This window comes from Oncorhynchus nerka, linkage group LG10 (assembly GCF_034236695.1).
Source record: "Oncorhynchus nerka isolate Pitt River linkage group LG10, Oner_Uvic_2.0, whole genome shotgun sequence".
Classification (NCBI taxonomy): Eukaryota; Metazoa; Chordata; class Actinopteri; order Salmoniformes; family Salmonidae; genus Oncorhynchus; species Oncorhynchus nerka.
This window is the reverse complement of record NC_088405.1, coordinates 43,215,656-43,287,589: the sequence shown is the minus strand read 5'-3', so window position 1 is coordinate 43,287,589 and position 71,934 is coordinate 43,215,656. Positions and strand designations below refer to the sequence as shown.

The following is a 71,934-nucleotide window of genomic DNA, read 5'->3' as shown; positions in this document are numbered from 1 at the left end:
TAAAAAAATAAATAAAAAATTGTTTTTCTTTATTTGTACTATTTTCTACATTGTAGAATAATAGTGAAGACATTACAACTATGAAATAACACATATGGAATCATGTAGTCACCCCCCCAAAAATGTTAACCAAATCAAAATATATTTTATATTTGAGATTCTTCAAAGTAGCCACCCTTTGCCTTGATGACGGCGTAGCACACTTAACCTACCTGGAGCTGGCAAACAGATTCAATAAATAGCCTATAACTTTTGTGTATTGTTGTTGTAGCCTTGTGTTATATTATGCAACTATTAATGGCCATGTTCAGTTAATTAAATTGGAAGTTATCAAAGCTCTATCGCAATTTGTTGTTAGAACGCATTAGATTGAAGGTCAGTCAGATTAGGCTACATGTCAAACATATATATAACTAACACTGGCTATTGGGAAACACAAGCACTTCTTACCTCTAAATCGCCAAGCTATTCATGTTGAATAAATGTGTGTTATTTTGAACTACGCAAGCAGCTAAATCGTTCAGTTCACAGCTTGCCTACGTTTTTGCCTAGGCTACTGTAGACTATCCAAAATAAGATGTAGGCCTATCAGGGGCTAAAGGCTACCTGCATATATCTAAGCAAACTATGGCAAAGTTGAATTACAATAATAAACCTAGATTTTAGTCTGTAGACTATGCCTATTTGAAATGGGCCATTTATAAATGTTTTGCAGTCTTAACATCTGGCACATAATAATGGCAGAATTGCCAGAAAATAGCCTACCATTGGTTAAAAAAAAGTTAATCCAAGTGTTTCTTGCTCAGAGATTTGGAGATCCTCTGTCCAATTTTCATCACTCAAACTCCTGTCGGATGTATCTATAGTGCGCAAAGGAGATGCATTTACAAAACCGGGGTCGAGCCCTGAATGCTGCTTGGCTAAAAGCTGTGGTATATCAGACCGTATACCATGGGTGTAACAAAACAAAAGTTACTGTTCTAATTACATTGGTAACCAGTTTAAGCAATAAGGCACCATTACACCGGGGCTAACGGCTGTAGAGTCACCCTGCATTGCGTCCCGCTTAACAGCCCTTATGGATGTCGATTTAACTCGTTTGACTGCAATGATTAAGCAATAAGGCACAAGGGGTAAGGCATATGGCCAACGAGTTAAATCGACATGCATTGACGGAAAGTGATCGGGCGAGTTTAACAATGGCAAATTATCCTCTTGCGACATATTCAAATGTCTTTATTACGACATTGTCAAAGTTCACAATAATTCATATTTTGATGAAAACATCATTTTGCTTCTAACGTCCTTACAAGTTACGTCGAGATTCCTTCTTAATTGTCTCGATAACGTTATGGAAAAGGGTTTATTGTATACATGTGTCCGTTTTCAGACCTTTTGCGCGGGTTTGTGTGGTCATTGTTTTAGAACTTGTTGCTGTACCTGGCAACGTTCACAGACCTTCACTGAACCAGCAAGTTCCATGTTCGCTCTTACGAGCGTAGCTAGCGGATTTATTTACCCAGTTCGTCTCCGTGGCCCATCTTGGCCAGGGCATACAGCAGCTCTGGCGACAGAATGGACGGTATTCCTTTTAGAATAACCATAGTAGCAGGTTCGATAACACAGGCACTTCACAGAAGGAAAAAGACGACCAGGAAGTAAGTCATGAGATCAGAGTGCGTGTAGGCTATTTGATTAGTCTAACACAGGTTGCCGAACTACAGTCAGTGAGGGCACACCCCTCTTCAGGGGCGGACTGGGGCAGATATTCAGCCCTGGCATTTCAGGCACAACAACCCACATAACCAGCGAGCACCCCCTACTACTTACACATACAGGCAGTAATGCTACTGAAACATAACCTAGGCAACTATAGGACAGCGTGTCTATGTCCAAATATCAGAGACTTATCATGGTTATTCCACAGAAATCAGTCTGAAAGAAGTCGCTGTAAAAAATATGCAATTGTCTCTACAGGTCAGAATGTTGAATACAATGATATTTACCGGTTGTCTGTGCTGTTGGTCCTTTTGGCTGTAGGAAGTTTGCCAGCTGATTGCATGGGACAACTTTGGTCTGTTCTTCGGTTAAACTCGGTCATTGTTGACATACTATATTGTGCAAGTCCTGTGCGAATTGCATCAGCATTGAAAACACAAACTGACATACAGACCAGCATATTGAAAATCAGGTTAATAAACACTACTCTGTGGCTATTTTGTCACAGATTACCTCCTGCATAAGGAAAAAAATCTGTAGACAAAGTAAAGTACTTTCGAATTAAGTTTATTCAACAGTCTGACTTGTGATGGGACTGTTCACAAAGATGTTAGAGACGAGAGAGGAGTCTTCCACTCTCAGATTCGTAGAAGCTAAGCGTTTCTCAACTTTTACTGTACCAGTGACCGGTGAAACATAGCCCTCCTTTTTTACCAGCTCATGTTTAAGACAAATGCAACATGTAAAAAGCACCACTGAAGATACAACTGTCTGTCTGTCCATCTGTCTGTCACTCTGTCTGTCTGTGATTCTCCTTGTTCTCGCCTGCCTGCCTGCCTGCCTGCCTGCCTGTCCTGTCTGTCTGTCTGTCTGTCTGTCTGTCTGTCTGTCTGTCTGTCTGTCTGTCTGTCTGTTTCCTTGTTCTCCTCTGTTGTCACTCTGTCTGTCTGTGATTCTCCTTGTTCTCCTCTGTTGTCACTCTGTCTGTCGGTCTGTCTGTCTGTCACACCTAAGTGTTAATAGTTCAAATTACACATAGACCCTACATATTAAGGAAATGGCAGTACATCTTTGTCTCTCTGTTTTCTTACTAACCACTGCACTCACCTCTGAGCTGTCTATGCTAAGCCTAGCATCTTTTCCCACAGCACTGGTACCAGAAGACCAGGGGACCATACTGCCTGTGCTGGGCCCAGCAACATCCTAGTTGTGAATGAATAAACACATTTATTAGATAAAGAAGAAAGATTACTGAATAAATGCCTAATAGATGACCATTGGCTCATAATACCTTATGAAAGCCTAATTACTTACAGTATGTCATACATGTGTCCCCATCCTAAGTGTTACAGTTTTTCTCAGTCGCTTTGGTGCATTTCTTAGATCAAAAGTGCAATTCTTGAAACTACTTGTACAAATTCCAAATCATCTAGTCACTTGTGCACATCATTAAAGCAATTTCTTATTCCTTTAGAGCAAATTGCAATTGATAATGTACAAGTGTCAGCTTTTTTCCACATTATCAATTGCTCATGTCATGTTGATCAAAATGTAGTAGATTGTTCTCTGTTGAATAGTCTTACCCCTCAAAACATCTAGGCATTAGTTCCTTGCATAAGCCATTACATGCAAAATTGTTGAACTATTTGTCATAAACTGTCAAGCATAGTTTTACACATTTATATTAGACCTTTTGTACAAAAACATGAATTGATGAATCGTGCAGGTGAAATTGACCCTCACTCATGAAGGAATGTAAAGTGTTAGTTCAACCAACAATCAACCAGTTGTCTAAATTTCTCAAAGGTGCATCTCATGAAGAATCAATTGGCAAGCATATATAGACAGACCAAAAACACAGAGTTGCAATTTTCCAATAATGGATGGACCAGGAAATGAACAGGGTCAACAGCCAAGAGGAGGAGGAAGAAGAGGAGCAAGGATGCATGGTGGAAGGCAAAACAGAGGAAGAGGCAGAAGAGGACATAGGCTCCACCTGGCACAGCCAGAAGAGGACTGGCCACCCCACATAGCCTGGTTCCTCTCTAGGTTTATAATCTCCACCCGGCACAGCCAGAAGAGGACTGGCCACCCCTCATAGCCTGGTTCCTCTCTAGGTTTATAATCTCCACCCGGCACAGCCAGAAGAGGACTGGCCACCCCTCATAGCCTGGTGGAAGGTGGAAGGAACATGCAATATATGTACATGTTATGTCACTCTTCCTTACCAAAACAAATTCAACTGTGTGTTCTGGGATATAGCGTATAATGGAGTTGGAATCAAGTTAACCCTCCCACATGCAGAAGACGGGGTCGGAATATCATCGGTCACAGCAAATATCACCATGTGTGCTGCTATTTCGGAGCATGGTGTCCTAACCCATATCCCCAATATAGGGCCATACAACACCCAGCATCTACTCAACTTTTTAGAGACTCTACAGGGCTCTCATCCCTGATGATGAGAGGGGTCTGTTTAGAGAGGATTTGCCAAAGTATGTGGTCATTTGTGATAATGTGAGTTTCCATCGATCAAACATAAGGCAATGGTTTGTGACCCACCCGAGGATGCTCATTCCTCCCACCTTTATTCACCATTCCTTAAGCAAATTGATGAGTTATTTTCAGCATGGAGGTGGAAGGTGTACGATCGTTAGCCACACACACAGATGACCCTGCTGGCTGCAATGGATGCAGCATGTGAGGACATCACAGTAGACGCCTGCAGAGGATGGATAAGGCATTCCAAAAGATTCTTTCCACGTTGCATTGGAAGGGAAAATATCCGGTGTGATGTGGATGAGAATATGTGGGCCGACAGACAGGAACGTCTGTATGTGTAGAGACAGCACAACAGTGCTGCGGGCAAAGTTGTGCCTTAGGGGTGGTTTCCGGTGTTTCTTTCTAATTTAGTTTTTTTTCCTTTGTGCCTCTTGGGTTGTCCAGTCTCTTTCAATCAATAACCCACATACAGTAATAAGTAAATAGCACTGTTAAAATTGATATATGCCATAGAAGTGCAGCCTTGTGCATTTTCAATACAGTAGCTGTCATCCAAACTGTAGCCTAAGTTTACATCAGGTAATACTGTCAAAGTACACAGTTACATTGACAACATGCCTAAACATTTTGACGACCTTGTTCGTGAACAATGACTCAATGACTTATCATTCTGATGACACTGACATGATCATTGGCATGAATATTTACTTTTGAGAGATGTACTAAGGATTTTTAGTGACTGACTAGCTTTAGAAACATATCTATTGTATATTGCAATTTGTACAAATTGTTCTGAGAAATGCACTTATTATTTTGCACATGTTAGGGATGATGTGAAAAATGCACCAAAGCGACTGAGAAAAACTGTAATTATATAATATATCTCCAAAATATCAATAAACTGGCAGAACATGTGTCAGTGTTTGTCCCTCTCAGTTTTCTCCCTACGTCCACTACACTTGACCTGCTGCAGCATCAGCTGAGATATATGTGCCGCGAAGCCTAGCATCACTGGAACCAGGGGGCTACACTGCCTGTGCTGGGCCCAGCAACAGCCTAGGGTATCACTTTATTTTAAGGTCCCATATTAAACCATTATTAAGGCATTTACAAACTGTTTGCTCAACATGTATTAATCATTACTCCCACATTTGTAAATGTTAGTAAGCTAGTTATTCACACGTGTGAATACAGTACCAGTCAAAAGTTTTGACATACCTACTCATTCCAGGGTTTTTATTTTTATGATTTTCTACATTGTTGAATAATAGTGAAGACATCAAGCTATGAAATAACACATATGGAATCATGTAGTAACCAAAAAAGTGTTAAAAAAAATCAAAATATATTTTATATTTGAGATTCTTCAAAGTAGCCATCCTTTGCCTTGATGACAGCTTTGCACAATCTTGGCCTTCTCTCAACCAGCTTCATGTGGTAATCACCTCGAATGTATTTAAATTAACATGTGTGCATTAAAGGTTGAATTTCTTAATGTGTTTGAGCAAATCAGTTGTGTTGTGACAAGGTAGGGTTGGTATACAGAAGATAGCCCAATTTGGTAAAAGACCATTTCCATATTATGGCAAGGACAGCTCAAATAAGCAAAAAGACAGCCCATCATTACTTTAAGACATGAAGGTCAGTCAATGCGGAACATTTCAAGAACTTTGAAAGTTTCTTCAAGTGCAGTCGCAAAAACCATCAAGTGCTATGATGAAACTGGCACATGAGGACCGCCAGAGGAAAGGAAGACACAGAGTTACCTGCTGCACAAAATCTAATTGTAAGGAAGTTTCAAGGTTTTGCCTGAGGTAGAGTATCTCATGATAAGCTCTAGACCACACTATATACCAAGAGAGTTTTCATCTATATTCTTCATAGCTGTCTATTTACCACCACAAACCGATGCTGGCACTAAGACCGCACTCAATGAGCTGTATACGGACATAAGTAAACAGGAAAATGCTCATCCAGAGGCGGCGCTTCTAGTGGCCAGGGACTTTAATGTAGGGAAACTTAAATCTGTTTTACCTAATTTCTACCAGCATGTTAAATGTTAAATGTGCAACCAGAGGTAAAAAAAAACTCGAGACCACATTAACTCCACACACAGAGAGCTCATCACTAAGCTAAGGACCCTGGGACTAAACACCTTCCTCTGCAACTTGATCCTGGACTTCCTTACGAGCTGCCCCCAGGTGGTAAGGGTAGGTAACAACACACTGATCCTCAACACAGGGGCCCCTCAGTGGTGCGTGCTCAGTCCCCTCCTGTACTACTCCCTGTTCACTCATGACTACATGGCCAGGCACGATTTCAACACCATCATTAAGTTTGCCAATAACTCAACAGTGATAGGCCTGATCACCGACATTGATGAGAGCCTACACGTGTGGTGCCAGGATAACAACCGCTCCCTCAACGTGATCAAGACAAAGGAGATGATTGTGGACTACAGGAAAAGGAGGACCGAGCACACCCCCACGCTGTAGTGGAGCAGGTTAAGAGCTTCAAGTTCCTTGGTGTCCACATCACCAACAAACTATCATGGTCCAAACACACCAAGACCCGGGGAGCACGACGAAACCTATTCTCCCTCAGGAGACTGAAAAGATTTGGCATGGGTCATCAGATCCTCAAAAATCTCTACAGCTGCACCATCGAGAGCATCCTGACTGGTTGCATCACTACTTGGTATGGAAACTGCTTGGCCTCCGACCGCAAGGCACTACAGAGGGTAGTGCGTACGGTCCAGTACATCACTGGGGCCATGTTTCTGCCATCCAGGACCTCTACACCAGGCGGTGTCAGAGGAACGCCCTAAAAGTTGTCAAAGACTCCAGCCACCCTAGCTAGTCATAGACTGTTCTCTCTGCTACCACACAGCAAGCAGTAACGGAGCGCCAAGTCTAGGTCCAAAAGGCTTCTTAACAGCTTCTACCCCCAAGCCATAAGACTCCTGATCAGCTAATCAAATGGCTACCCAGACTATTTGCATTGTCGCCCCCTTCTTTTATGCTGCTGCTACTCTGTTTATTATCAATGCATAGTCACTTTAATAACTCTACCTAAATGTACATATTACCTCTGTTACCTTGACTAACCGGTGCCCCCGCACATTGACCCTGTGCTGGTACCCCCTGTATATAGCCTTGCCACTTATTTTACTGCTGCTCTTTAATCATTTGTTATTCTATTTTATATTTATCTATTTTTTACTTAACACTTATTTTTCTTAACTGCATTGTTGATTAAGGGCTTGAAAGTAAGCATTTCACAGAAAGGTCTACACCTGTTGTATTCAGTGCATGTGACAAATCAAATTTGATTTAATTTGCAGAGGATGAATTCATAAGAGTTATCAGCCTCAGAAATTGCAGCCCAAATAAATGCTTCACAGAGTTCAAGTAACAGACACATCTCAACATCAACTGTTCAGAGGAGACGTGAATCAGGCCATCATTTTATATTTATTTTTTTATTTAACCTTTATTTAACTAGGCAGTCAGTTAAGAACAAATTCTTATTTACATTGACGGCCTACCAAAATGCAAAAGGCCTCCTGCGGGGACGGGAGCCTGGGATAAAATAAATAAATAAAATACAATATAAATATAGGATAAAGCACACATCACAACAAGAGAGACACAACACAACATAAAGAGAGACCTAAGACAATAACATAACAGCAAAACATGACAACACAGCATGGTAGCAACACAACATCACAACAACATGGCAGCAACACAACATGGTTGCAGCACAAAAACATGGTACAAACATTAATGGGCAAAGTCAACAGCACAAAGGTCAAGAAGGTAGAGACAACAATACATCATACAAAGCAGCCACAACTGTCAGTAAGAATGTCCATGATTGAGTCTTTGAATGAAGAGATTGAGATAAAACTGTCCAGTTTGAGTGTTTGTTGCAGCTCGTTCCAGTTGCTAGCTGCAGTCAACCGAAAAGAGGAGCGACCCAGGGATGTGTGTGCTTTGGGGACCTTTAACAGAAGATGACTGGCAGAACGGGTGTTGTATGTGGAGAATACGGGCTGCAGTAGATATCTCAGATATTGGGGAGTGAGGCCTAAGTGGGTTTATTAAATAAGCATCAACCAGTGGGTCTTGCGACAGGTATACAGAGATGACCAGTTTACAGATGAGTATAGAGTGCAGTGATGTGTCCTATAAGGAACATTGGTGGCAAATCTGATGGCTCGAGAGCACCCTTACCTGCCGATCTATAAATTACGTCTCCGTAATCTAGCATGGGTAGGATGGTCATCTGAATCAGGGTTAGTTTGGCAGCTGGGGTGAAACAGGAGTGATTACGATAGAGGAAACCAAGTCTAGATTTAACTTTAGCCTGCAGCTTTTCTTTGTGCTGAGAGAAGGACAGTGCACCGTCTAGCCATATTCCCAAGTACTTGTATGAGGTGACTACCTCAAGCTCTAAACCCTAAGAGTAATAACACCTGTGGGAAGAGGTGCATTCTTCTTACCAAACCACATGACCTTGGTTTTGGAGGTGTTTAAAACAAGGTTAAGGGTAGAGAAAGCTTGTTGGACACTAAGATAGCTTTGTTGTAGAGCATTTAACATGACATCCGGGGAGGGGCCAGCTGAGTATAAGACTATCTTCTGCATATAAATGGATCAGAGAGCTTCCTACTGCCTGAGCTATGTTGTTGATGTAAATTGAGAAGAGCGTGTGGCCTAGGATTGAGCCTTGGGTTATTCCCTAGGTGACAGGCAGTGTGTGAGACAGCTGACTGGCTTTCTTGATGTGTATAGTTCTCTCTCTGGTATGCAATCTGGTTTCCGCTCAGGTTATGGATGTGTCACTGCAACCTTAAAAGGTCCTCAATGATGTCACCATTGCCCTTGATTTGAAGCAATATTGTGCTGCTACAGTGCCTTGCGAAAGTATTCGGCCCCCTTGAACTTTGCGACCTTTTGCCACATTTCAGGCTTCAAACATAAAGATATAAAACTGTATTTTTTGTGAAGAATCAACAACAAGTGGGACACAATCATGAAGTGGAACGACATTTATTGGATATTTCAAACTTTTTTAAGAAATCAAAAACTGAAAAATTTGGCGTGCAAAATTATTCAGCCCCCTTAAGTTAATACTTTGTAGCGCCACCTTTTGCTGCGATTACAGCTGTAAGTCGCTTGGGGTATGCCTCTATCAGTTTTGCACATCGAGAGACTGACATTTTTTCCCATTCCTCCTTGCAAAACAGCTCGAGCTCAGTGAGGTTGGATGGAGAGCATTTGTGAACAACAGTTTTCAGTTCTTTCCACAGATTCTCGATTGGATTCAGGTCTGGACTTTGACTTGGCCATTCTAACACCTGGATATGTTTATTTTTGAACCATTCCAATGTAGATTTTGCTTTATGTTTTGGATCATTGTCTTGTTGGAAGACAAATCTCCGTCCCAGTCTCAGGTCTTTTGCAGACTCCATCAGGCTTCCAGAATGGTCCTGTATTTGGCTCCATCCATCTTCCCATCAATGTTAACCATCTTCCCTGTCCCTGCTGAAGAAAAGCAGGCCCAAAACATGATGCTGCCACCACCATGTTTGACAGTGGGGATGGTGTGTTCAGGGTGATGAGCTGTGTTGCTTTTATGCCAAACATAACGTTTTGCATTGTTGCCAAAAAGTTCAATTTTGGTTTCATCTGACCAGAGCACCTTCTTCCACATGTTTGGTGTGTCTCCCAGGTGGTTTGTGGCAAACTTTAAACAACACTTTTTATGGATATCTTTAAGAAATGGCTTTCTTCTTGCCACTCTTCCATAAAGGCCAGATTTGTGCAATATACGACTGATTGTTGTCCTATGGACAGAGTCTCCCACCTCAGCTGTAGATCTCTGCAGTTCATCCAGAGTGATCATGGGCCTCTTGGCTGCATCTCTGATCAGTCTTCTCCTTGTATGAGCTGAAGGTTTAGAGGGATGGCCAGGTCTTGGTAGATTTGCAGTGGTCTGATACTCCTTCCATTTCAATATTATCGCTTGCACAGTGCTCCTTGGGATGTTTAAAGCTTGGGAAATCTTTTTGTATCCAAATCCGGCTTTAAACTTCTTCACAACAGTATCTCGGACCTGCCTGGTGTGTTCCTTGTTCTTCATTGATGCTCTCTGCGCTTTTAACGGACCTCTGAGACTATCACAGTGCAGGTGCATTTATACGGAGACTTGATTACACACAGGTGGATTGTATTTATCATCATTAGTCATTTAGGTCAACATTGGATCATTCAGAGATCCTCACTGAACTTCTGGAGAGAGTTTGCTGCACTGAAAGAAAAGGGGCTGAATAATTTTGCACGCCCAATTTTTCAGTTTTTGATTTGTTAAAAAAGTTTGAAATATCCAATAAATGTTGTTCCACTTCATGATTGTGTCCCACTTGTTGTTGATTCTTCACAAAAATACAGTTTTATATCTTTATGTTTGAAGCCTGAAATGTGGCAAAAGGTCGCAAAGTTCAAGGGGGCCGAATACTTTCGCAAGGCACTGTATTTTTATTGACTTGGCCAAAGCTTTTGATACGATAGACCATTCTACCATTCTACGATAGACCATTAGGATTAGCTTGATCTTAGCCTTTAAATAAAGGACAAACTGTGTCTGCCTTCCAAGCAATGGGAACCTCCCCAGAAAGGAGAAAAAGGTTAAAAGGGTTGGAGATAGGCTTGGCGATGATAGGGGCAGCAACCATAAAGAAGAAAGGGTCTAAACCATCTGATCCAGATGTTTTTTTAGGGTCAAGTTTAAGGAGCTCCTTTAGCACCTCGGACTCAGTGACTGCCTGCAGGGAGAAACTTTGTAGCGGGACAGGGGAAAAAGAGGGAGAAGCATGGGGGATAGTCGCATTAGAAGGGGTGGGAGATGAGGAAATGTTGGACGGGCAAGGAGGCATGGCTGAGTCAAATAGGAATCCTGACTTAATGAAGTGGTGATTAAAGACTCTTGTCTCTGACTTCTTGTCAGTAACAACCACATCATCAACATTAAGGGATATGGGCAGCTGTGAGGAGGAGGGTTTATTGTCCAGGTCTTTAACAGTTTTCCAGAACGTCTTGGGATTAGACCTACAGAGAGAGAACTGCTCCTTAAAGTAACTAACTTTGGCCTTCCGGATAGCCTGAGTGCACTTATTTCTCATTTGCCTGAACAATAGCCAGTCAGTCTGAGTATGCATGTGCCAAGCCTTTCGCCAAATGCAATTCTTGAGGTGGAGTAACTCTGCAAGATCATGGCCGAACCAGGGGCTGAACCTGTTTTTAATTCTCATTTTCTTTATGGGTGCGTTTGTTAACAATACCACTGAAAATATCAAAAAGGAAGGTCCAAGAGTCTTCAACAGAGGGGGATCAAGCTGATTCTAAACCAATTTACAGAGGCCAGTTCATGAAGGAAGGCTTGCTCATTAAAGTTTTTTAGCAAGCGTCTATGACAAATCAGGACAGGTCGTTTCACTGAGCAGCCATTACGAACACAGGCTGTAAAACAGTGGTCACTAAGGTCATTACAGAAAACACCAGACTGATACCTGTCAGGATTATTTGTGAGGATAACATCAAGGAGATTAGCCTTTTCTGGGTGTTTGGAGTCATATCATGTGGGATTGGTGATAAACTGAGAAAGATTTAGGAATCCCGTTTTTTAGGACTTGGTCAGGTAGATTTAAGCATGTACCAGTTTAGGTCACCTAGTAGGACCAATTCAGAGCTAGTGTAAGGGGCCAGGAGAGAGCTTAGGGCAGGTAGGGTACAGGCCGGTGCTGATGGAGGACGATAGCACCCAGAAACAGTCAACAAAGAGCTATTTGAAAGTTTAATGCTTAAAACTAGCAAATCAAATTGTTTGGGGACAGACTTGGTAAAGACAATTGAACACTGAAGGTGATCCTTGGAAAAGATTGCCACTCCCCCACCTTTGGAAAATCTGTCTTGCCGAAAAAGGTTATAACCGGGAATGTTAACATTATTATTCAAAACACTCTTCCTTAACCACATCTCAGTAATGACCAACACATCTGGATTGGAGCTGTGAACCCACACTTTCAATTGATCCATTTTAGGTAATAAGCTTCTAGTGTTAACATGCAGAAAACCCAGGCTTTTACGAGAGCAGAAATCAGTGAAGCAGAAATCAGAGCACAAGTCAGAATTGGGGCTAGCAACAGTAGATGGGCCAGGGTGTACATGCACATTTCCAGATATCATCAACAGTAATACCATCAAGGCACAGCATAGGACAGGGAGAGCCCTGCAGTGCTGATTTATGACATCTGAATGTGCATCGATGGCAACAAGATCATATTGTACAGCAATTTCATCAGGTAACACGAATACAAAGCCGGCGAGAGGTGGTTAGAATAGGATGGGAGGCCAAAAGTCTGTGTAACCAATAGAGAGTCAGAGTTCCGAGTGTGGGAACAAACATAGTCCGTCCCACAGTTGGGTAAAGAAAGTTTGTAGTCAACAAAGTATGCAGGAGTCATGAGGCAAATAGCAAAATGCACAAGAAAAATTATATATATAATGACTTGGGGCTAGCCATTGTAAGTTCAGAGTCACTCGCCCCAGCAGTGTGTGTGTGCTCGAGGCGAGCGACAGCTCGGGAGTGAGGGGTGAGTGTGGTGGAGGTACCTGATCCATGATGGAATTGCTGCAAAGAAACCACTACTAAAGGACACCGATAAGAAGAGACTTGCATGGGCCAAGAAACATGAGCAATGGACATTAGGCCGGTGGAAATCTGTCCTTTGGTCTGATGAGTACAAATTGGAGATTTTTGGTTCCAACCGCCGTCCGTGTCTTTGTGAATTGTTTATGTTGTCCACATTAAGGTCTAGCCTACTGTTTTGCAATGTATTGCATTCATCAATGTACATGTTATTTTCAGCTAATGCCAACTTCCTTGGCCCATGGATGACACTGGTTATGTCCCAAAGTGTGCACTTGGTTCACTTCCCTTCACTATTTTGAAAGGATATTGCTGATAAAACAAATGTGGTGGAAACCCATGTATCCAGCAGTCCAATGTGTTTAGATTTGTGGGAGATGGTGTACGAGTGCACATTTCAGGTCACAGGAGATTTTCACATCTCTAAATGTGAAAATGTATTTGGTAAAAAAGCTCATGTATGTTCATACCTTAATATCAATAATATAATATGCTACACCTTCTCTAAGCTGCAGGAGGGTCTACTACAATTTTTATGCCAATTTTCTTCATTTTAGGCTCAAAAGAAGCCCGTCGTCCTCTTACATTTTGTCAACTTTATAGTCTGCTGTGTTTTGTATTTTATACCCATAATGCTCATTGACTTGACATTCCAAATTACCATTACATAAAGCCCTGAGTGATTATTTCTAACATGGTTCACACTATTGTGTCATGTCAATGCCATTATGATGTAATTTTGCTGCCAAGGCAAAGCCTATAAAAGCATGGGTCCCAGATGCTGAGTGGGTATAACTATAATCATGCCCAGACACAGAATATCCACTTCTCGCCGTCCGCAGGAGGCTAAGAGCTACTCGGACCGTGAGACGCAGGAAGAGAGTTGGCAGGAGGAGACATTAGGTCCCTTACTAGCCATTGGTAAATGCCACAGGCATTTATATTCCGCTGTGTTTTGCATTTCTTTTTTTTCCTGGTTTTTGTGTTTTGGAATGGCACGGTTACTACAGAAGATTCACCTGTCATAATGCAAATTATGTAAGTGTTTGTAGGCCAATTTTTTTAGATCTGTGAAATGACTACATTACCCATAATGCTATTCGACTGGACATTCCAAATTTCCATGGCAATTATGGATCACAATAGTAATATTAATTTATGCAACACTGCAAGGTATCTTATACCCGATTTATTTTTATTTTTTATTTCACCTTTATTTAACCAGGTAGGCTAGTTGAGAACAAGTTCTCATTTGCAACTGTGACCTGGCCAAGATAAAGCATAGCATTGTGAACAGACAACACAGAGTTACACATGGAGTATATCCTTCCTGTTTGGCCCTGACCGGGGGTGTCCTCGGATGGGGCCACAGTGTCTCCTGACCCCTCCTGTCTCAGCCTCCAGTATTTATGCTGCAGTAGTTTATGTGTCGGGGGGCTGGGGTCATTTTGTTATATCTGGAGTACTTCTCCTGTCCTATTCGGTGTCCTGTGTGAATCTAAGTGTGCGTTCTCTAATTCTCTCCTTCTCTCTCTCGGAGGACCTGAGCCCTAGGACCATGCCCCAGGACTACCTGACATGATGACTCCTTGCTGTCCCCAGTCCACCTGGCCATGCTGCTGTTCCAGTTTCAACTGACCTGAGCCCTAGGACCATGCCCCAGGACTACCTGACATGATGACTCCTTGCTGTCCCCAGTCCACCTGGCCATGCTGCTGCTCCAGTTTCAACTTCCACCTGACTGTGCTGCTGCTCCAGTTTCAACTGTTCTGCCTTATTATTATTCGACCATGCTGGTCATTTATGAACATTTGAACATCTTGGCCATGTTCTGTTATAATCTCCACCCGGCACAGCCAGAAGAGGACTGGCCACCCCACATAGCCTGGTTCCTCTCTAGGTTTCTTCCTAGGTTTTGGCCTTTTCTAGGGAGTTTTTCCTAGCCATCGTGCTTCTACACCTGCATTGCTTGCTGTTTGGGGTTTTCTGTACAGCACTTTGAGATATCAGCTGATGTACGAAGGGCTATATAAATACATTTGAAAAAAAAGGGGAGTCTATATACATTGTGTGCAAAAGGCATGAGGAGGTAGGCGAATAATTACAATTTTGCAGATTAACACTGGAGTGATAAATGATCAGATGGACATGTACAGGTAGAGATATTGGTGTGCAAAAGAGCAGAAAAGTAAATAAATAAAAACAGTATGGGGATGAGGTAGGTGAAAATGGGTGGGATATTTACCAATAGACTATGTACAGCTGCAGCGATCGGTTAGCTGCTCAGATAGCAGATGTTTGAAGTTGGTGAGGGAGATAAGTCTCCAACTTCAGCGATTTTTACAATTCGTTCCAGTCACAGGCAGCAGAGTACTGGAACGAAAGGCTGCCAAATGAGGTGTTGGCTTTAGGGATGATCAGTAAGATACACCTGCTGGAGCGCGTGCTACGGATGGGTGTTGCCATCGTGACCAGTGAACTGAGATAAGGCGGAGCTTTACCTAGCATGGACTTGTAGATGACCTGGAGCCAGTGGGTCTGGCGACGAATATGTAACATCGCCAAAGTCGAGGATCGGTAGGATAGTCAGTTTTACTAGGGTAAGTTTGGCGGCGTGAGTGAAGGAGGCTTTGTTGCGGAATAGAAAGCCGACTCTTGATTTGATTTTCGATTGGAGATGTTTGATATGAGTCTGGAAGGAGAGTTTACAGTCTAGCCAGACACCTAGCTACTTATAGATGTCCACATATTCAAGGTCGGAACCATCCAGGGTGGTGATGCTGGTCAGGCGTGCGGGTGCAGGCAGCGAACGGTTGAAAAGCATGCATTTGGTTTTACTAGCGTTTAAGAGCAGTTGGAGGCCACGGAAGGAGTGTTGTATGGCGTTGAAGCTCGTTTGGAGGTTAGATAGCACAGTGTCCAAGGACGGGCCGGAAGTATATAGAATGGTGTCGTCTGCGTAGAGGTGGATCAGGGAATCGCCCGCAGCAAGAGCAACATCATTGATATATACAGAGAAAAGAGTCGGCCCGAGAATTGAACCCTGTGGCACCCCCATAGAGACTGCCAGAGGACCGGACAGCATGCCCTCCGATTTGACACACTGAACTCTGTCTGCAAAGTAATTGGTGAACCAGGCAAGGCAGTCATCCGAAAAACCGAGGCTACTGAGTCTGCCGATAAGAATATGGTGATTGACAGAGTCGAAAGCCTTGGCAAGGTCGATGAAGACGGCTGCACAGTACTGTCTTTTATCGATGGCGGTTATGATATCGTTTAGTACCTTGAGCGTGGCTGAGGTACACCCGTGACCGGCTCGGAAACCAGATTGCACAGCGGAGAAGGTACGGTGGGATTCGAGATGGTCAGTGACCTGTTTGTTGACTTGGCTTTCAAGACCTTAGATAGGCAGGGCAGGATGGATATAGGTCTGTAACAGTTTGGGTCCAGGGTGTCTCCCCTTTGACGAGGGGGATGACTGCGGCAGCTTTCAATCCTTGGGGATCTCAGACGATATGAAAGAGAGGTTGAACAGGCTGGTAATAGGGGTTGCGACAATGGCGGCGGATAGTTTCAGAAATAGAGGGTCCAGATTGTCAAGCCCAGCTGATTTGTACGGGTCCAGGTTTTGCAGCTCTTTCAGAACATCTGCTATCTGGATTTGGGTAAAGGAGAACCTGGAGAGGCTTGGGCGAGTAGCTGCGGGGGGGGCGGAGCTGTTGGCCGAGGTTGGAGTAGCCAGGCGGAAGGCATGGCCAGCCGTTGAGAAATGCTTGTTGAAGTTTTCGATAATCATGGATTTATCGGTGGTGACCGTGTTACCTAGCCTCAGTGCAGCTGGGAGGAGGTGCTCTTGTTCTCCATGGACTTCACAGTGTCCCAGAACTTTTTGGAGTTGGAGCTACAGGATGCAAACTTCTGCCTGAAGAAGCTGGCCTTAGCTTTCCTGACTGACTGCGTGTATTGGTTCCTGACTTCCTTGAACAGTTGCATATCGCGGGGACTATTCGATGCTATTGCAGTCCGCCACAGGATGTTTTTGTGCTGGTCGAGGGCAGTCAGGTCTGGAGTGAACCAAGGGCTGTATCTGTTCTTAGTTCTGCATTTTGTGAACGGAGCATGCTTATCTAAAATGGTGAGGAAGTTACTTTTAAAGAATTACCAGGCATCCTCAACTGACAGGATGAGGTCAATGTCCTTCCAGGATACCCGGGCCAGGTCGATTAGAAAGGCCTGCTCACAGAAGTGTTTTAGGGAGCGTTTGACAGTGATGAGGGGTGGTCGTTTGACTGCGGCTCCGTAGCGGATGCAGGCAATGAGGCAGTGATCGCTGAGATCCTGGTTGAAGACAGCGGAGGTGTATTTGGAGGGCCAGTTGGTCAGGATGACGTCTATGAGGGTGCCCTTGTTTACAGAGTTAGGGTTGTACCTGGTGGGTTCCTTGATGATTTGTGTGAGATTGAGGGTATCTAGCTTAGATTGTAGGACTGCCGGGGTGTTAAGCATATCCCAGTTTAGGTCACCTAACAGAACAAACTCTGAAGCTAGATGGGGGGCGATCAATTCACAAATGGTGTCCAGGGCACAGCTGGGAGCTGAGGGGGGTCGGTAGCAGGCGGCAACAGTGAGAGACTTATTTCTGGAGAGAGTAATTTTAAAAATTAGTAGTTCGAACTGTTTGGCTATGGACCTGGAAAGTATGACATTACTTTGCAGGCCCTGCGTAAAATCTTCAACTGCATATCTCATGAGTGATGCCTGATGCCCTGTTTTCCCCAACTCTTAAAATAACCATACATCCTTTCAAATAATGCGGTCAAACAAGGCCAGGTACATAATGAGTCAAATAAGCACTAGGTTTAAAACATATGCTTCCCTATTGCCTTTCACGTTGACCAATCAACTTAATGCGATGGGATCAGAATACATGGTAGAATTCGTAGGTCCATCAAATCCTTTGTTTAAGACACAATGGTGTCGTGTCCTTGGCTAGACAATGTTCTCTTAAAATGTCTGAGGGAGGGACACGCTACGGGGCCTACAAGCTATGCCAGTTCCACCTCAGACTTAACTGTAGCTGTTTAAATTAGATGAGAACATGGGATATTACCCCCCTTGTATTGCAATCAACAGGAGCCAACATAAAACAATATGTGAAGCATCAATACTGCCCAGATGAATAGTGTAATAACACCATCTAGTGTTGAATTATTGTGTAAGAATCAATAGTACATGTTAATGATTTTATATGATGGGCATAGGCTGTGCTGCCTCAGGTTACTGCACGAGAAAGAAACAGCTCAACGAAACGAAAAAACAGATCATATCATCGCGTCCATCTATTAACTTTAGTGGTCATTTCCCAATAGACATTTCATCAAACTAAACAGCTGTCTATCACCAAACACAGATTAAGGTATTGTTACATTAAACCTGATCATTGTGAGCTGGTTTCCTGGACCTAGATTAAACCTACCGCTGGACTAAAAAGCATGCTAAATGGATCTCCACTGAAAATGCATCTTACACAGGAATCTTTCACTTTATTTTTCTTTAATGCCTACAATGTGACCGATTAAATAACTCAAATAGACAGATACATACCTTGCTGTGGCTTTATTTGCACAATGTACACAGAACAAATTAATTTTCTAGAAAATGTGAGATTCTGTTGGACAGTGAAAAGGCTGTGTTAAGTGTGTGTTAGCGGTTGTGACTGATATCGCTTGGCCTCTGCCATTTACACCCAACAAGATATTTGTTTTTCCATGATGGACGATGACCTAAAACATCTTTCATACAAACACACTATACTGTACTGCACACATACAGCATACAACACAGTTTGCATACAGGGTATAAAACCGTGATAAGGCAAGTAAACCGCTCTGGATAAGAGCATCTGTTAAATTGTCTGTCTGGGTGTCATTCAGGGCTAATTCCTAATTTAAGGTCTACATGTAAAAGTCTGATTTTCACAATAATCTCCAGTTTAGATTACTTAAATCTCATCTAAGCCAACATCAGAGTCAAGATATCAAGTCAGGACACCGCCTTCAGGAACCCTTGGATCGGAGATTCACATCCTGGTCTGTTGGGTTTTGTGTTTGCTCCTCTTACTGGTCCTTGAAATTGGCCTTTCTCTTTTCCACAAATGCGGTCATGCCCTCCTTACGATCCTCCTGTTGTAGGAAACACAATGTCAGTGAGTACACACAGAACACACCTGAGAAATCGTGGCATGTATGCCAAAAGGAGCTTCCTAAGAAAACAGTTGATCTGAATAAGAGAACATCAGTAGACTGACTGACCGTGGCAAAGGTAGAGTGAAATAATCTCTTTTCCAGACGATTCCCTTCAGCCAGCGTCAGCTCGTAGGCTACACACCAACACACATGTTAGATCTTGCATTAATCAATACAACTGAAGCAATAAAAGACTAGGGAAGGAGATACATTTTTTTTTTTTAAAGAACAAACATGTAAATGTATGAATTAAATCAAGTTCACAAAACATGAAATATCTAAACATCTCACATCATTGTAGGGTCAGAGAAGGGTTTATTAAATATGTAAAAATCAGATCAGCTCTCTAACCTGCGTTGACGGCCTCTTTAGCCATGGCAGACACGATCTTGGAGTTGGCAGCGATCTTCTCCCCACATTTAATAGCTTCTGACACCAATTGGTCTACTGGACAGATCTTACTCACCAGACCTAAGAGAGCATGGTAATTGTGTGTATAATGTGAGGTTTGTGTGTGTTATCTGACTGTTTAGCCTCCTGTGTGTGTGTGTCTGCGAGTTACCTGACTGTTTACCTTCCTTTGCATGTATAATGTGAGGTTTGTGTGTGTGATACCTGACTGCTTAGCCTCCTGTGCTGTGATCCTGTCTCCAGTCAGTACCATCTCCATGGCGAGAGATTTCCCCACTGCCCTTGTCAGTCTCTGAGTACCACCAGCACCTACGCACAGAGTACAGTTAGTCTACAGACCAACAGAGAGACTGAACTATTTTCAATCCACATAGATCAGGGATTAGTGGTACCTGGGATTGTTCCCAAAAGGATCTCAGGCTGTCCAAACTGAGCCTTCTCTCCAGCAAAGATGATGTCACACATCATAGCAAGCTCACAGCCTCCCCCCAACTAGAGAAAAATACATAGAGCGAGAGAGAGGCACACACAGAAATAATGTTAACCCACACACCGTTAACACACACGCACGCACACACACAAAACCAAACTTTTCCTTGTGGTCTCGCTATACAGACTACCTCCACAATGTGCCAATGTTTCAGCATACATGTCTGCCTGTATAAAGTAAGTTTGGCAAAGAGGAAAGGGCGGAGTTGGGACGTGCGCCGAAAACCCATCCAGAGCTCTGTCCAATGAAGTCCTGCTGTAAATATTTCCGGTAGTTACTATAGCTAGATGGAGCTCGCAGGGGATATTTTCAATTAGTGTATTTTGCAAAGTAAGTAGTTTGTTTGCACCATTGACGTTTGCGTTTCAAGCTTACGCTTGTGTCTACCTCCGTCATATTTCCGAGGGGATTATTTTTAACCCCCTCCTACTCAAAATTGTGATTGTTTCGGAGTTCTCTGTCTGAAGAGCAACCACCCCCCCCCATAAAATATCCCCATTAGAAGTGGCCAAGAAATTCCGACAGTGGTGTTGCCCTAGGTCTGAGATTTCTGAGACTATTGTGGTACTGACAGTAAAAGCAAGGACAGGGTAGCTGAAGGCTGGTACTAAAAACAAAAAAAAGATAAATGTAAAATATACTGTCCGTGAAATGTATGTAGTATGTGAAACCTGGAAATGGAAGTATTGTTTGTTGTCCATTAGTTTACTCCAATTAGGGGAGGGGTGGTAGGGTTAGGGGAAAATTATAAAGAAGTTAAATATGTTATATAATGTCATTGTATGTCGTAGTGTTAAGATTTCCCTTCGCTGGATCTAAGGGGCCTAGCTTGACCTATGAAAAACAGCCCCAGACCATTATTCCTCCTCCACCAAACTTGACAGCTGGCACTATGCATTGGGACAGGGAGCATTCTCCCAGCATCCGCCAAACCCAGCTTCGCCCGTCGGACTGCCAGTTGGTGAAACGTGATTCATCACTCCAGAGAACGTGTTTCCACAGCTCCAGTCCAATGGCGGCGAGCTTAACACCACTCCAGCCGATGCTTGGCATTGCGCTGGAATTTTTATTTATTTAACAATGAATCCACCAATAAGAACATTGCTGAAAGACGTCCAATGGCTCTATCAAACAAGGAGAACCATATCTACATGCACAAAAACATATAGTGTGATCAGTATAACATGAAGCCTTCGGGAAATGCCACAAAGCAGGACTAAATGCATATTTAGATCTCACCCCATCAATACACTGGAAGCAGTCATAGGGTGTATCATTCAGCGCATGAAGCCCAGACCTGCCTTCCTCCTGGGCAATTATGTGCGCAACATCTTACAGTCTTAGAAATGCCTTGGACATGACGAAAACAAGCCCAGATTCCCCCAGGGTGAAATTCCCCTTTAAGTTCCAACTGTAATGTGTTTGCCACAATATAATAAATGGGCATTCAATATTTTCCTTAAACAATGGCTTTACTTACTTTTGATATTAGAAGAATATGCTTCGTCACATACATCGAATAGGTGCAGAGAAATGTCTAGTTTTACAGGGTCAGCCATAGCAGTAAGAGCACAGACAGATTTTTCACCTTGTCGACTCCGGCATTCGAATTAGTGACCATTCGGTTACTAGCCCAATGATCTAACCGCTAGGTTAGTTTAGAAACTTTTATGAAGGTTTGGTGTGGTGTGGAGAAGGGAGTCCGTCTCCCTCGGACCCCTGACAGTTGAACTTGAGGTGAGGAAGAATGTTTTAGGCCTACCAGTACTTCTATAATCTAACAACATGTTTGTTTATCTTTCTAAAGAAATTTTCTGATCGAAAATGTACGAATTAGCCTCCTGTAAGCCTACAGTATATCTAAACAGCAGTAGTAGCCTATCTGGCAAGGATAAAGAAATGCATGACAGTATTGGGGAACATGCCGCCGGAATCCCTCTTTCGCTTCTCTTCCTTTATATTCATTTTTTTAAATGTTTAAATAGGCCAATTAATATCATACAGTGGACGCATGCAATGCCCTGATTCATTCTGCTCTCAAATCTCTGACAGCTGAACCTGGAAGTGGACAATCACTGTTTAGGAATGTAAAAACCAATAAAACAATAGGCTATAATGTTTTGAATATGCAACACATCAAATGTTTTTTATAGGCTGTTTTTAAGGACACGTAGGCCTTACGTGGCTAATTTGGTCAATATCGCTCGTTTATCGATGGTGCCAGGTCAGCGGTTTCTTTCTCACTTTCATCTCTCGGATCTGAACTTGTCTCTTGGATCCGAACGGCCACAGGCCTGTTTGGGTCCGTTTTTCCACTGGACTTTTTGAAATGGGTATGAATGCCCTCTAGTGATGACTTCGTCAACCATTTTGAAAAGAAGGTCGACGACATCCAATCCTCGTTTGCTAAGTCAAACGACACCGCTGGTTCTGCTCACACTGCCCTACCCTGTGCTCTGACCTCTTTCTCCCCTCTCTCTCCAGATGAAATCTTGCGTCTTGTGACGGCCGGCCGCCCAACAACCTGCCCGCTTGACCCTATTCCCTCCTCTCTTCTCCAGACCATTTCCGGAGAGCTTCTCCCTTACCTCACCTCGCTCATCAACTCATCCCTGACCGCTGGCTACGTCCCTTCTGTCTTCAAGAGAGCGAGAGTTGCACCCCTTCTGAAAAAACCTACACTCGATCCCTCCGATGTCAACAACTACAGACCAGTATCCCTTTTTTCTTTTCTCTCCAAAACTCTTGAACGTGCCGTCCTTGGCCAGCTCTCCCGCTATCTCTCTCAGAATGACCTTCTTGATCCAAATCAGTCAGGTTTCAAGACTAGTCATTCAACTGAGACTGCTCTTCTCTGTATCACGGAGGCCCTCCGCACTGCTAAAGCTAACTCTCTCTCCTCTGCTCTCATCCTTCTAGACCTATCGGCTGCCTTCGATACTGTGAACCATCAGATCCTCCTCTCCACCCTCTCCGAGTTGGGCATCTCCGGCGCGGCCCACGCTTGGATTGCGTCCTACCTGACAGGTCGCTCCTACCAGGTGGCGTGGCGAGAATCTGTCTCCTCACCACGCGCTCTCACCACTGGCGTCCCCAGGGCTCTGTTCTAGGCCCTCTCCTATTCTCGCTATACACCAAGTCACTTGGCTCTGTCATAACCTCACATGGTCTCTCCTATCATTGCTATGCAGACGACACACAATTAATCTTCCTTTCCCCCTTCTGATGACCAGGTGGCGAATCGCATCTCTGCATGTCTGGCAGACATATCAGTGTGGATGACGGATCACCACCTCAAGCTGAACCTCGGCAAGACGGAGCTGCTCTTCCTCCCGGGGAAGGACTGCCCGCTCCATGATCTCGCCATCACGGTTGACAACTCCATTGTGTCCTCCTCCCAGAGCGCTAAGAACCTTGGCGTGATCCTGGACAACACCCTGTCGTTCTCAACTAACATCAAGGCGGTGGCCCGTTCTTGTAGGTTCATGCTCTACAACATCCGCAGAGTACGACCCTGCCTCACACAGGAAGCAGCGCAGGTCCTAATCCAGGCACTTGTCATCTCCCGTCTGGATTACTGCAACTCGCTGTTGGCTGGGCTCCCTGCCTGTGCCATTAAACCCCTACAACTCATCCAGAACGCCGCAGCCCGTCTGGTGTTCAACCTTCCCAAGTTCTCTCACGTCACCCCGCTCCTCCGCTCTCTCCACTGGCTTCCAGTTGAAGCTCGCATCCGCTACAAGACCATGGTGCTTGCCTACGGAGCTGTGAGGGGAACGGCACCTCAGTACCTCCAGGCTCTGATCAGGCCCTACACCCAAACAAGGGCACTGCGTTCATCCACCTCTGGCCTGCTCGCCTCCCTACCACTGAGGAAGTACAGTTCCCGCGCAGCCCAGTCAAAACTGTTCGCTGCTCTGGCCCCCCAATGGTGGAACAAACTCCCTCACGACGCCAGGACAGCGGAGTCAATCACCACCTTCCGGAGACACCTGAAACCCCACCTCTTTCAGGAATACCTAGGATAGGATAAAGTAATCCTTCTCACCCCCCTTAAAAGATTTAGATGCACTATTGTAAAGTGGCTGTTCCACTGGATGTCTTAAGGTGAACGCACCAATTTGTAAGTCGCTCTGGATAAGAGCGTCTGCTAAATGACTTAAATGTAATGTAAATGTAGTCCATTCTGAACGGGACTCCACTTCAAATTAATGTATTTATGCATATCGGGTCCGGGTGGCAAAGCCACCGGTCCATTCCAAATGTCTGGACCCGTGAAGACCTCTAGTGTATACTGTTATAACAGACTACCTGTTGACTGAGGTGTGTGTACTCACAGCGAACCCGTTGACAGCAGCGATGACTGGTTTCCTAGTGGTAGAGACTCTGTTCCAGTGAGCTAGGAAGTTCCCGGCATAACACTCCTGGAAGGTACGATTCTGCATCTCCTTAATGTCAGCCCCAGCTGAGACACACACAGTTTTCAGGTGTAAGACACAAGATGCGTGTGCACACACTTATCGCTCTCTCTCTCGTTCACACACACACATCCCTCACCTGCGAAGGCCCTGTCGCTGCCAGTAAGGACGATGGCGCCCACTGTTCCATCAGCCTCGAATGCATCCAGCGCTTTTCCCAACTCCAGCATTAGCCCGTCACACAGAGCGTTCAGAGCCTTGGGGCGGTTCAACTGGATGTAGCCCACATCCTGATTCTCTCCACGCTTCTCCACCAGGATGTACTCATACTGACCACCTAAACACACACAGACACACACAATAAAATAAGAGGATTATTCATTCAACGTGACCAAGGTGGTGTTCCAGGCTGACTACATTGCAGCCTTGCTGTGTGCAGCAACGAGCAATTGTTGCATGGCATGTCATTGATGGTGCAGTTGGGCACCAGGTTGAATAGGTTATGATTCCTGTCATATGATGTGATAAGCTGATATGTTAAACAACTATGCAGCCATTGGCAGAACCGGCAGGCTACTGCAATGTAGTCGGCCTGTAATGCAGCATAGGTTTTCGCTCCAACTAATGCAGGTGGGATGGCTCAGCAAGCCAGGTTAGAACAAACCTAATAACAAGGATGTGGACTGATATTCTTGAGAGTGCGTGGACTGACCAACACAGGTTGCTATTAATAGACATTTTGATAAATAGCCCAAATCAATAACCAATATGTAGAAACTATTGAAAATATATTGAAAACCTAAACTTGACATTTACCATATACATGTGCAACAGTAGTAATCATATTACTTGTATTTTCTACAAAGAAAGGAGCAGGACCATGGCCAGCTCCAGAGGGCTAGAGGCTCCAAGGTGAGTCAGCACCATGGATAACTCTACAGGCACCAACTGGGGCTGGTGATCCAACACTAATATTACCCAGTCCATGCAATGATGACGCAAAAAAGGACTAGGTATCCCCCCCTTACCCCTGTCACTGTCAATTTCTTGTTTTTAAAGGATGAGAGAAGTCCTACACCTGGTGGAGAGATATTGTAAGACAGAAATAGTTGCTTTATGCGTGCTGTACGTTACGACATGACACGTCCCGATGTAACGGAGTGTCTGTTTTTTCAACTTTTCTCCAATACTATAGAGCCATTACCATGTCGATCAACGCTTGAATAGAAACCTAGTTCACACCCCCGATTTTGAAGTCAATACAGTCCCATTAGTTTTCTTTGTAGCCTCGTTTGAATGTCGCGGTTATGCACATTTGTACGGAATGGGGTGAGTTTACGTTATATCCCAGGACAAATTAGCTAGCAACAGCAAGCTAGCTAAATAGGACAAATTAGCTAGCAAGTGCAAGCTAGCTAGCTAAATTGCCATAAATGTTTAATGCTTTTCGACTTGTCCCCAAATGAATGTAATTGGTTCAGAGTTTGTTTTGATAGTGTAACGACCCTGGGTTTATAAGCGCGGAAATCGACTCTGCTTTTGTGGCACAGTCGATAGCGCGCCAAGACCTCGGGCTTGAAGGTCAAGGGTTCGAGACCTGCTCCCTGCTGTTTCATTACAATATTTTAACCTGCGTGTCGTGATCGCGTTTGGTGTGGGGGGGACAAAGTGATCTGGCACAGAAGGGGTGTCGCACTACAAGATTATTCACTTGGTCATGAGGATTCTCGATACAATCATGCTGTCCTGCGAAAACAATGATGTGTTTAGGGTAATGTGGCTAGAATGAGCTGTGGCTCAAAGGAGCCTCAAAAGGTTTTCAGTCAGACATTCACGCTCGCCATACAGAGTTGAAATATCTAGCCAACATTTTGAATTGAATAACATTGTTTGTGAACTTCAGAGCTGTAACGATGACAATTTGGCTTTGGTTCAAAGGCAAGTACAAACGCGTACTACTAGTAGTCATCACTCCTGCTCGAGAGTATAGATTCTGTGTGACGCGAAACAACCTCATCTCACTGGCTTCTTTTCTGGCGAGCTGTCATTGTCTATTGAATATCACTGTTTTCAAAACTTGCTGTTGCCCATCTCATACTACAAGAGTATTGCAGATTTTGTGCCGATAAAATCAAGTATGTCTGAAATTATCAGGACATCTGGGACCGGATGGGTAGCCCTCAGATTGAGTCTCTAAACGGCTCACATTAGTGACGGCTGGGGCGCTGTCACTAATTTTGTCTCTGATCTCAAAAAACTTGTCTGGGACAGCTAAATCAATGCCAAAATTGTGTAGTGTACATCAGGCTTAAGTCGCTAACCCTTGTTTGTAATTAACTAGCTATGTGTATTGAATAATGCTAGCTAGTTAGCTTGTAGTACAGATGAGTGACCTGTATACCTCCAAACAGCAGCTATAATATTCTATTGCATTTGGATACTTATGTAAACCTGGAGATTCCACCAAGCAGGTGCATATATTGCCATAGGCAACTTTGGGCCATTTGGTAGGGTAGTCTCCCCAGCTGGCATCTGGCAAATTGAAAGGACAAATAGGCAAGCTAACAAGAATCAACTTTTCTAAATACCTAGACAGTTCAAGGGCAGGCAAAGACCGGAAGTAGTTACGACATATCCATAACCAAGACTACCGAATAGATCGAGATGAACTAAAACTGGGGGTAAACAAACAGTGACGGAAATATAATGCGGCAGCTTTACAGACAGTGTTAGCTGGTCGTGTAACAAATTAGTGGCAGAATAAGTATCATGCAAATAATTTGTTGTTGTGACAGCGAAGTATGCTTATAGCGACACGTGAGGCTGCCGAAAACGTTTAATGAAACGACAAAATGTATCAGTAGTTTGTTTAGGACGACGCCACAATTAGGCTAATTACATGGGAATAACTGGAGTACCCTACTTGGGGGTGTGGTTACATTAAGCCACTCCTCGCCGTGTGCATCTATCGGCAAGACTGTCAGTCAGATTTGGTAGGCAGTCAGATCTGAGACAGGAAAGCCAAGTGCATCCACTTATATCAGTACATTACGAAACTTCTATTCGATCAGATGAACATCACCTAATTCGACACTCTCTCGTAGACACCTATATATAAAAGAGGATTTATCTCACGCTGACAGATTTTAGGGCGCCTCTTCCTCTGCCAATATGCAAAGGGATGTCCCTACCCTAAACCGTAAACTCAAAAAGGTATACATCGGGATTTTGGCAAGGATTCCCTTTATCTACTTCCCCGAAAGCAGAAGAACCCGTGGATGCCATTTGTATGTCTCTGTGTGCAGTATGAAGTTAGAGGTCGTTTTGCAAGACAATGCTAACTACCATTTGCGTAGTCATTGGGCTAACGCTATTTAGCAATAGTGCTTGCACTAAATAGCAACATCCTTCAAATTGCACGCAGAGGCATAAACCACGTATCCACGAGTTCATATGACTCGGGGAAGTATATCGTGAAATATCCCTTTAACCTCAACCAGGGACGTCTCTAGGATCCATCCGCAAAACATCAAGCGTCGCACATGTAATGACGTACCATTAACTAGCTCCATGACATTGTCCATGACATCCATGACAAAAAAAGCTTTTCTAAAAATGAAATTAACAGTAACGTCTTACCTGCACTGTACTGACGAGCGATAGAGAGAGTGGAGGAGAGAGCTCCTGGCTTCAATAGCAGTGCTGCGGTTCTGCAGAACAGGGCCATTTCAAACACGAAGTTGCTGGCGCTGAAAGTCACAACACGAGCGAGCACTCACTGCAATCAACCTCACTCGTGACCCGGAAACGGATAAGTGGCCGAGGATTGTCAACACAGATTACCCATTAATAACGGCTCTAAAAATGAGAATAAATGTCTTAACAAATGGCAGGCAACATCAGACGGGACCATTCTAGCCAATGCGGGCAGATACGTGGGTAAACAGGAACAACAGTTTTCACTAGTTACCGCAGCCACAAATTCTAAATTGCCTATAAAAATGCATGAAAATTCAAATGAGCTTTTTGGACTCAATTTAAGGTTAGGGGTAGGCATAAAGTTAGCAGTGTGGTTAAGGTTAGATTTAAAATAACATATTAAGAAAATAAATTGTAGAAATGAGCAGCCACTTTGTGGCTGTGGTAACTATAGACGACCAGGCACAATTCCGCTATAGTGTTTTTAATAAAGGTTGCCGGCATGTCACGTGTCCTACTAATATCAGAACACATGTAACAGCCTAATCATTACGAAACGTATATTCGATCAAATAAGCTACACGTAGCAAATAAGCCATTATATTTGTTGTTAACCAAATTCGACACTCCCATTGACCTCCATACAAAAACTTTTCGCTTGGTGAGCAGAAAAAATGGCACCTGCTGGAGAATGTATTTTTTTCCCCCCAGATTTATTTAACAAGGTAGGCCAGTTGAGAACAAGTTCTCATTTACAACTGCGACCTGGTCAAGATAAAGCAAAGTAGTGTGACAAAAACAACACAGAGTTACACATAAACAAACTTAGTCAATAACACAATAGAATCATCTATGTACAGTGTGTGCAAATGTAGAAGAGTAGGGAGGTAAGGCAATAAATAGGCCATAGAGGCGAAATAATTCCAATTTAACATTAACACAGGAGTGATAGATGTGCAGATGATGATGTGCAAGTAGAGACACCAGGGTGCAAAAGAGCCAGAGGATACATAACAATATGGGTATGAGGTAGTAGGGTGTGCCATTTACAGATTGGCTGTGTACAGGTACAGTGATCAGTAAGCTGCTCTGACAGCTGATGCTTAAAGTTAGAGAGGTAGATATAAGACTTCAGCTTCTGTGATTTTTGCAATTCGTTCCAGTCATTGGCAGCAGAGAACTGTAAGGAAAGATGGCCAAATGAAGTGTTGGCTTTGGGGATGACCAGTAAAATATACCTGCTGGAGCGTGTGCTACGGGTGGGTGCTGCTATGGTGACCAGTGAGCTGAGATAAGATGGGGCTTTACCTAGCAAAGACTTATAGATGACCTGGAGCCAGTGGGTTTGGCAACGAATATGTAGTGAGTGCCAGCCAATGAGAGCATACAGGTCGCAGTGGTGGGTAGTATATGGGGCTTTGGTGACGAAACAGATGGCACTGTGATAGACTACATCCAGTTTTCTGAGTAGAGTGTTGGAGGCTATTTTGTAAATGACATCGCCGAAGTCAAGGATCGGTAGGATAGTCAGTTTTACGAGGGTAAGTTTGGCAGCATAAGTGAAGGATGCTTTGTTGCAAAATAGGAAGCCAATTCTAGATTTCATTTTGGATTGGAGATGCTTAATGTGAGTCTGGAAGGAGAGTTTACAGTCTAACCAGACACCTAGGTATTTGTAATTGTCCACATATTCTAAGTCATAACCGTCCAGAATAGTGATGCTAGTTGGGTGGGCGGGTGCGGGCAGCAATTGGTTGAAGAGCATGCATTTAGTTTTTACTAGCATTTAAAAGCAGTTGTAGGCCACGGAAGGAGTGTTGTATGGCATTGAAGCTTGTTTGGAGGTTTTAACACAGTGTCCAAGAAGGGCCAGATGCATACAGAATGGTGTCGTCTGCGTAGAGGTGGATCAGAGAATCACCAGCAGCAAGAGCGACATCATTGATATATACAGAGAAAAGAGTTGGCCCGAAAATTAAACCCTGTGGCACCCCCATAGAGACTGCCAGAGGTCCGGAAAACAGGCCCTCCGATTTGACACACTGAACTCTATCTGAGAAGTAGTTGGCTTCTCAAATGTCTGCCTCGCCTGGTTCATCAAGGCCATTGAGTCTGCCGATAAAAATGCGGTGATTGACAGAGTCGAAAGCCTTGGCCAGGTCGATGAAGACGGCTGCGCAGTACTGTCTTTTATCGATGGTGGTTATGATATCATTTAGGACCTTGAGCATGGCTGAGGTGCACCCATGACCAGCTCAGAAACCAGATTGCATAGTGGAGAAGGTACGGTGGGATTCAAAATGGTCGGTGATCTGTTTGTTAACTTGGCTTTCGAAGATTTTAGAAAGGCAGGGCAGGATGGATATAGGTCAATAACAGTTTGGGTCTAGAGTGTCTCCCCCTTTGAAGATGGGGATGACTGCGGGAGATTTCCAATCTTTGGGGATCTCAGCTGATACGAAAGAGAGGTTGAACAGGCTAGTAGTAGGGGTTGCAACAATTTCAGCAAATCATTTTAGAAAGAGAGGGTCCAGCTTGTCTAGCCCAGCTGATTTGTAGGGATCCAGATTTTGCAGCTCTTTCAGAACATCAGCTGTCTGGATTTGGGTGAAGGAGAAGCGGGTGGGGGGTTTGGGCAAGTTGCTGCAGGGGGTGCTGAGCTGTTGGCCGGGGTAGGGGTAGCCAGGTGGAAAGCATGGCCAGCCGTAGAAAAATGCTTATTGAAATAATCAATTATAGTAGATTTATCGGTGGTGACATTGTTACCTAGCCTCAGTGCAGTGGGCAGCTGGGACGAGGTGCTCTTATTCTCCATGGACTTTACAGTGTCCCAAAACTTTTCGGAATCTGTTTGAAAAAGAAAGTCTTAGCTTTCCTAACTGACTGAGTATATTGGTTCCTGACTTCCCTGAAAAGTTGCATATCTCAGAGGCTATTCGATGCTAATGCTGAACGCCACTGGATGTTTTTATGCTGGTTAAGGGCAGACCAAGGACTATATCTGTTCTTAGTTCTAAATTTTTTGAATGGGGCATGCTTATTTACGATGGTGAGGAAGGCACTTTTAAAGAGCAACCAGGTATCCTCCACTGACGGGATGAGGTCAATATCCTTTCAGGATACCCGGGCCAGGTCGATTTGAAAGGCCTGCTCGGCTGAAGTGTTTTAGGGAGCGTTTAACAGTGATGAGGAGTGGTCGTTTGATCATGGACCCATTATGCACACAGGCAATGAAGCAGTGATCGCTGAGATCCTGGTTGAAGACAGAAGAGGTGTATTTAGAGGGCAAGTTGATCAGGATGAAATCTATGAGGGTACCCATGGTTATGGATTTTGGGTTGTACCTGGTAGGTTCCTTGATAATTTGTGTGAGATTGAGGGCATCTAGCTTAGATTGTAGGACGTCAGGGGTGTTAAGCATGTCCCAGGTTAGGTCACCTAACAGTACGAACTCTGAAGATAGATGGGGACAATCAATTCACATATGGTGTCCAGGGCACAGCTGGGGGCTGAAGGGTCTATAACAAGCGGCAACGGTGAGAGACTTGTTCCTGGAAAGGTGGATTTTGGGCCCAGTTATGCATATATGGAGGTTCAGGACAACCGTGTGCTTTGAAGTGGTCCATGGGTGGTAGTCAAGGCTGACTAGAGGAAGAGAAGATAGAAAAGTCGAATGATCTCCATAGGGTCACAATAGTGTCTCATGCAATAACTCAAATACTCTGAGGACGCATATGGACACACATACAAATCAAATTTAATTGTATTTGTCACAGGCAGTGACGACCCTTCATTCATTTTTTGAGACCCACCTGTTTAGCTAAAAAAAATAATACAAACCAAATGATATAATAATAATAATAAAAATTGGCCTGTTTTGCATGTTATTTTGGCATTATTTCGTGTTACATATCAGTTTGAAAACAATATAAAAAATATAAAAAATAATCCTTGAGTTAATAAAGCCGCATACAAACATGGTTTCTTTCTTGAGTAAGCCAGCTCCAAAATGCAGGTGTTTTAGCCTAGCTCAGTGCTTTCTGTGGTGGAGGGGCAGCCAGCGAAAGCACGGAGTGTAGGCATTGGTAATCTTCTCTAGTTGCGCCGTGATTGGCTAAGTGTTCTGTCACTCATGAGGTCATGACGTCACCACAGAATCTACAGGGAGAGCTATGCAGTTAAAGCCCCCTTGGGCTTTAATATTAGAAGTGCCCATCCAAGTAGGCTCAAGGTCAGTGGCCACAGTTAAAGTTACGTCAAATCACATTATATCTACCGTAGCATTGATTGGACATACTTTCTAAATCTTAGCAAGCAAGCTAGCTAGCTAGACAAGCAGTCATATCATCATGAATCATGTCGACAATCAACTGGAAAATCTTTTTCAATTCTTGTCATATGAAGAGAAATGATAGATAAAACGTATTGGAATGTAATACTAAGTGTATGTTGTGTAGTAATCTGTTAGTAGCCCATGTGTCTCACCCTAAGAATTTGGACCCTCTCCCCCTCAGAACTTAGCCTACTGTTCTGACTTGGTGGTGCACATGTAGCCTATAGCCTGTTTTTGAGAAATGTCATCATTGAATATTGTAAGAGCTTTCGTTGTCTGCTTATATGCCCCCATTATTTATCATATGGTTGACTTGGTATACAGGGAGAACACTGTAAGAATGGCCATGTTGTGAATTCTGTCGCTGGCCATTTAAAAAGTCCTGAACAAATAGGCATATTGACTACGTCTGTTTTAGCTCTCTAATTAACATCTTAATCGAAATTATGTCTTTCCTCTTATCGTTCCCTTATGCCGTAGTGTGTAGAGCTCAAATGTACATAGTGTGTACAGCTCATAGTGTGTACAGCTACTATTGAAGGAGAATGCAGTTCTTATCGAGTTCTTATCAGTAGAAACCATCATTATTTAAACAAGTCAGCCGTACCAGCTATGGGTTTTTTAAAAGGCTGAATGTTTTTTAATGAGGCTGAATGAACTGTTTCACTGCCAGATGAGGCTCTGTTGATAGCCAGGTGTAGCGGTGGTAAGGATTCACTACATGGCGCTGAAAGGAAAGCTCCGATGTCTGGACAGCTTTACAGTATGTAGGCCCTAACAGTTCAGCTCCGCTGTCAAGACAGCTTTATGTAGGCCCTAACACCTAACATGTATGGTTTAGTGTTTTGTTGTGGCTTTTCTGCCATGCATCTAAAAAAAATGGTTGAGTTTGCCCCCCACCAAGATTTACATGCTAAAATCGCCACTGATCACAGCCATACAACATGTTTAGACGTTACAGTGAAATGCTTACTTTACAAGCCCTTTGCCATGTTCTCAGAACATATTAATGTTCTAGACACGTTGTACGGGAACGTTGCAGGAACATATCTGTGTATCAGTTGTCAGGACGTCTCCTGAAAAGTTCTCCATAAAAAAATCATTACACATCATGCCTTCTAACCAAGACAAAGGAACAAAAATTCTAGATCACCTGTACTCCACACACAGAGATGCGTAATACGCTCTCCCTCCATTTGGTAAATCTGACCACAACTCTATCCTCCTGATTCCTGCTTACAAGCAAAAATGAAAGCAGGAAGTACTAGTGACTCGGTCTACAAAAAAGGGGTCAGATGAAGCAGATGCTAAACTCCAGGACTGTTTTACTATCAGACTGGAACATGTTCCGGGATTCTTCCGATGACATTTAGTACACCACATCAGTCACTGGAGTTATCAATAAGTGCATAGAGGACGTCGTCCCCACAGTGACTGTACGTACATACCCCAACCAGAAGCCATGGATTACAGGCAACATTCGCACTGAGCTGAAGGGTAGAGCTGCTGCTTTCAAGGTGCGGGACTCTAACCCGAAAGCTTACAAGAAATCCTGCTATGCCCTGCGACGAACCATCAAACAGGCAAAGCGTCAATACGGGGCTAAGATTTAATCATACGACACCGGCTCCGATGCTCGTCTTATGTGGCAAGGCTTGCAAACTATTACAGACTACAAAGGGAAGCACAGCCGCGAGCTGCCCAGTGATACGAGCCTACCAGACGAGCTAAATCACTTCTATGCTCGCTTCGAGGCAAGCAACACTGAGGCATGCATGAGACCATCAGCTGTTCTGGACGACTGTGTGATCACGCTCTGCGTTTGACCTCTGTCATTGCCAACAACGGGTATATAACAAAGTATTGAGGTAAACTTTTGTTATTGACCAAATACTTATTTTCCACCATAATTTGCAAATAAATTAATTAAAAATCGTACAATGTGATTTTCTGGATTTTTTTCTTCTCATTTTGTCTATCATAGTTGAAGTGTGCCTATGATGAAAATTACAGGCCTCTCTCATCTTTTTAAGTGGGAGAACTTGCACAATTGGTGGCTGACTAAATACTTTTTTGCCCCACTGTATTTGATCACCTACCAACCAGTAAGAATTCCGGCTCTCACAGACCTGTTAGTTTTTCTTTAAATTAAGAAGCCCTCCTGTTCTCCACTCATTACCTTCATTAACTGCACCTGTTTGAACTTGTTACCTGTATAAAAGACACCTGTCCACACACTCAATCAAACAGACTCCAACCTCTCCACAATGGCCAAGACCAGAGAGCTGTGTAAGGACATCAGGGATAAATTGTAGACTTGCACAAGGCTGGGATGGGCTAAAGGACAATAGGCAAGCAGCTTGGTGAGAAGGCAACAACTGTTGGCGCAAATATTAGAAAATGGAAGAAGTTCAAGATGACCCTCGATCTGGGGATCACCCTTGATCTGGGGCTCCATGCAAGATCTCACCTCGTGGGGCATCAATGATCATGAGGAAGGTGAGGGACCAGCCCAGAACTACACGGCAGGACCTGGTCAATGAACTGAAGAGAGCTGGGACCACAGTCTCAAAGAAAACCTTTAGTAACACACTACACCGTCATGGATTAAAATCCTGCAGCGCACGCAAGGTCCCCCTGCTCAAGCCAGCGCATGTCCAGGCCCGTCTGAAGTTTGCCAATGACCATCTGGATGATCCAGAGGAGGAATGGGAGGAGGTCATGTGGTCTGATGAGACAAAAATAGAGCTTTTTGGTCTAAACTCCACTCGCCGTGTTTGGAGTACAACCCCAAGAACACCATCCCAACCGTGAAGCATGGAGGTGGAAACATAATTCTTTGGGGATGCTTTTCTGCAAAGGGGACAGGACGACTGCACCGTATTGAGGGGAAAATGGATGGGGGAATGTATAGCGAGATCTTGGCCAACAACCTCCTTCCCTCAGTAAGAGCATTGAAGATGGTTCGTGGCTGAGTCATCCAGCATGACAACGACCCGAAACACACAGCCAGGGCAACTAAGGAGTGGCTCTGTAAGAAGCATCTCAAGGTCCTGGAGTGGCCTAGCCAGTCTCCAGACCTGAACCCAATAGAACATCTTGAGGGAGCTGAAAGTCCGTATTGCCCGGCGACAGCCCCGAAACCTGAAGGATCTGGAGAAGGTCTGTATGGAGGAGTGGGCCAAAATCCCTGCTGCAGTGTGTGCAAACCTTGTCAAGAACTACAGGAAATGTATGATCTCTGTAATTGCAAACAAAGGTTTCTGTACCAAATATTAAGTTCTGCTTTTCTGATGTATCAAATACTTATGCCATGAAATAAAATGCAAATTAATTACTTAAAAATCATACAATGTGATTTTCTGGATTTTTGTTTTAGATTCCATCTCTCACAGTTGAAGTGTACATATTATAAAAATTACAGACCTCTACATGCTTTGTAAGTAGGAAAACCTGCAAAATCGGCAGTGAATCAAATACTTGTTCTCCCCACTGTATGTGAGAATGCTAATCATTGACTACAGCTCAGCATTCAACACCATAGTACCCTCAAAGCTCATCACTAAGCCAATGATCTTGGGACTAAACACCTCCCTCTGCAACTGGATCCTGTACTTACTGATGGGCCACCCCCAGGTGGCGAGGGTAGGTAGCAACACATCTGCCACGTTGATCCTCAACACTGGAGCTCCCCAGGGGTGCGTGCTCAGTTCCCTCCTGTTCACCCACGATTGCATGGCCAGGCACGACTGCAACACCATCATTAAGTTTGCAGACAACACAACAGTGGTAGGCCTGATCACCGACAACAACGAGACAGCCAATAGGGAGGAGGTCAGAGACCTGGCCGGGCGGTGCCAGAATAACAACCTATCCCTCAAAGTAACCAAGACTAAGGAGATGATTGTGGACTACAGGAAAAGGAGAACCGAGCACGCCCCCATTCTCATCGACGGGGCTGTAGTGGAGCAGGTTGAGAGCTTCATGTTCCTTGTTGTCCACATCAACAACAAACTAGAATGGTCCAAACACATCAAGACAGTCGTGAAGAGGGCACGACAAAGCCTATTCTCCCTCAGGAAACTAAAAAGACTTGGCATGCGTCCTGAGATCCTCAAAGGGTTCTAAAGCTGCAACATCGAGAGCATCCTGACTGGTTGCAACACTGCCTGGTAAGGCAATTGCTCAGCCTCTGACCGCAAGGCACTACAGAGGGTAGTGCGTACAGCCCAGTACATCACTGGGGCTAAGCTTCCTGCCATCCAGGACCTCTACACCAGGTGGTGTCAGAGGAAGGCCCTAAAAATTGTCAAAGACCCCAGCCACCCCAGTCATAGACTGTTCTCTCTACTACCGCATGGGAAGCGGTACCGGAGTGCCAAGTCTAAGACAAAAGGCTTCTCAACAGTTTTCACCCCCAAGCCATGACTCCTGAACAGGTAATCAAATGGCTACCTGGACTACGGTATTTGCATTGTGTGCCCACCCCTCTTTTTACGCTGCTGCTATTCTCCGTTTATCATATATGCATAGTCACTTGAACGATACATTCATGTACATACCTCAATTGGGCCGACCAACCAGTGCTCCAGCACATTGGCTAACCGGGCTATCTGCATTGTGTCCCACCCGCCAACCCCCTCTTTTACGCTACTGCTACTCTCTGTTCATCATATATGCATAGTTACTTTAACCATATCTACATGTACATACTACCTCAATCAGCCTGACTAACCGGTATCTGTATGTAGCCTCGCTACTTTTATAGCCTCGCTACGGTATTAAGCCTGTCTTTTTACTGTTTTATTAACCTACCTATTGTTCACCTAATACATTTTTTGCACTTTTGATTAGAGCCTGTAAGTAAGCATTTCACTGTAAGGTCTACACCTGTTGTATTCAGCGCACGTGACAAATAAACTTTGATTTGATCCAATCAGAACCAACATTTACTCTGTCATCATCTTCGACACGATATTCCTCAGATATGTTTACATCTTAGACAATATATTGTAGATGAGTAAATTATTTACACTATTTATGGATTAATAAGGCTAAATAATCAGCATACATGTAGAGGTGTAACGAAGACGCTGTGTGTCGAGAAGCAGGTGCAGGTGAAACGTTTAATAAAACAAACATGGAATGAGACAACATAACAGTAGGGTCTATGCATAAACACAGGATAAATACTGACTGGGGAAGGAACCTAAGGGAGTACCAGATATAGGGGAGGTAATGGAGTCCAGGTGTGCCTCATGATGATGTGCAGGTTTGCGTAATGATGGATCCTAGGACCAGCGGTTAGTATACCGGCGACATCGAACGCCCGGAGGGGAGGAGCGGGAGTAGACATGACAGTACTGCCCCTCTGATGAGCGGCTCCAGCCGCAGGACGACGCCAACCAGACGGAAGACCCGAGGACGAGGAGCGGGTCGGTCCAGGCTGTGAAGGTGGAAATCACGGATGATGTTGGGATCCAGAATGTCCTCCACCGGAACCCAACACCGCTCCTCTGGGCAATACACCTCCCAGTCCACCAGGTACTGGAGCCGACCCCCACGACGTCAGTAGTCCAGTCGGGATTTGATGGCATAGGCCGGACTCCCGTTGATGTCCAGGGGGGGTGGAGGGGTGTCGTTGGGGACAGCATCAGCTAGAGGATCAGGAACCACCGGCCTGAGAAGGGAGACATGAAAAGAAGGTGAGATATGGTAGTCACTGGGAAGCTGTAATCTATACGTCACCTCGTTGACCCTCCAGAGGACCTTGAACGGCCTCACAAACCGGGGGCTTGGTTTCTTGCAGAGTGGGATGTTCCTGTTGGGCTCCACACCAACCTACGGGGACCACCCTTAATGAAAGAGATGAGAGTACCAACGCTCCCGAAGTAGGTTATCCTGACAGATGGCCATTGCAATGAGTGCGTGCAAGGAGAGGTTGTCGTCTCGACAGGCCAGTTCCATCTGGACCTCCTCGCACAGTCCTCTTCTGAATAGTGTACGAAGCGCCGGCTCGTTCCAGCCGCTGGATGCTGCTACTGTCTGGAAGGTGAGCGTGTACCCTGCAGCAGTCTGGACCCCCTGCCGTAATTGGAGTAAACGCTCACCAACCTCTCTGCCATCTGGTGGATGATCGAATATACATTTAAACAGAGCCATGAACCCTTCATATGAATCTAGCTCCTCCTCCTCTCTTCCAGATGGCCGTGGCCCATTCCAGATAAAGGGGAGGTAATAAGTGAGGTAATGGAGTCCAGGTGTGCCTCATGATGACGTGCAGGTGCGCGGGATGATTGATGCCAGGTGTGTGTACTGATAGACCCCAGGACCGGTGGTTAGTATACCGGCAACGTGGAACGCCAAAGGGGAGGAGCTGGAGTCGATGTGACAAGAGGGGCCTTGTGGCTCGTTCTACAGGTCTGCTATCCTGCCCTGGTGAGGCAAAGCTATTTTAGAGTCGGGGACAGAAGTCAGGATGGCCAGACATTGGTGGGAACTAAAAGGTATTGTTAAAAAGGAGCATTGACAAGTCAGCATCACATGATTTGTGAGACAAATCTCTCACTTAGTCTCAGTAGCTGTCCAGTGTTCCAGATTTGAATGAAATTTGACCTAATAATGAATTACAATACGAGTGAAAGAGGTATTAAAGTATGTTAAAAAGCAGCTTTTCTGTGTCCCCCTGCTTGTCCTATTCACAAACAACAGAATGGTGCGGGCGTATACTGGTTATTATAAATATGAATTACAAGTAAACATCTGAGTTTCCAGCTCAGCCAATGAGCCAACATCTTGCCAAAGTATGTGAGGTCACATAATATCAGGAAATAGCAAGCATTTTTGAAACCGTCTGTTTCAGATACAAGTTTGAAGTGGGGTTTTTGGTGAGTCAACATCATTATTTAGTGTACAGAATGAGCTGTTAAAAATGGGATCTTCATTGAAGTTACTTTCACTAACAACAAATCTCTCTCATACACCTAAGAAGCTATATTTATATATCAAATGGATCGCTAGCATACATTGTGAACTGTATACACTTAAATATGTGGTTTTTATAGGTAAACATTTATGCCCCTGCAGGCTAATTAACACAACTAAGTTCTTAGACACTGACTTTCCATGACTGTGTCAGCAATAGTTGTATTGTTCCTATGAATGAGTGACGACTGCCAGCTACATAATTATTTCTAAAACGTTCATGACAAAAGCAATGAGTAAACAGAATTGAAATGTAATCGACCCCATCCATGAATCGAATGCCACACCCAATCCCAAATCAACCCCCTATCCCTAACCCACTACTCCCTTCCCAAAGCACTTTCCCCTCGCCGGTTACTGTACAATTCCATTTAAAACTGTTGTGCAATCAAGACACTGTACATAAAATACATTTTATTATGATTGTGTGCATTTACACTAACAGGTACATTATGTACAAACAACAGTGTCGGCATTCTTACTGATCAGCTGCTCTGTGTTGGGTGAGACTAGAGAGCAGAGATGATAAACCAGTCTACTGTAGAGAGGATACCTGCACTCTTGAGTTTCCTACAAGGTCTCTGGTGAGAGAGTGATCAGTCTGTGTTGTAGTCAGTCTGTGGTGTGGTAGTGGTCAGTCCAGCATGACCCGTCCCAGCTCTCCCTTCCTGAACGCTCTGATGAAATCATAGGCTGCTGCGGTGTAGTTAGGCACTGTGAGGGTGATGTTACCTAGGGAACACAGAGATTAGGTACATACACCATTAGCTTACAAAAGCCTTTAATAAGGCAAGTATAAAGATTTGTCTCGATGCCAAAACTTGACCCTGTAATAGTTGTAAGAACTGTACTATTACTCTGCAATTACTATGTAAATTGTTATATGTAAATACAATTTACTATGTAAATACACAGTTTTACTATATATTTAGTATGATATGTTTTACTCTTACCCACTCCAGTGATGGCTTTAACCCGTTGAGTCTTTCCCAGTTTGACAGCGATACGTTTCAACACCTGCTGGATGTCATCACTAGGCTCACTGAGATCATACCTCTCCACGTAACTACACACACACACACAGACACACCACACACACACTTCATGTAACTAGACACAGAGAAACACTCAACTCCCAGGTTACTAAACACAGCGACAGTCACTTTTGAGTATCTCAATGGATTCAATGTCGCTGCAATATACAATATTGAAATCAATGCTTTGCCTGTACCTGTACTTCTCCAGTCTATTGAGAGAGAACAGTAGGTAGTCTGCCATGATGTCTTCTCCTACTAGATGGTCCAGGATGGTTCCTGACAGTAACAGCAGAGGAGGGAGTCATCATTACAACGGCCTTACTGCATGTCCTGCTGATAATCACATGGCTTGATGTGGAGTCACTGTGTCAAAGGGCTGCCATATAATTCACACATGCTTCGATTGTTATATGATTGAGAACATTGGAAAATTCATATTTATCCATACAGTGTGAGAGGCCCATCAGAGCTTGGCTGTTGTTATATTAGATTCCACTGGCGTCCCGAGTGGCGCAGTGGTCTAGGGCACTGCATCGCAGTGCTAGCTATGCCAGCTAGAGATTCTGGGTTTGAGTCCAGGCTCTGTCGCACCTGGCCGCGACCCGGAGACCCACGGGGCGGCGCACAATTGGCCCAGCATCGTCCGGGTTAGGGGAGGGTTTAGCCGACAGGGATGTCCTTGTCCCATCGCGCACTAGCGACTCCTGTGGCGGGCCGGGCGCATTGCACACTGACACAATCGCCAGGTGTTTCCTCCAACACATTGGTGCGGCTGGCTTCCTGGTTAAGTGGGCATTGTGTCAAGAAGCTGTGCGGCTTGGTTGGGTTGTGTTTCGGAGGACGCATGGCTCTCAACCTTCGCCTCTCCTGAGTCCGTACAGGAGTTGCAGCGATGAGACAATTGGATACCACGAAATTGGGGAGAAAATAAATAAATAAACAATATATTAGCTTCCACTAGGTGGCACTGTAGCACTATGGAATACAGAGACCAGGTGGGTCCAGAACCATATATGTAATAGAACACCTTCCTAATATTGAGTTGCACCCCCTTTTGCCCTCAGAACAGCCTCAATTTGTCAGGACATGGACTCTACAAGGTGTCAAAAGTGTTCCACAGGGATGCTGGCCCAAGTTGACTCCATTGCCTCCCACAGTTGTGTCAAGTTGGCTAGATGTCCTTTGGGTGGTGGACCAGCAGCATTCTTGATACACACAGGAAAATGTTGGGCATGAAAACCCAGCAGCATTGCAGTTCTTGACACACTCAAATATTGGTGCGCCTGGCAACTACTACCATACTCCGTTCAAAGGCACTTAAATCTTTTGTCTTGCCCATTCACCTTCTGAATGTCACACATACACAATGTCTCAAATATCTCAAGCATTAAAAGTAATTATTTTACCCGCCTCTTCCCTTTTATCTACAGTGATTGAAGTGTATTTAACAACTGACCTCAATAAGGGATCATGCTTTCACCTGGATTCACCCGGTCAGTCTATGTCATGGAAAGAGGCTACACATCATTTGCCAGACCTAGTCTGTACTCACCACATAGGGCTAGCTTCATGCCTGTCTCCAGACTCTGTATCTTCGGAGGAAGGACACCAGGCGTATCTAGAAGATGGATGATGGGTCTCTCACACACCTCACAAGAGGAACACACAAACATTGAGTAAGTACTGAATATACACAAAAACAGACAAGTGACAGGAGCGCAGACAGGTGAAACCATCACTCACCTGTATTCTAGTCAACACTGCTTTGGTAATGCCTGGTTCCCCTCCTACTTTTGACCCCCGACCTAAAGGTAGAAAAAGATGGATCATCATTACTTCAACAAGGGTTCAATGAAATGCACATGACAAAACTATGCAAGGATTTATCCTAATCCCTATATCTCATTGTAACGTTAAGTTGTACCTTTCTTGAGGTTGGTTCTCCTCAGAGCATTGATGAGTGATGACTTTCCAACGTTGGGCACCCCAATCACCATCAGACAGAAGTTGGTGTTCTGAACATTGAATAAACACACGTCATAACATGACCACATAATATGACCGTAACCACATTCAGACTAGAGGTCGACCGATTAATCGGAATGCCCGATTAATTAGGGACGATTTCAAGTTTTCATAACAATCGGAAATCGGTATTTATGGACACCGATTTTGCTTCTTTTTTTTTACACCTTTATTTAACTAGGCAAATCAGTTAAGAACACATTCTTATTTTCAATGACGGCCTAGGAACGGTGGGTTAACTGCCTCGTCCAGGGGAAGAACGACAGATTTTCACCTTGTCAGCTCGGGGGATCCAATCTTGCAACCTTACAACCTTACAGTTAACTAGTCCAACGCAATAAAGACCTGCCTCTTGTTGCACTCCACAATGATTCTGCCTGTTACGCGAATAGTACGCCAAGGTAAATTGCTAGCTAGCATTAAAACAATCAATCATAATCACTAGCCAACTACACATGGTTGATGATATTACTAGATATTATCTATATGCGTTGCGTATAATCTGACTGAGCATACATGCATACAAGTATCTGACTGAGCAGTGGTAGGCAGAAGCAGGCGCGTAAACATTCATTCAAACAGCACTTTCGTGCGTTTTGCCATCAGCTCTTCGTTGTGTGTCAAGCATTGCGCTGTTTATGACTTCAAGCATATCAACTCCCGAGATGAGGCTGGTGTAACCGAAGTGAAATGGCTGGCTAGTTAGCGCGCGCTAATAGCGTTTCAAACATCACTCGCTCGCTCTGAGTCTTCTAGTAGTTGTTCCCTTGCTCTGCATGGGTAAAGCTGCTTCGAGGGTGGCTGTTGTCGTTGTGTTCCTGGTTCGAGCCCAGGGAGGAGCGAGGAGAGGGACGGAAGCTATACTGTTACACTGGCAATACTAAAGTGCCTTAAGAACATCCAATAGTCAAAGGTTAATGAAATACAAATGGTATAGAGATAAATAGTCCTATAATTCCTATAATAACTACAACCTCAAATTTCTTACCTGGGAATATTGAAGACTCATGTTAAAAGGAACCACCAGCTTTCATATGTTCTCATGTTCTGAGCAAGGAACTGAAACGTTAGCTTTCTTACATGGCAAATATTGCACTTTTACTGTCTTCTCCAACACTTTGTTTTTGCATTATTTAAACAAAATTGAACATTTCATTAATTATTGGAGCCTAAATTGATTTTATTTATGTATTATATTAGGTTAAAATAAGTGTTCATTCAGGATTGTTTTAATTGTCATTATTACAAATAAAATGAAATCGGCCGATTAATCGGTATCGGCTTTTTTAGTCCTCCAATAATCGGTATCGGTGTTGAAAAATCATAATCGGCAGACCTCTAATTCAGACCACACAAAAGACCGTTGTTTACCCCCTCTATTCACCATACAATCCTCATGACAGCAACTAAAACACCAAAGTAAAATTAATCACAACCAGATCAAAAGGACAACTAAATGATGTGGAACACAACAAACTTCCTGGTCAGACGCAGGTCAGAACTGTAACATTATGATTATATCATCCTCAGCCATGACACACAGGGTGCTGTAACAGCCTAACCTCCAATTACTGATTGAAGTGAATTTGTAAATCATGGAAATAAATGGAATTTAATGCGCCTTTTCATTGAAAAACAATCTCAAAGTGCTACAGGGAAATGCAGAAAAAGATAGAAAAACAAGACAGACAATATAAGGACACAATTAGACAGGGCAACTGACAAAGAACACAGCTGACGCTACAAGGACAAAGACACCAAGGATCTTTTCTAAAGAGGGTGGTTTTTAGGCCAGTTTTAAAGGAGCCCAGAGTCTGTAGTGCTGTGAGTGCATTCCAGAGGCGGGAGGGCGGTCGAGCCAGTGTTAATTTCGTCAAGAAACATGGGTGACAAAAATATTCGTCAAACACCTATTTTTTCAGTGGCAAATTGACGAGACTATAACTGACTAAATAGACCCAGAGAAAACTAACACTAAACAAAAAATAGTTTTCCATTTCACTTCACTAAAACGAGACTGAATTATCTATGTGACGAAACTCTGACAACTAAGTGGACTGGACAAGAGTTGGAGAGATTGAAAGCTTTTCAGTTATGAGGACAAGTAAAATTACCAGCACAGATGCAAAGCATTTTCTTCTTTGCTTATGGCCTTATAGAGTTGGTTGAGAGCGGTCTTAGTGCCAGCTTCGTTTTGTGGTGGTAAATAGACGGCTACGAATAATACAGATGACAACTCTCTTGGTAGATAGTGTGGTCTGCAGCTTATCATAAGGTGCTCTACCTCAGGTGAGAAATACCTCGAGACTTCTTTAATATTAGACATCGAGCACCAGCTGTTATTGACAAAGACACACACCCCCACCCATCATCTTACCAGAGGTAGCGTCTCTGTTCTGCCAGTGCATGGAAAATCCCGCTAGCTCTATATTGTCTGTATCTTCGTTCAGCCACGTTTTGGTGAAACACAAGATGTTACAGTTTTTAATGTCCCGTTGGTAGGATAATCTTAATAGTAGGTCATCAATTTTATTTTCCAATGATTGACGTTAGCGAGTAGAATGTAAGGCATTGGGAGTTTACTCGCTCGCTTTCAGATTCTCAGAAGGATCCTGATCTGCGTCCCCTTTTCCGGCATCTTTTCTTCACACAAAAGGTGTGGATCTGGGCCTGTCCAGTGAATGCAGGATATCCGACAAAATAATAAACAAAAAAAATGACAAAATAGCACAATTGGTTGGGAGAATGTAAAATGTCAGCCATGTTCTTCAGCGCAATCTTTACATGATTCCATGTGTTATTGCATAGTTTTGATGTCTTCGCTATTATTCTACATTGTAGAAAATAGTAAAAATAAAGAAAAGGCCTTGAATGAGTAGGTGGTCTAAAACTTTTGACCGGTAGTGTAGCTATTCAGCAGCCTGACGGTCTAGAGGTAGAAGCTATTGGCCAGTCTTCGTTTTAGCCATAACGCTCCTGTACTGCCCATGTCTGAGTGATGGAAGCTGGGAGAACAGGCCGTGGTATTGTAGGTGTCCTGGACGGCAGGCAGTATGCACCCAATGGTGCGTTCAGCTGACCCTCTGTAGTGCCTTGCGGTCAGTGACAGTGGAGTTGCCGTACCAAGCTGTGATGCAGCCCAACCGTATGCTCTCTATGGTGCTCCTTTAGAACACTGAGGGCACTTTGGGATAGGCCACACTTTTTCAACCTCCTGAGGTTAAAGAGTCCCTGTTGTGCCTTCTTCACCACAGTGTCCGTGCAGAGTGCATTGCAGTTGTCCAGCCTTGAGGTGACAAAGGCATGGAAGAGCCTCTCTGCATCAGGGTGGGACAGAGTTTGGCAATGTTCTTGGTGATAAGAGTGATGCTTGATGTGATTGTCGAAGGTTAGAGAGGAGTCAAGCTTAATGCCCAGATTGTAAACATTGGATGAGAGGGGGATGTTCTTGCCTGTGAGGTGGGTTATCGGTGAGTGATTTTGCTGCTGTTGAAGGAAGTTTTGCTTCATCCAAGCCCTTATATCCTCAAGACAGGTGTTAATATGAGCAGAGGGACTTGGTGAAATTTTCAGATACAGCTGTGTCATCAGCATAGCAGTGGAATGAGATTTAATTACAGCTGATGACACGACCGAAAGTAAATAGAATGAACAGGATGTGTCCCAAGAACGGATCCTCGTGGGACAACACAACTGAAAAACGAGCTCAGGGCTGGTCCCGTAAGCATTCCAGGAGGATGGAAAGGAGACTGGACACACTAACATAGCTTCAAATTGACAACCAAATGAACTGGAATTTAGGGTAGTTAAACCTCTCATTTGTTATCGTCTAAGACTGAACGTAGCCCTATACTACACATTTGTTTTTTTTCTAAACACAAAATCTAAACCAATCAGCCAATCAATCATTCCTCAATCAGTTGTAGGCTGTGACCTCACCTCCTCTCGGTGGAAGCGTGGCTGGCTCTCGATTAATTCTGTGACCATGGGAACCAGCTGCAACAACAGAAAGGAAGATTAACAGAGTAGGAGAGAGCTGTCACAATGTTACTAACTCGGTCTTCTGTGGAACTGTTATAACCAAACTGCAAAGTCACCCTTTCTTAAAGGAAAGATTCACCCATTTTGAATGTTATATTGTTTTTGTGCATCTCTGAGTGATCTATCGATTCCCGGGGTCATTTCATGTGTATCTGAGCTACTGCCGTTAAAGCAGACAGAAACTCATCTGGTATGACGTAGCATTGCACCTCAGCCACGCTCAAGGTTCTAAACGACATCATAACCACCATCGATCGATAAGAGACATTACTGTGCAGCCGTATTCATCGACATGGCCAAGGCTTTCGACTCTGTTAATCATCACATTCTTTTTGGCAGACTCGACAGCCTTGGTTTCTCAAATGATTGCCTCGCCTGGTTTACCAACTACTTCTCTGATAGAGTTCAGTGTGCCAAATCGGAGGGCCTGTTGTCCGGACCTCTGGCAGTCTCTATGGGGGTGCCACAGGGTTCAATTCTCGGGCCGACTCTCTTTTCTGTATACATCAATAATGTTGCTCTACCTGCTGGTGATTCTCTGATCCACCTCTACGCAGACGACACCATTCTGTATACTTCTGGCCCCTCCTTGGACACTATGTTAACTAACCTCCAGACGAGCTTCAATGCCATACAAATCTCCTTCCGTGGCCTCCAACTGCTCTTAAACGCAAGTAAAACTAAATGCATGCTTTTCAATCGATCGCTGCCCGCACCTGCTCGCCCGTCCAGCATCACTACTCTGGACGGCTCTGACATAGAATACGTGGACAACTACAAATACCTGGGTGTCTGGTTAGACTGTAAACTCTCCTTCCAGACTCACATTAAGCATCTCCAATCCAAAATTAAATCTAGAATCGGCTTCCTATATCGCAACAAAGCATCCTTCACTCATGCTGCCAAACATACCCTCATAAAACTGACCATCCTACCGATCCTCGACTTTGGTGATGTCATCTATAAAATAGCCTCCAACACTCTACTCAACAAACTGGATGCAGTCTATCACAGTGCCATTCGTTTTGTCACCAAAGCCCCATATACTACCCACCACTGCGACCTGTACGCTCTCGTTGGTTGGCCCTCGCTTCATACTCTTCGCCAAACCCACTGGATACAGGTTATCTACAAGTCTCTGCTAGGTAAAGCCACACCTTATCTCAGCTCACTGGTCACCAAATCAAATCAAATCAATCAAATTTTATTTGTCACATACACATGGTTAGCAGATGTTAATGCGAGTGTAGCGAAATGCTTGTGCTTCTAGTTCCGACAATGCAGTGATAACCAACAAGTAATCTAACTAACAATTCCAAAACTACTGTCTTATACACAGTGTAAGGGGATAAGGAATATGTACATAAGGATATATGAATGAGTGATGGTACAGAGCAGCATACAGTAGATGGTATCGAGTACAGTATATACATATGAGATGAGTATGTAGACAAAGTAAACAAAGTGGCATAGTTAAAGTGGCTAGTGACATAAGAATGCAGTCGATGATCTAGAGTACAGTATATACATATGCATATGAGATGAATAATGTAGGGTAAGTAACATTATATAAGGTAGCATTGTTTAAAGTGGCTAGTGATATATTTACATCATTTCCCATCAATTCCCATTATTAAAGTGGCTGGAGTTGGGTCAATGACAGTGTGTTGGCAGCAGCCACTCAATGTTAGTGGTGGCTGTTTAACAGTCTGATGGCCTTGAGATAGAAGCTGTTTTTCAGTCTCTCGGTCCCAGCTTTGATGCACCTGTACTGACCTCGCCTTCTGGATGATAGCGGGGTGAACAGGCAGTGGTTCGGTGGTTGATGTCCTTGATGATCTTTATGGCCTTCCTGTAACATCGGGTGGTGTAGGTGTCCTGGAGGGCAGGTAGTTTGCCCCCGGTGATGCGTTGTGCAGACCTCACTACCCTCTGGAGAGCCTTACGGTTGAGGGCGGAGCAGTTGCCGTACCAGGCGGTGATACAGCCCGCCAGGATGCTCTCGATTGTGCATCTGTAGAAGTTTGTGAGTGCTTTTGGTGACAAGCCGAATTTCTTCAGCCTCCTGAGGTTGAAGAGGCGCTGCTGCGCCTTCTTCACGACGCTGTCAGTGTGAGTGGACCAATTCAGTTTGTCTGTGATGTGTATGCCGAGGAACTTAAAACTTGCTACCCTCTCCACTACTGATCCATCGATGTGGATAGGGGGTGTTCCCTCTGCTGTTTCCTGAAGTCCACAATCATCTCCTTAGTTTTGTTGACGTTGAGTGTGAGGTTATTTTCCTGACACCACACTCCGAGGGCCCTCACCTCCTCCCTGTAGGCCGTCTCGTCGTTGTTGGTAATCAAGCCTACCACTGTTGTGTCGTCCGCAAACTTGATGATTGAGTTGGAGGCGTGCATGGCCACGCAGTCGTGGGTGAACAGGGAGTACAGGAGAGGGCTCAGAACGCACCCTTGTGGGGCCCCGTGTTGAGGATCAGCGGGGAGGAGATGTTGTTGCCTACCCTCACCACCTGGGGGCGGCCCGTCAGGAAGTCCAGAACCCAGTTGCACAGGGCGGGGTCGAGACCCAGGGTCTCGAGCTTGATGACGAGCTTGGAGGGTACTATGGTGTTGAATGCCGAGCTGTAGTCGATGAACAGCATTCTCACATAGGTATTCCTCTTGTCCAGGTGGGTTAGGGCAGTGTGCAGTGTGGTTGAGATTGCATCGTCTGTGGACCTATTTGGGCGGTAAGCAAATTGGAGTGGGTCTAGGGTGTCAGGTAGGGTGGAGGTGATATGGTCCTTGACTAGTCTCTCAAAGCACTTCATGATGACGGAAGTGAGTGCTACGGGCGGTAGTCGTTTAGCTCAGTTACCTTAGCTTTCTTGGGAACAGGAACAATGGTGGCCCTCTTGAAGCATGTGGGAACAGCAGACTGGTATAGGGATTGATTGAATATGTCCGTAAACACACCGGCCAGCTGGTCTGCGCATGCTCTGAGGGCGCGGCTGGGGATGCCGTCTGGGCCTGCAGCCTTGCGAGGGTTAACACGTTTAAATGTCTTACTCACCTCGGCTGCAGTGAAGGAGAGACCGCATGTTTTCGTTGCAGGCCGTGTCAGTGGCAATGTATTGTCCTCAAAGCGGGCAAAAAGTTATTTAGTCTGCCTGGGAGCAAGACATCCTGGTCCGTGACTGGGCTGGGTTTCTTCTTGTAGTCCGTGATTGACTGTAGACCCTGCCACATGCCTCTTGTGTCTGAGCCATTGAATTGAGATTCCACTTTGTCTCTGTACTGACGCTTAGCTTGTTTAATAGCCTTGCGGAGGGAATAGCTGCATTGTTTATATTCGGACATATTACCAGACACCTTGCCCTGATTAAAAGCAGTGGTTCGCGCTTTCAGTTTCACGCGAATGCTGCCATCAATCCACGGTTTCTGGTTTGGGAATGTTTTTATCGTTGCTATGGGAACGACATCTTCGACGCACGTTCTAATGAACTCGCACACCGAATCAGCGTATTCGTCAATATTTCCATCTGACGCAATACGAAACATGTCCCAGTCCACGTGATGGAAGCAGTCTTGGAGTGTGGAGTCAGCTTGGTCTGACCAGCGTTGGACAGACCTCAGCGTGGGAGCCTCTTGTTTTAGTTTCTGCCTGTAGGCAGGGATCAGCAAAATGGAGTCGTGGTCAGCTTTTCCGAAAGGGGGCGGGGCAGGGCCTTATATGCGTCGCGGAAGTTAGAGTAACAATGATCCAAGGTTTTACCACCCCTGGTTGCGCAATCGATATGCTGGTAAAATTTAGGAGTCTTGTTTTCAGATTAGCTTTGTTAAAATCCCCAGCTACAATGAATGCAGCCTCCGGATAAATGGTTTCCAGTTTGCAAAGAGTTAAATAAAGTTCGTTCAGAGCCATCGATGTGTCTGCTTGGGGGGGTATATACGGCTGTGATTATAATCGAGGAGAATTCTCTTGGAAGATAATGCGGTCTACATTTGATTGTGAGGAATTCTAAATCAGGTGAACAGAAGGATTTGAGTTCCTGTATGTTTCCTTCATCACACCATGTCTCGTTAGTCATGAGGCATACGCCCCCGCCACTCTTCTTACCAGAAAGATGTTTGTTTCTGTCGGGCGCGATGCGTGGAGAAACCCGTTGGCTGCACCGCGTCGGATAGCGTCTTCCCAGTAAGCCATGTTTCTGTGAAGCAGAGAACGTTGCAGTCTCTGATGTCCCTCTGGAATGCTACTCTTGCTCGGATTTCGTCAACCTTGTTGTCAAGAGACTGGACATTGGCAAGAAGAATGCTGGGGAGTGGTGCGCGATGTGCCCTTTTTCGGAGTCTGACCAGAACACCGCCTCGTTTCCCTCTTTTTCGGAGTCGTTTCCTTGGGTCGCTGCATGCGATCCATTCCGTTGTCCTGTTTGTAAGGCAGAACACCGGATCCGCGTCGCGGAAAACATATTCTTGGTCGTACTGATGGTGAGTTGGCGCTGATCTTATATTCAGTAGTTCTTCTCGACTGTATGTAATGAAACCTAAGATGACCTGGGGTACTAATGTAAGAAATAACACGTAAAAAAAAAAAAACTGCATAGTTTCCTAGGAACGCGAAGCGAGGCGGCCATCTCAGTCGGCGCCGGAAGTAGCAGAACCCACTCGTAGCACGCGCTCCAGCAGGTATATCTCACTGGTCACCCCCAAAGCCAATTCCTCCTTTGGTCGTCTTTCCTTCCAGTTCTCTGCTGCCCATGACTGGAACGAATTGCAAAAATCTCTGAAGCTGGAGACTCACATCTCCCTCATTAGCTTTAAGCACCAGCTGTCAGAGCAGTTTACAGATCACTGCACCTGTACTTAGCCTATCTGTAAACAGCCCATCTACCTACCTCATCCTCATACTGGTATTTATTTATTTAGCTCCTTTGTACCCCAGTATCTCTACCTGCACATTCATCTTCTGCCGATCTACCATTCCAGTGTTTAATTGCTATATTGTAATTACTTCGCCACCATGGCCTATTTATTTTCTTAACTTACCTCATTTTTACTCACTGTATATAGACTGTTTGTTTTCTTTTGTTCTACTGTATTATTGACTGTATGTTTTGTTTATTCCATGTGTAACTCTGTGTTGTTGTATGTGTCTAATTGCTACGCTTTATCTTGGCCAGGTCGCAGTTGCAAATGAGAACTTGTTCTCAACTAGCCTACCTGGTTAAATAAAGGTGAAATAAATTGCGGTAAAACTGCTCTCACTACACTGGAAGTTAATAGGAATACAACTTTTAGATCGCAAAAATGTCTATTATACACGTCAGATTTCAATTCTGGCCGATGTCACAACGCGAGAGTTTGTCTTCTCTGCTATGAGCTATTTGATCATATTTTTGCGATATTCCTACCTAGAGAAATTTGTAATTTGATAGAGGGTCCACCACATTTCTTCTATTTGTCGGCCTCCGCAGTCCAGGGTGCATTGCATGGCAGTTGCGAATGTCGTACTCCACTCTGCGAGGCACATCAAACTGAAAATTACTCCTAAATTGATAGCTGTAAAATCGCCTAAACAAACTAAGTCACTGATATTCTTTGGTATTAAATGTGTGTAGTTAAATTAGCTAGCTGCCCTGCTAGCCAGCCAGCCCAGAGAGGGAATTGTGAGTTTTGTAGTCGACTTGAGCTGCAAAAGATTTCTACAATTTTCACGTTGCTACCAATCTTATATATAACAAAATAAAACATTTGTTCACCAAAAAATATTGTTCTCACACATTAGTGTTATATTTACCACCATTTATATTTATAAGAATTTTTGGTTTTGGGTGGATATTTCCTTTAAGGATCTCACAGGCTCTCCCTCTCCTTTGTTGATGTTGTTCTCCATCTCTCTTACCTTTTTGACGTTGTCATCTCTCTGTCTGAGGCAGTCTGTGAACAGGACCTTCTTCACTCCATGTCTTTCAAGCTGTTTCAAAATCATCTGGAGAGCAAAACATTCAGATCAGGACACACAAGTCTGCATCAGGACTACATACAGCGCTGCACTGGACGCTCGGTCTCAATTCATTATACAGAGGCCATTCCAATTCATCTACTGCACGACTGGCCATATACAGTGGGGCAAAAAAGTATTTAGTCAGCCACCAATTGTGCAAGTTCTCCCACTTAAAAAGATGAGAGAGGCCTGTGATTTTCATCATAGGTACACTTCAACTATGATAGACAAAATGAGAAGAAAAAAAATCCAGAAAATCACATTGTAGGATTTTTAATGAATTTATTTGCAAATTATGGTGGAAAATAAGTATTTGGTCAATAACAAAAGTTTATCTCAATACTTTGTTATATACCCTTGTTTGGTAATGACAGAGGTCAAACGTTTTCTGTAAGTCTTCACAAGGTTTTCGCACACTGTTGCTGGTATTTTGGCCCATTCCTCCATGCAGATCACCTCTAGAGCAGTGATGTTTTGGGGCTGTTGCTGGGCAACACAGACTTTCAACTCCCTCCAAAGATTTTCTATGGGGTTGAGATCTGGAGACTGGCTAGGCCACTCCAGGACCTTGAAATGCTTCTTACGAAGCCACTCCTTCGTTGCCCAGGCGGTGTGTTTGGGATCATTGTCATGCTGAATGACCCAGCCACGTTTCATCTTCAATGCCCTTGCTGATGGAAGGAGGTTTTCACTCAAAATCTCACGATACATGGCCCCATTCATTCTTTCCTTTACACGGATCAGTCGTCCTGGTCCCTTTGCAGAAAAACAGCCCCAAAGCATGATGTTTCCACCCCCATGCTTTACAGTAGGTATGGTGTTCTTTGGATGCAACTCAGCATTCTTTGTCCTCCAAACACGACAAGTTGAGTTTTGACCAAAAAGTTATATTTTGGCTTCATCTGACCATATGACATTCGCCCAATCTTCTTCTGGATCATCCAAATGCTCTCTAGCAAACTTTAGACGGGCCTGGACATGTACTGGCTTAAGCAGGGGTACACGTCTGGCACTGCAGGATTTGAGTCCCTGGCGGCGTAGTGTGTTACTGATGGTAGGCTTTGTTACTTTGGTCCCAGCTCTCTACAGGTCATTCACTAGGTCTCCCCGTGTGGTTCTGGGATTTTTGCTCACCGTTCTTGTGGTCATTTTGACCCCACGGGGTGAGATCTTGCGTGGAGCCCCAGATCGAGGGAGATTATCAGTGGTCCTGTATGTCTTCCATTTCCTAATAATTGCTCCCACAGTTGATTTCTTCAAACCAAGCTGCTTACCTATTGCAGATTCAGTCTTCCCAGCCTGGTGCAGGTCTACAATTTTGTTTCTGGTGTCCTTTGACAGCTCTTTGGTCTTGGCCATAGTGGAGTTTGGAGTGTGACTGTTTGAGGTTGTGGACAGGTGTCTTTTATACTGATAACAAGTTCAAACAGGTGCCATTAATACAGGTAACGAGTGGAGGACAGAGGAGCCTCTTAAAGAAGGTCTGTGAGAGCCAGAAATCTTGCTTGTTTGTAGGTGACCAAATACTTATTTCCCACCATAATTTGCAAATAAATTCATTAAAAATCCTACAATGTGATTTTCTAGATTTTCCCCCCACATTTTGTCTGTCATAGTTGAAGTGTACCTATGATGAAAATTACAGGCCTCTCTCATCTTTTTAAGTGGGATAACTTGCACAATTGATGGCTGACTAAATACTTTTTTGCCCCACTGTACACTCACACAGGTTTGTCTGGATGAAAACACAAAACAACCTGTCTGGATGTCAGACATTGTCATGCATCAACAGAAACAGACAAGCTTCCAGGTTACAGAAACAAAACAATGATCTGCTACAGTAGCCTACATGCTTGGCAGACAGGTCAGCCAGGTCCATCTTGTTCAGCACCAGGAGATGAGGTCTGACGTCCAGACTATCCTGGAAAAGAGGGTTTCTACCCGAGAACGGGATGTTCTACTGTTAAAGAAACTTGTTTGTCATTCGTTTGGGAGCTAATGCAATTCTTCAGGTCTCAAGACAAGGCGACTCATCCTGCAACCGTGGTTGGTGATGTCCATCAGAGGGTATTGGGCAAGGTAGGGAAAGTGAAGTATGCCACAACTGCCCCTTAGAACAAACTTCTCTGGTTTTAAACTGCTTATGTGGCATCAATATGAGCCATAAACATTTGTTATAGTGTCAAAATTGACTACAAAGTGTAAATAGGATCATTTGGTCATAAAGTCAGCCTTAGGTGAATTCTTCATGTCTTACTGGGAGGATGGGTATGGATTACTTACATGGCCACTTTTGCCAATGATGTCCAATTGCCCAGAGACAACACGTTAAGGTCTGTCCCCAGCTGCCACATGGACATGTGTTGTCAAGTCTGCATATGGGTGGAAAGCACAAGCATTTAGCTCGGCAAATAGGAGTGAAAATGGGTTTACATAAATTTAGTTCAAACTTCCAATGCATTTCAACAATGTTGCCAGATGGACAAGAATGGATTACAACCGACATGGTCACTTCTGCTGCCTGTCAACCGTCAAACTACTGGTGTTGGTGAGTATGTTATCTAAGTAAAACAAAAGAAACAAACAAGGGCACTGCGTTCATCCACCTCTGGCCTGCTCGCCTCCCTACCACTGAGGAAGTACAGTTCCCGCGCAGCCCAGTCAAAACTGTTCGCTGCTCTGGCCCCCCAATGGTGGAACAAACTCCCTCACGACGCCAGGACAGCGGAGTCAATCACCACCTTCCGGAGACACCTGAAACCCCACCTCTTTCAGGAATACCTAGGATAGGATAAAGTAATCCTTCTCACCCCCTTAAAAGATTTAGATGCACTATTGTAAAGTGGCTGTTCCACTGGATGTCTTAAGGTGAACGCACCAATTTGTAAGTCGCTCTGGATAAGAGCGTCTGCTAAATGACTTAAATGTAAATGTAAATGTAAGTAGATAGCTAGTACTAGCTAGCTAGTAGCTACTTTTGGTTATACAACCTAATTTTATAATGCTAGCGAGCCAGGCTATCTATGATTCCACAGATGAAAGGGGAATGATTCTGTAGCTAGCTAAATACATCAAGCTAACGTGTTATGTGATGTAGCATTTCAGAGGAAGATGTGTGGGATGTTCACATTGAATACCCCACAAGCTGCTTTCAGCTTGGCTAAAGACAAGGTCAGCTCAGACTTTAGCCTACACGTTTCTGAATTTGCTGACCATTATGAGAAGGGAGAAGTCCTCTACTTCAAAACTTTGTTCTCTTCATAGCAAAGCTAGCTTAGCTTATCTCACTGTACTCACTACTGGCCTTGTTTGTTGTGATTGAATGGCAAAGACACACCCACATCAAACCCCACACTCAAAACTCTTTTGCCTTCAGTCAAGGCCGCTAGCATTTCTTAATGAGCATTGATGAAAAACACCAAATCAGGAAGAGCAATCGCCCTTTAAAGGATATTCTGGCATCGTGGATTTCTAGGATGCAGTCAACATTCTTCACACTGGCCTTCATCTGTTTCAGACCTGAAGAGAGACCAGAGGAGAGGAGGATGAGTTACTGTAACCTTCACTTACTATGAAAAGAGAGTTACACAGGTATCAAGGTTAACGAAGGTTACGTGAGTAACCACGGTTATGTGAGCACTACAATATGGTATCCTTTCGCTCAGCAAGATACATTCCACCCCCCCAACCCACGAGCGAGGCATCGATGCACACTAGCTCCCTGCGGTGGACTGTTCTGTATCACTCCAACAGGAAGGAGTGAGAGTGCCATTTCAACATATTCCACACACATGCATTTGTCACCAATAGCTGATGATGTCTGCGTCGTCTCTTGTGTAGATGGTGAGAGAAGCCGCCTGGAGTGGCCTTGAGGTGAAGGCCCAGCGGAATCAGAGAAGCTGACGTGAGTAGGCCGAGTAACTTCCAGGCACTTTAATATGGACATGGCTCGTCTAAGCCAGAAACAGTCTAGGTAGGCCTGTTATCTTCTCCAATCTCACCTGAGGGAGACGTGTTGTCATAAGAATTGAGTCTATCAACATCCCCAGGAAGACCACCGTCTGTGAGGGAGTCCGGTTTCTCTTCTCCCTGTTTATGTTGAGGTCCAGGTCTTGAATATGCTTCAAGATTATCCTTGTCTGCTGTAGCTTGCTCTCTTGATCGAGCACACACCAGCCAGTCATCCAGGTAGTTCAGCACTAGAATGCCCTGGAACATGATAGGAACTAGTTCTGCGTCCATTCACTTTGTGAATGTATGCGGCACCAATGAGAGGCAGAATGGGAGGACTTTCGTAAGCCACTCCTTCAAAGGCAAACCAGTGGTACTTCTAGTGATCTCGATGAACAGGAACATGGAAGTATTCAAGGCAACCACCATGTCATCCATCTCTGGATAGTGCTCTAGCCCCAAGGACTCTGCATCCATTAGAAAAGTCCACGGCATGGTCTGGTTGTCGTAATGGAAAAGCCCTCCCATTAAGGAAATTAGAAGGGGGGTCAGCAAGGCCATTTTCTTGCCTGCCGAAATACTCCCCCCCTTCTAATTTCCTTCATTTTGTGGCTAGAGTCAAATACTTTATGTGGCACACACTACTGGTCAACATGAGCTACCAAAATGATTCTGAAGTGTGCCAGGCCTTGCAGTCCCAAGATAGAAGGGCGGGGAGAAAAGAAAATGGCCTTGCTGAAATCACCTCCCCTTCTAATTTCCTTAATTTTGGCACTAGAGTCAAATACTTTCTGTGGCACGCATCAGAGTCAAATACTTTCTATAGAACAAACTTCTCGTAACCGAAAACCGAAATTAACTATTAATGTATGTGTTATATTAAACAGAGGAGGGAGTAAAAATGTAGGCAAGCGATAAGAATTTCAGAACAACTTCTAATCGAATAAGAAATGGGAGAGATGACGAATTTTGGCAAAGGGATTTATTTAGACTAATACACTTGAAACAAATAGCCAAACCGAAAACTGCAGACATTACTGGTGCCTCCCCCGCGATCAAAGGACACAAGCTTTCTGCTACTACGATCAGTGAAACGTAGGCTAAATTGTCATCGGAGTGAAGAGCAGAAATCTCAACTAGCAAGCAAGAATCGAGTGCGTGCGCGTTCACGCGAAGGGGGGTGGGGGGGCTGCCCAGGCTACTAGGTTTATGTTAGAAACCTGGGCTAGCTAACTATGTTAGTTAGTTTACTTTTTGCTTTCTTGGATTCTGTATTCATTTTGTGACCTCTAATAAGTCATGTCACATAGTAAGTTAATTACAAGCGTTTAGCTAGATATAGCCAACAACTGACATAAAGATGCCTCGCTAGCTAACACGTTGACCAGAACGCTCACGCGCGTAACGTTAGCTAAGAGTGCTCACCAACCTTTTGCCATATGTCTGGGGAACCAGTGGGCAACCTCTCTGTCGCCGAAGTCAAAGACCGTCCTGAAGTTTGCTGCATTGCGGAGTATCTGATGAAGCCTCATATTCTGATGAAGCCGAAATATTAGTTTCTTTCACGTGTCTGAAGCAATCATGTGTATATGTAAATCGTTGGTCTGAAGTCCTCTGTCATCAACAGCATTTTACTGAAGCCATGTTCACGTTGGTGTTACACTGTTTACATCCCGACTTTCCCTATTGTCACGGCGATAGAGTTCCGCTATTACAATTATTCTTTAGGCACTAAATGTCAGAATTATACTGTATAATAATCATCATAAAAATACCAATAATCATAAAAAATAATACTCATAGCTAATAACTACAACTTATATACAGTATATTAGGGTGTCCAATCAAAAACGCATATTTTGACCAATGAGTAAACAAATATCTTAATTGTGTAGAATATATACTCCTCTAAGAAAACAAACGGTCCAAACCTCATGTCTCTATCATAATCCATTCAAAAGGGATTGGAGTTCCCCACAGGGATAGAGAACAGGTGGAGGTGGGGGGAATCATAAATAATTGTTAGCAGGTACCCTAGAATCCAAAAGGTGAACAAAATATTGTCCATGTCTTAACCCTAACTGCAAATGTAAGTTGCTCTGGATAAGAGTGTTTACTAAAATGTATCCTTGTAGGATGGCCAAAATTAGGATGACTAAAGCAACAGAGGCCGGAGAATTTTTTTTGTCAAAAATCAGGAAAAGGGCATTGGATCATGGCTGGATGCTCTGCGAGAATTAAGTGACAGGCTCACTGTTGAATTCAAATCAAATTTATTTATATAGCCCTTTGTACATCAGCTGATATCTCAAAGTGCTGTACAGAAACCCAGCCTAAAAGCCCAAACAGCAAGCAATGCAGGTGTAGAAGCACAGTGGCTAGGAAAAACTCCCTAGAAAGGCCAAGACCTAGGAAGAAACCTAGAGAGGAACCAGGCTATGAGGGGTGGCCAATCCTCTTCTGGCTGGGCCGGGTGGAGATTATAACAGAACATGGCCAAGATGTTCAAATGTTCATAAATAATAATCACAGTAGTTGTCGAGGGTGCAGCAAGTCAGCACCTCAGGAGTAAATGTCAGTTGGCTTTTCATAGCCGATCATTAAGAGTATCTCTACCACTCCTGCTGTCTCTAGAGAATTGAAAACAGCAGGCCTGGGACAGGTAAGCATGTCCGGTGAACTCTGGTGAATTCATCTTTCTTCTCAAATCCAATGGACATAAAACGATATAGAGGTATGATAGGTATCGATTTTGAGACATGACATGTAGTATTTTAATATTTTAGTATACACTTTTCATATTAATGCAAAATTCCTGTTGTTCAAAGATTTCTCACAAAAACAAGTGTATCTGTGAAATATCAACGGAGCACTGAGCATACCACAAGCCTTTTATTTTCAATGTCCTTTTACATTTCATTCAGCTTGTGTCATTTTAATTTGTTTTTTTGCGACCAGTGGAAACACCTTTGTAGACGACCACAACAACATATAAAATCCTCAAAAGTCGCTGCGAGAAAGCAGCACCGCTCTGTCAACAGAGCTTCCTGCTTATTATGGGATGTGCATAGGATTATGAAATACATTTTTTGGGGATATAATGTTAATAACATGTTAGAGAAAGAGCCCACTGAATGATTCAGAACATTGAAGAATCATATTTGTTTTAGTAAAATGTATACTGAACAATAATATAAATGCAACATGCAACAACTTAAAAGATTTTACTGAGTTACAGTTCATATAAGGAAATCAGTCAATTGACCATTGTTTAGGCACTAATCTATGGATTTCACATGACTGGGAATACATATATGCATCTGTTGGTGACAGAAGCCTTAAAAGAAATGGGCCTGAGGATTTTGTCACGGTATTTCTGTGCATTTAAATTGCCATTGATAAAATGCAATTGTGTTCGTTGTCTTTTTCCTGCCCATACCATAACCCAACCACCACCATGGGGTACTCTTTTCACAACGTTGACATCAGCAAACTGCTCGCCCACATGACGCCATTCACGTGGTCTGCGGTTGAGTCTGGTTGGACGTACTGGTAAAATTATGTTGGAGGCGGCTTATGGTAGAGAAATTAACATTAACTTCTCTGGCAACAGCTCTGGTGGACATTCCTGCAGTCAGCATGCCAATTGCACACTCCCTCAAAACTTGAGACATCTATGGCATTGTGTTTTGTGACAAAACTGCACATTTTAAAGTGGCCTTTTATTGTCCCCGGTACAAGGTCCACCTGTGTAATGATCATGCTGTTTAATTAGCTTCTTGATATGTCACATCAGTCAGGTGGAAGGATTATTGTGGCAAAGGAGAAATTCTCACTAACAAGGATATAAACCAATTTGTGCACAAAATTTGAGAGAAATACGCTTTTTGTGTATAAGGAAAATTTCAGGATACTTTTATTTGAGCTTATAAAACATGGGACATTACACGTTGTGTTTAGGACCAACTCCATATTAATGCCCATGATTTTGGAATAAATGTTCAATGAGAAAATCCCACATACTTTTGCACACACATACACACACACACACACATAGTGAATTCATCAAGCTACACACAATACCCCATAATGACAAACAGTTTTGTTGAAATTTTAGCAAATTGATATAATAGAAAAAAAAGAAATATTACATTTACATAAGTACTCAGACCCTTTACTCAGTACTTTGAAAGTTTCTTAAATCAAATCAAATTTATTTAGCCCTTCTTACATCAGCTGATATCTCAAAGTGCTGTACAGAAAGCCAGCCTAAAACCCCAAACAGCAAGCAATGCAGGTGTAGAAGCTCAGTGGCTAGGAAAAACTCCATAAAAAGGCCAGAACCTAGGAAGAAACCTAGAGAGGAACCAGGCTATGCGGGGTGGCCAGTCCTCTTCTGGCTGTGCCGGGTGGAGATTATAACAGAACATGGCCAAGATGACCTGCAGGGTCAAATAATAATAATGACAGTGGATGTCGAGGGTGCAACAGGTTAGCACCTCAGGAGTAAATGTCAGTTGGCTTTTCATAGCAGATCATTCAGAGTATCTCTAACGCTCCTGCTGTCTCTAGAGAGTTGAAAACAGCAGGTCTGGGACAGGTGGCATGTCCTGTGAACAGGTCAGGGTTCCATAGCTGCAGGTAGAACAGTTGAAACTGGATTAGCAGCACGGCCAGGTGGACTGGGGACAGCAAGGATTCATCAGGACAGGTAGTCCTGAGCCATGGTCCTAGAGCTCAGGTCCTCCGAGAGAGAGAAAGAAAGAAAGAGAGAAAGAGAATTAGAGAGGGCATACTTAAATTCACACAGGAAACCAGATAAGACAGGAGAAACACTCCAGATATAACAGACTGACCCTAGCCCCCCGACACATAAACTACTGCAGCATAAATACTGGAGGCTGAGACAGGAGGGGTCGGGAGACACTGTGGCCCCGTCCAACGACACCCCCGGACAGGGCCAAACGATAGTTCCAACCGCCGTGTAAGTGAATGGAGAGTAGGTGAACGGATTATCTCCTTATGTGTGGTTCCCACCGTGAAGCATGGAGGTGTGATGGTGCTTTGCTGGTGACACTGTCTGTGATTTATGTAGAATTTAAGGCACACTTAATCAGCATGGCTACCACAGCATTCTGCAGCGATACGCCATCCCATCTGGTTTGTGCGTAGTGGGACTATCATTTGTTTTCAACACGACAATGACCCAACACACCTCCAGGCTGTGTAAGGGGTATTTCACCAAGGAGAGTGATGGAGTGCTGCATCAGAGGACCTGGCCTCCACAATCACCCGACCTTAACCCAATTGAGATGGTTTGGGATAAGTTGGACCGCAGAGTGGAGGAAAAACAGCCAACAAGTACTCAGCATATGTGGGAACTGTTGGAAAAGCATTCCAGGTGAAGCTGGTTGAGAGAATGCCAAGCTGTCATCAAGGCAAAGGGTGGCTACTTTGAAGAATCGCAAATATACAATATTTTGATTTGTTTAACACTTGTTTGGTTGCTACATGTGTTATTTCATAGCTTATGTTTTCACTATTACTCTACGATGTCGAAAATAGTAAAACCATTGAATGAGTAGGTGTGTCCAAACATTTGACTGGTACTGACTGTATATATACAGTTGAAGTCGGAAGTTTACATACACCTTAGCCAAATACATTTAAACTCAGTTTTTCACAATTCCTGACATTTAATCCTAGTAAAAATTCCCTGTTTTAGCACAGATAGGATCACCAATTTATTTTAAGAATGTGAAATGTCAGAATAATAGTAGAGAGAATAATTTATTTCAGCTTTTATTTTTTTCATCACATTCCCAGTGGGTCAGAAGTTCACATATACTCAATTAGTATTTGATAGCATTGCCTTTAAATTGAGTTACTTGGATCAAACGTTTCGGGTAGCCTTCCACAAGCTTCTCACAAAAAGTTGGGTAACTGAGCCAGGTTTGTTGGCCTCTTTGCTCGCACACACTTTTTCAGTTCTGCCCACAAATTTTCTATAGAATTGAGGTCAGGGCTTTGTGATGGCCACTCCAATACCTTGACTTTATTGTCCTTAAGCCATTTTGCCACAACTTTGGAAGTATGCTTGGGGTCATTGTCCATTTGGAAGACCCATTTGCCACCAAGCTTTAACTTCCTGACTGATGTCTTGAGATGTTGCTTCAATATATGCACATCATTTTCCTCCCTCATGATGCCATCTATTTTGTGAAGTGCACCAGTCTCACCTGCAGAAAAGCACCCCTACAACATGATGCCTCCACCCCCGTGCTTCATGGTTGGAATGGTCTTCTTCAGCTTGCAAGCATCCCCCTTTTTTCTCCAAACATAACGATGGTCATTATGGCCAAACAGTTCTATTTTTGTTTCATCAGACCAGAGAACATTTCTCCAAAAAGTACAATCTTTGTCCCCATGTGCAGTTGAAAAACGTAGTCTGGCTTTTTTTATGGCGGTTTTGGAGCAGTGGCTTCTTCCTTGCTGAGCGACCTTTCAGGTTATGTCGATATAGAACTAGTTTTACTGTGGATATTGATATCTTTTGTACCTTTTTCCTCCAGCATCTTCACAAGGTCGTTTGTTGTGCATGACACAAGTCATTGATTTGCAGTTTTCGCACCAGTTTTCCACATTATTGTGTGCTCCCATGGTGTTTATACTTGCGTACTATTGTTTGTACAGATGAACGTGGTAACTTCAGGCGTTTGGAAATTGCTCCCAAGGACGAACCAGACTTGTCTACAATTTTTCTGGGCTGATTTCTTTTGATTTTCCTATGATGTCAAGCAAAGAGGCACCGAGTTTGAAGGTATAACTTGAAATACATCCACAGGTACACCTCCAATTGACTCAAATTAGCCGATCAGAAGCTTCTAAAGCCATGACATAATTTTTGGGAATTTTCCAAGCTGTTTAAAGGAACAGTTAATTTAGTGTATGTAAACTTCTGACCCCCTGGAATTGTGATAGTGAATTATAAGAGAAATAATCTGTCTGTAAACAATTGTTTGAAAAAATGACTTGTGTCATGCACAAAGTAGATGTCCTAACCGACTTCCCAAAACTATAGTTTGTTAATATATATATATATACAAACAGTTGAAGTCGGAAGTTTACAAACACTTAGGTTGGAGTCATTAAAACTTGTTTTTCCACACATATATAAATATATATAAAAGAGAGAACAATATAAAAACACTGCTCAAAAAAATAAAGGGAACACTAAAATAACACATCCTAGATCTGAATGAATGAAATATTCTTATTAAATACTTTTTTCTTTACATAGTTGAATGTGCTGACAACAAAATCACACAAAAATGATCAATGGAAATCAAATGTATCAACCCATGGAGGTCTGGATTTGGAGTCACACTCAAAATTAAAGTGGAAAACCACACTACAGGCTGATCCAACTTTGATGTAATGTCCTTAAAACAAGTCAAAATGAGGCTCAGTAGTGTGTGTGGCCTCCACGTGCCTCTATGACCTCCCTACAACGCCTGGGCATGCTCCTGATGAGGTGGCGGATGGTCTCCTGAGGGATCTCCTCCCAGACCTGGACTAAAGCATCCGCCAACTCCTGGACAGTCTGTGGTGGATGGAGCGAGACATGATGTCCCAGATGTGCTCAATTGGATTCAGGTCTGGGGAACGGGCGGGCCAGTCCATAGCATCAATGCCTTCCTCTTGCAGGAACTGATGACAAACTCCAGCCACATGAGGTCTAGCATTGTCTTGCATTAGGAGGAACCCAGGGCCAACCGCACCAGCATATGGTCTCACAAGGGGTCTGAGGATCTCATCTCGGTACCTACTGGCAGTCAGGCTACCTCTGGCGAGCACATGGAGGCCTGTGCGGCCCCCCAAAGAAATGCCACTCCACACCATCACACCTTCTTGCCACAGCTCGCATTGATGTGCCATCCTGGATGAGCTGCACTACCTGAGCCACTTGTGTGGGTTGTATACTCCGTCTCATGCTACCGCTAGAGTGAAAGCACCGCCAGCATTCAAAAGTGACCAAAACATCAGCCATCAGCCAGGAAGCATAGGAACTGAGAAGTGGTCTGTGGTTATCACCTGCAGAACCACTCCTTTATTGGGGGGTTCTTGCTAATTGCCTATAATTTCCACCTGTTGTCTATTCCATTTGCACAACAGCATGTGAAATGTATTGTCAATCAGTGTTGCTTCCTAAGTGGACAGTTTGATTTCACAGAAGTGTGATTGACTTGGAGTTACATTGTGTTGTTTAAGTGTTCCCTTTATTTTTTTGAGCAGTGTATAGATAAAGAGAGTACAAAAGTTTTTGTGCAATACATCGTTTTTTTATTGATATGAACAGTACATTTAAGGCGTGATATTAAACATTACATAAAAAAAATAACAAGACACTGAAAGTAATGGTGAACATTTTGAAATCTAAAATCATTACATTTAAACACCAATTGTTAACAGTAAAATCAGACACCATGAGACTGAGTGGCTTGCAATTAATTTGATTTAAGTAATAATCAAAACAATTTCAAATCGTGAATAATCTCCTAAAACAAATCTTTGGTGAAGATCATAATATTCAACAAATGGTTCAGTAGCAATAGGTTCTGGGAACATTAACCCACGTTGGACAGTCAAAGATATGGAGCCCTTTTGTGTAAGATCAAGTTGTCCCTACACACTGTTTTAAGTTCTGTTTTTTTGCTTCTCCCCTAATGGTTAATATTAGGACTTGTGGAGGGTAAGCGGATCCTAGAACTAAACATAAGGGTAACTTATACCCAGAGATATACTGAACAAAAATATAAAACGCAACATGCAAAGTGTTGGTCCTATGTTTCTTGAGCCGAAAAAAAAAAAAAAAAAAACATTTCACAGAAATCTTCCATACACAAAAAGCGTATTTCTCTCAAATTTTGTTCACAAATTTGTTTACATCCCTGTTAGTGAGCATTTCTCCTTTGCCAAGATAATTCATCCACCTGACAGGTGTGGCATATAAAGAAGCTGATTAAACAGGAAGATGATCAGACAGGTGAACCTTGTGCTGGGGACAATAAAAGGTAACTGAGGAATATTTATGTCCGTTATAAAGCCCTTTTGTGTGTGTGTGTGTGTGTGGGGGGGGGCCACTCATTCTAATGCTTGGCTCCTCAGTGGGTGGCGGTGCCCCTGCCCAGTCATGTGAAATGAATAGATTAGGGCCTAATTGATCTATTTCAATTGACTGACTTCCTTCTACAAACTGTAACTCAGTAAAATCTTGTTGCATGTTGCATTTATATTTTTGTTCAGTATATAACACTTTTACAACGGGTGAGTTCTTGTCCTTAGAGCTTTGATCTGGTTGGCTGAAATGTGCTGGGGGCGGAGTAGTGAGATATGAGTCTACCAGCTTCCCTCCAGCCAGAAAGCAGCGCTCCATGGACAGTGGAGAAGAAGGAAGGATGGGTGGCTTCTCCAGCAAACAACACCTGGAGAGGCTGAGAGAGAGAGAATATATAAGAGAGAATATGAGAGAGAGAAAGTGGGTCAAAAGATGACAGAATACACCACATGAACTGTGTATGTGTGTATACCTGTTCCCCTTGTTGTGGTAGTGGTTCAGCCAGGTTGTGTATATCCTGCAGTGAGGTTCCAATAGCGGTGTAGGTGTAGGAGCCACAGGTCCATGGGTCATGGAACCACTGAGACCTCAGGACACGCCGTGGGGTGATGGTTGGGTTCCCTACACACACAAACATACAGAAACGTAACGTTATGACTATAACTACTGTTCCCTGAAGGAGGGAAAAGGAGATACAATACAACTATGTGGAGTAAGAACTAAAGTCACTCCTGACGAGGCCAATGAAATCCACGACTCGCTGGAAGCCCTGCCTTCCACAGGTGATAACTCTGAGGCTCGGATATATTCCTTCAAGTCAGTACCACACCTCACTGCGCCCAGAACCGGGTGGCGCAGGGCCAAACAGACGTTGTACCTCATTTTCCTCCAAGGAAAAGTAGTTATAGTCATAACGTTACATTCACTTTCAGTTGGTACTCTAGGTACAACACAACTATGGGGAAATGTAATCCTGTCCCAAGTGAAATGGATACCAAGTGAAATAGCTAATGGAAGACCACCCAGACCTCCAACTTGCAAGATGCAGTCGTCTGGGTATTGCACGCTGCCTTAGACCCTCTCCTGTCAGCACGCTATGGGCTACACTTGGAGCAGTGACATCCAAGCGACAAACCTCACAAAAGTGTGGTGATGCCCAACTTGCCACCGCACAAATTTCCAACAGTCAATCCTTTAAATAAAGCCCAAGACCCTGCCAGACCCCTGGGTAGAGTGGGCACGTACACCGCTAGGTAACCCTTGCTGCTGTAGTGACAAGAAAAAGTATGTGAACCCTTTGGAATTACCATGATTTCTGCATAAATTTGCCATCAAATTTGATCTGATCTTCATCGAAGTCACAACAATAGACAAACTTAGTGTGCTTAAAAACTAATAACACAAATTATTGTATTTTTCTTGTCTATATTGAAAACAATTTAAACATTCACAGTGTAGGTTGGAAAAAGTATGTGAACCCCTTCGCTAATGACTTCTCCAAAAGCTAATTGAAGTCAGGAGTCAGCTAACCTGGAGTCCAATCAATGAGACGAGATGCCTCGCCCTATAAAAAAACCTCACAACATTTGAGTTTGTTAGTCACAAGAAGAATTGCCTGATGTGAACCATGCCTCAAACAAAAGAGATCTCAGGAGACCTAAGAACTGTTGACTTGCATAAAACTGGAAAGGGTTACAAAAGTATCTCTAAAAGCCTTGATGTTCATCAGTCCACTAAGACAAATTGTCTATAAACGGAGAAAGTTCAGCACTGTTGCTACTCTCCCTGGGAGTGGACGTCAAGATGACTGCAAGAGCACAGAGCAGAACGCTCAATGAGGTTAAGAAGAGTCCTAGTGACAGCTAAAGACTTCCAGAAATCTCTGAGAACATCTGTTGACGAGTCTACGATACGTAAAACACTAAATGGTGTTCATGTGAGGACACCACGGAAGAAGACCTTACTACACGTCTGAAGTTTGCAGAAGAGCACCTGGATGTTCCACAGCGCTACTGGCAAAATATTCTGTGGACAGATTAAACTAAAGTTGAGTTGTTTGGAACACAACACTGTGTGGAGAACAAAAAGGCACAGCACACCAACATCAAAACCTCATCCCAACTGTAAAGTATGGTGGAGGGAGCATCATCGGTTTGGGGCTGCTTTGCTGCCTCAGGGCCTGGACAGCTTGCTATCATCGACGGAAAAATTAATTCCCAAGTTTATCAAGACATTTTTGCAGGAGAATGTTAGGCTATTTGTCCACCAATTGAAGCTCAACAGAAATTGGGTGATGCAACAGGACAACGACCCAAAACAGAGGTAAATCAATTAACAGAATGGCTTCAACAGAAGAAAATATGCCTTCTGGAGTGGCCCAGTCAGAATCCTGACTTCAACCTGATTGAGATACTGTGGCATGATCTCAAGAGAGCAGTTCACACCAGACATCCCAAGAATATTGCTGAACTGAAACAGTTTTGTAAAGAGGAATGGTCCAAAACTCCTCCTGACCGTTACACAGGTCTTATCCGCAACTACAGAAAACATTTGGTTGAGGTTATTGCTGCCAAAGGAGGGTCAACCAGTTATTAAATCCAGGGGTTCACATACTTTTTCCACCCTGCACTGTGAATGTTTACATGATGTGTTCAATAAAGACATGAAAACTTATAATTGTCCATTGTTATGACCTAGATGAAGATCAAATCAAATGTTATGACCAATTTATGCAGAAATCCAGGTATTTCCAAGGGGTTCACATCCTTTTCTTGCCATTGTATATGCCAGGGAGATCGCCTCCAAAATCCATTGGGTCAGACGCTGCTCAGAGATCGCCCTGCCGCGAGCTGGATTAGCAAACAGACAAAAAGCTGGTCACGTAAGTGGATAGCCCGGATCCGTTTCCTTCTCAGAAGCAAATGAAGGAGTCGAAAAGGAAATAGCTCATAGCTAGAGACCTGTATGTAAGACTTAGTCAAGACCGTTGGGGCAAAGGCCACATTAGGATGCAACGTCCCCTTATAGTCGCCAGCGGCGAACTGAGTACAAGAAGGGTGTACGGATAACACATGGAGATCCAACGCGTTTAGCCGAGGCCAAAGACACGAGCAAGGAGGTTATGTAGGAGGATATTCAGAATCGCAGACTCCAGTGGTTCAAAAGGGGGCCTCACACAGAGCATCCAAAACCAAAGCTAAATCCCAAGTGGGCACAAAAGGTTTAGATACCGGTCTGAGATTGCACATTCAATTTCCACATGAAACACTGAAATAGCAGCCATGTACACTTTCAAAGTGGAGGGATATGTAGGGAAATTAACACCCTGAAAAGGAACAATTGGACCTCTCAGATCTTTGGAGCCCACAGACCCAAAATCTCTGTCCAAGTGTGGCAAATGTGCGCCTGGGATAAGTGATCAGCCTCCAGTATCTATGCAGCAATAGTCTATGTGCCGGGGGGCTAGGGTCAGTCTGTCCGGGACAAGGTAGCACGTCCTGTGAACAGGTCAGTGTTCCGTAGCCGCAGGCAGAACAGTTGAAACTGGAGCAGCAGCACGACCAGGTGGACTGGGGACAGCCAGCAGTCATCAGGCCAGGTAGTCCTGAGGCATGGTCCTCTGGCTCAGATCCTCCGGGAGGGGAGGGAGAGAGGGCATACTTAAATTCAGCAGAACACCACATAAGACATGATAAATTCTCCAGATATAACAGACTGACCCTAGCCCCCCGACACAAACTACTGCAGCATAAATACTGGAGGCTGAGGCAGGAGGGGTCGGGAGACACTGTGGCCCCGTCCGACTATACCCCCGGTGTCTCCCGACCCCTCCTGCCTCAGCCTCCAGTAGTTTGTGTCGGGGGCTAGGGTCAGTCTGTTATATCTGGAGAATTTATCATGTCAGGCAGAGACAGCAAGGGTGGTTCGTCGCTCCAGTGCCTTTCTGTTCACCTTCACACTCCTGGGCCAGACTACACTCAATCATAGGACCTACTGAAGAGATGAGTCTTCAATAAAAAGACTGCAATAAAGATCCCAACCAGGCAAAATCTGCATTGAGCTGCCGCTTTCAAGGAGCTGGACACTAATCCAGATGCTTATAAGAAATCCCGCTATGCCCTCAGACGAACCCTCAAACAAGCAAAGCGTCAATACACAATTAAGATTGAATCCTACTTCACCGGCTCGGACGCTCGTCGAATGTGGCAGGGCTTGAAAACTATTACAGACTACAAAAAGGGAAACCCAGACACAAGCTGCCCAGTGACGAGCCTATCCAATGAGCAAAATGCCTTTTATGCTCGCTTCGAGGCAAGCAACACTGAAGCATGTACGAGAGCACCAGATGTTCTGAACGACTGTGTGATAATGCTCGGTAGCCGATGTGAGCAAGACCCTTAAAACAGGTCAACATTCACAAAGCCACGAGGCCAGACGGATTACCATGACGTATACTCAAAGAATGCGCAAACCAACTGTCAAGTGTCTTCACTGACATTTTCAACCTCTTCTTGACAGAGTCTGTAATACCAACATGTTTCAAGCAGACCACCATAGTCCCTGTGCCCAAGGAAGCGAAGGTAATCTGCCAAAATAATTACCACCCTGTAGCACTTACGTTAGTAGCCGTGAAGTGCTTTGAAAGGCTGGTCATGACTCACATCAACAGCCTTCTCGTGGACACACTAGACCCACTCCAATTCGCATACCACCCCAACAGATCCACAGATGACGCAATCTCAATCGCACTCCACACTGCCCTTTCACTCCAATGTGAGATTGCTGCTCATTGACTACAGCTCAGGGTTCAACACCACAGTGCCCACGAAGCTCATCACTAAGCTAAGGACCCTGGGACTAATCACCTCCCTCTGTAATTGGATCCTGGACTTCCTGACGGGCTGCCCCCAGGTGGTAAGGGTAGGCAACAACACATCTGCCACGCTGATCCTCAACATTGGGGCCCCTCAGGGGTGTGTACTTAGAGCCCTCCTGCACTCCCCGTTCACCCATGACTGCATGGCAAACACGACTCCAACACCATCATTAAGTTTGCTGACGACACAACAGTGGTAGGCCTGATCACAGACAATGATGTGACAGCCTATAGGGAGGAGGTCAGAGACCTGGCATTGGGGTGCCAGAACAACAACCTCTCCCTCAATGTGAGCAAGACAAAGGAGCTGATCATGGACTACAGGAAAGGCAGGCCGAACAGACCACCATTAACATCGACAGGGCTGTAGTGGAGTGGGTCAAGAGTTTCAAGTTCGTTGTGTCCACATCAAACTATCATGGTCCAAACACACCAAGACAGTTGTGAAGAGGGCACGTAAGTGTAAGTCTCTGATTGTGACATCTTGTGTCCTTCTCCTTAGCTGTCTGTGTTTACTTTCACTCCTTCTGGAAGAGTGGTCTTCTGAGGACAGCTAATCAGCCGTGTCGATGATCCCAAGAGTTGTGATGAGAGCTGTGTGGTAGATGATGATTTGAAGAGAATAACCAGATGGTCCTACTTAAATTAACTTTCTTAGACACAGAACAGCTACTCAACGTAACATTGATTGTTAGAGGCTACTTTGTCTTCTTCAACTCATGTTGATTTTCAGGGTAGTGACCAATGGAGACCAAGCTTGTGGTCCTTCTAGTCTGACATGTTAATAATTAACTCAGTCTTTTATACACTTGGGTAAAAAGGGGAATTTCCATCATACTGATACACTCTCTGAGCTCCCTCAGGCGTGGCTAGTTACAGGGCAAAAGATCAAAAACTATGATCTCGTTAGAAAACTAAATTCACATTCCTATCTTTACAAAAATATTATCTTCATCCTTGTTATTTCCTACACAGTGTAAAGGATGTAAACCTGATATACACAGTGTGAAAGCTCTTCAAGTGACAAGATTTTTTATATCACTTTTATACCATTTTTTATGACATCACAAAATAGACATTCATTTCCCATATTCCGTCTCTCATCATTCCCCACATTCAGATGTTGAAATATTGTCCCAGTGTTCACTGTTGGACGTTAGAGTTTTTGAGCGGCAAAACCTTCTGTAACAAAGGTATTCCATTCACCAATACTAGAGACCAAATGGAGTTGTCTGCTGCCTACAATTTACGATCGACGTGAGGTGTCATAAAACCCCCACACCAATTCCTCCTCCCCTCTGCGGGTGAGAGGGCTCAGTAGACACTGATCCATTGTAACCTGATCTTTGGATCCTATCAGGAGAGTCATGACAAAT

At 44.0% G+C, this 71,934-nt stretch overlaps 4 protein-coding genes across 9 annotated transcripts in view; all 4 read right to left on the bottom strand.

The window, feature by feature from the left end:
- The window catches only part of fuom (fucose mutarotase), a 7,457-nt gene extending 5,753 nt beyond the window's left edge, over nt 1–1,704 (bottom strand). The window contains exon 1 of one of the 2 annotated variants that reach the window (XM_029669980.2): nt 1,520–1,704. In XM_029669980.2, the coding sequence (XP_029525840.2) occupies nt 1,520–1,604 (85 nt within the window). In that variant the 5' untranslated portion in view covers nt 1,605–1,704. The remainder of the gene's footprint in view (nt 1–1,519) is intronic. The other variant, XM_029669979.2, reaches the window with a different exon arrangement.
- Nucleotides 1,705–18,537: 16,833 nt separating this feature from the next.
- Nucleotides 18,538–28,317, bottom strand: echs1 (enoyl CoA hydratase, short chain, 1, mitochondrial). The gene is made up of 8 exons (XM_029669976.2): nt 28,140–28,317; nt 24,640–24,837; nt 24,420–24,547; nt 19,985–20,084; nt 19,797–19,901; nt 19,533–19,652; nt 19,248–19,315; nt 18,538–19,118 (listed from the first exon to the last, which is right to left on the bottom strand). Exons 1-8 carry the CDS (start codon nt 28,225–28,227, stop codon nt 19,053–19,055), a joined length of 873 nt encoding a protein of 290 aa, XP_029525836.1. The 5' UTR covers nt 28,228–28,317; the 3' UTR covers nt 18,538–19,052.
- A 9,327-nt stretch (nt 28,318–37,644) lies between these two features.
- mtg1 (mitochondrial ribosome-associated GTPase 1) lies at nt 37,645–58,241 on the bottom strand. 5 transcript variants are annotated; one of them, XR_010464869.1, is made up of 12 exons: nt 57,994–58,239; nt 56,068–56,132; nt 54,463–54,567; nt 52,512–52,598; nt 46,518–46,574; nt 42,478–42,568; nt 42,297–42,358; nt 42,106–42,202; nt 40,748–40,829; nt 40,470–40,582; nt 40,070–40,248; nt 37,645–38,657 (listed from the first exon to the last, which is right to left on the bottom strand). XR_010464869.1 is itself a non-coding variant. In XM_029669974.2 (11 exons), the coding sequence occupies exons 1-11, from the start codon at nt 58,094–58,096 to the stop codon at nt 40,151–40,153; spliced, it is 960 nt and encodes a 319-aa protein (XP_029525834.1). In that variant the 5' UTR covers nt 58,097–58,239; the 3' UTR covers nt 37,645–40,150. The 5 variants fall into 5 exon arrangements, 3 of the variants coding, with proteins under 3 accessions (XP_029525834.1, XP_029525835.1, XP_064879489.1); XR_003864492.2 differs by having other exon boundaries at nt 37,645–38,212; XM_029669974.2 differs by having other exon boundaries at nt 37,645–40,248.
- Nucleotides 58,242–65,412: 7,171 nt separating this feature from the next.
- paox (polyamine oxidase) overlaps nt 65,413–71,934 on the bottom strand; it is an 18,823-nt gene continuing 12,301 nt past the window's right edge. Inside the window, exons 9-10 of the mRNA XM_029669973.2 lie at nt 66,155–66,303; nt 65,413–66,058 (exon numbers count right to left, since the gene is read on the bottom strand). Of these exons, the coding sequence (XP_029525833.1) occupies nt 65,906–66,058; nt 66,155–66,303 (302 nt within the window). The 3' untranslated portion in view covers nt 65,413–65,905. The remainder of the gene's footprint in view (nt 66,059–66,154; nt 66,304–71,934) is intronic.

Excerpts from the sequence above, each read along its gene's own strand:
- mtg1 (XM_029669974.2), bottom strand. The coding sequence starts at position 58,096 with ATGAGGCTTCATCAGATACTCCGCAATGCAGCAAACTTCAGGACGGTC. Across the intron at positions 42,203-42,296 it reads CAGTGTTGACTAGAATACAG|GTGTGTGAGAGACCCATCAT; the intron begins GTGAGTGATGGT and ends TCCTCTTGTGAG. Across the intron at positions 40,583-40,747 it reads AATAGACTGGAGAAGTACAG|TTACGTGGAGAGGTATGATC; the intron begins GTACAGGCAAAG and ends GTGTGTGTGTAG.
- echs1 (XM_029669976.2), bottom strand. The coding sequence starts at position 28,227 with ATGGCCCTGTTCTGCAGAACCGCAGCACTGCTATTGAAGCCAGGAGCT. Across the intron at positions 20,085-24,419 it reads CTGCTGTCAACGGGTTCGCT|TTGGGGGGAGGCTGTGAGCT; the intron begins GTGAGTACACAC and ends ATTTTTCTCTAG. Across the intron at positions 19,653-19,796 it reads ACAGGAGGCTAAGCAGTCAG|GTCTGGTGAGTAAGATCTGT; the intron begins GTATCACACACA and ends ATGCTCTCTTAG.